The sequence below is a fragment of the Silene latifolia genome, chromosome 1, assembly GCF_048544455.1.
Source record: "Silene latifolia isolate original U9 population chromosome 1, ASM4854445v1, whole genome shotgun sequence".
Taxonomy (NCBI): domain Eukaryota; kingdom Viridiplantae; phylum Streptophyta; class Magnoliopsida; order Caryophyllales; family Caryophyllaceae; genus Silene; species Silene latifolia.
The window spans coordinates 102,550,219-102,622,307 of NC_133526.1; the positions used below are offsets into that span (position 1 = coordinate 102,550,219).

Genomic DNA, 72,089 nt, shown 5'->3' on the forward strand with positions numbered 1-72,089 from the left:
GTATTAGGTGTAGGGTGTATAACATGATCAATGGATCAGAGTAAGGCATTTTGCAAATATGATTTTGAATAATCAAATAGTCATCTGATCCATCCTATATCCAGGCTAACCGGAGTCGGGATCGTCCTAGACTAATGCTGAAAGGGAATAGGCCCTGTACCAGACGGCTATATGAGGCGCGAGCCAGCCGGCGGTGTTAGGGGCCTCCCTCTGGTTTTGAAAATGAGAAATGGAGGGCCTGTTTAGGCGCGGGTTAGCCCACGGTTTATGTGCCGTGTTCTGGCCTTTTAGAAAACGTTATAAAACGTGTTGAAAATGGGTATTTGAACCCGGTTTGATTTGAAGGGGTCGTTTAGACCGCATTTGTTAATTTGAAGAACTACACTCGAATAATCATTATTATTTTGACAATATTCGGTGTCGGGTTCGATTTGACAAACTTGACATGAATAGTTTTGAAAATAATTATGGACTAATTGTTTTAAGTCCAGTTGAATGTGATTAGTCGATACTCATCATCGTACCCGGGTTAAAATCCGGCATGGTATGTAGAACCAAGGATGACTTTGTGTTGGTGAGTAATATGTTTGTTTGAAAATGTAAAGAAATGAAATAAAAGGTTTTAAAATACCTTTTAAATGTCATTAACCAAATATTATCACCGAAACACGGATTTAACCGTCATGGTATGAGGAACCAAAGGTGACAAATGTTTTATGGTTAAAACAAATAACATGAAATAAAAAGGATTCAAAAATATTTGAAATGGTAAAAACCGATTACAAATGTGAAAATGGATTAAAAGTAAATGACAAGAGCAAACACGGTTGATCTCTGGTCTGAACACCCCATTTAGGCGCGGGCAAGCTGGCGACCTAAGGGGCTTCTGCCTCAGACCCAAAATCTGTTTTGGCTCGTTTATTCCATATTTTGGTTCATGTTATGCACGTTTTAGCATGTTATAGTCATGAAACAAATGAAAACATAATAAAAGAGGATTTTTACACCCTCATACTTACATGTTTGGTTATGGCGAGTGACCGACGTAAGTGTAACAACTCGTTTGATCGGAAAAAACTCGGTTTAAAACCGTTTTGGTAAGTAAAAAGAGTGTTTTAATGTTAGTGATGGTGTAGTGGTCGAAGTGGTCGGTCAAGTGATTAAATGCACGATGACGGTACCAAACAATGTGTAAGGCTTGTATTTACGATCGGTAGGTCGTAAACACGCGTCGGGTTGTGACTTAAGAAGTCGAGTCGAGAATTTTAAGGGAGAAAAGAGGGGGCGGACACTCGCGTAAGTCTCAAATGGGGGGCATTTGAGGGGTATTTATAGGGAAATGAGTGGTTGTGTGAGTTTTGAACGACAGGGCCACTTGGGCTGCTCAAAGAGGCGCGAGCCACGTCGCGGTTCTTCGAGTTGTGTTGTCACTTTCACAACAAACGCAATCATGATTTGTTCTATCCTAGGTTTTGTAGTCACATGTTTGGTACTTGACCAACATGAATCCGAGAAAACTTAAGGTAGAAGATTTGAAATGTTTGTTTTTTGTGGTTGACTCGGTTTGACTCGTTGTTGGAGTCGGGATTTGAATTTTTGAGTCGGTTTTTGGTCCAGTGTCGGTTTTGACTCTGGTTAGTGTCATTGCGACCCCGTCGTCGTGCATTAAACACTACATGTATTTTTGAAATGTTTTATTTTCGAAATCATTTTAAGTTTTCCGACGTAAAGTTGTACACAAACTGTCGATCAAACGCCGCGATTCCAAAACATGTTATAGTCCGATAATCATCGGGTGTTTGTTGGAGTCTCAGCAGATAATGGGTATCTACAGTTTGGACAACAGAAAAGCCAACCGCGAGCTTCCTTATTTGGGAAGTCCCATCATTCTGCAGGTAAGAACCCGCTTTTCTTTCACTTTTTTTTTTTCCATACATGCCAACCGCTTTTTTTCTCTTCCTTTTTTCTTTTTTTTCGTTTTTTCTTTTCGTTTCGTTTCCTTTTTTTGGCCATGTGGGCATTAATTCCCGTCTTTCTTTGCAGGTTTGGCTTATGAAGCGTCTGCGGCTGATCGAGCCCTCAGTTAATGTGCTAGGATATCATGCTCGATCGATTGCAATGAGAACCAGGCTCTACATGGTGGACTTTACTCGGGTTTGCAACTATTAGGAAAATAAGCTGAAGAATGAAGGAGGTCCCTTGATCCGGTGAATTGTGCCATGGTGGCATCTCAGGTGAGTCACTGGAGTTTTATCTTTAGACCCGACTCGATCAGTTCGCATCCCTGGCTTGGAATTTATGATTTGTATTTTTCCGGAGAGGTTGATGAGGCAAGTGGGCCTTAAGCAGAAGATTCCGAAGCTTGACACCGTCCCTCAAACTGCATTGGCACACACTATAGAGACTCGTCGGGAATGGGCAATGAAGTGGGCTCAGAGGAACATGTGGTTCATACCAGCTCCTATTGGCTCCTTATGGGTATCTGACTCATATTTGCAGTGGAGGAAGACTGCTACTCCCGAAGAGCGTGGGAAATTGAGGAAGCACGAGCCTGTTGACTACAAGATTCGCGAGGTAGCAAAGGAGAACCAGAAGTATTTGACTGAGGAGGAAGAAGAGGCCGGATTCCGAGTCGTTCATCCGTCGAAGAAACCGAAGACCGCTCCTGCCGTAGAGATGGTGGTAGATCGAAATGGTAAGGCTAGACCGCGAGAGAGACCCTTGGTGATTAGGTTGGAGATAGCACATGAGCGCCCGGCTCGTGGTCGAGACAAGAAATATGACAAGGGTGACAAAGGCAAAGGGAAGATGGAAGAATAGCCTTAGTTATTTATTATAGAATTTATTTATTATTACCTATTATTGTAATAAACGGCGGGGTTTTTAGAATCCTAGCCTAACATTTATTTTCTGCATTTAATATTATTTGGCATATTATTATTATTTATGGAACAAAATGAATAAACGATTAATTAGTTAAGAAACTATTATGATTTCCTTTTATTATTCTTGTCGAATTTCAAGTGCAAATGCAAATGTCATTCTATTTACATTTTTTGGGTTGTATCCGGTTAAGGATTGCCTACGTATTCATTTGAAAATGAAATCAAACCCTTGCGCGTAGTTCGAATAAATGTAAAAGAATAATTGTTCTAAGCAAGAGCTTGTAGCGAACTAGAAAATAAGCATGAGCTTTACTTACTCCTAAAATACAATTTAATTTATTTGATGATATGAGGATGTCGAAGTGTCAAAATGACAGAGCAAGGTGACATAAGCTTTCTTTCAGCGGGCCAAGGGCCATTTTTATTTCGTGTCGCATGAGCGGCACGTAGATGTTACACGAGGCGCGTTTCCTTGTCCTACACTAGGCGTAATATCGTTTCAATTGGTCGAGGTTAGTCGGGTTAGCGAATTCATTCCCATCTAGATCTGTAATCCTAACCGCACCCCCAAGAGTATGGACTTGACTAAGAATGGTCCGGCCAAGTTGGGTTTAAACATTCCAAGTGGATTGACAGGTAGGAGAGCTCTGACTGATTTGAGTACCAAGTCTCCTTCTTTGATATATTTGGGCTTAACCCATTTATTGAAGGCTCGTTTGATACGTGCCTGATATGTTTGCACATTATGTAATGCGCGCAACCTTCGTTCATCCAAGAGGATGAGTTCTTCATATCTATCTCTCTGCCAATCAGCTTCTGGAATTTTGAATTTCGAGCAGAATGCGTAGGGATGGAATCTCTAGTTCGCCTGGTTGCACATCTTCCATGCCGTAAGTGAGAAAGAAAGGAGTGGCCCCAGTGGGCGTCCTAACTGATGTGCGATAACCCCATAACGCAAAGGGTATTTTGCTAAGCCAATCCCGATAGTTATCGATCATTTTCTTGAGCATAGTGACGACATTCTTGTTAGCTGCTTCCACCGCGCCATTAGTTTGAGGTTTATACAGCGAGGAATGCTGGTGTTTGATTTTGTATTTGGCTAACAATTGCTCAGTCTCAGCCTGGAAATGTGATCCATTGTCACTGATGATCTTATGTGGGCAACCATATCGACAGATGATATTGGTTTGTATGAACTTTGCCACGTTCTTGGCGGTGAGACTAGTGTAAGATACTGCTTCGACCCATTTGGTAAAATAGTCGATAGCTACCAAAATGAAACAGTGACCTCCTGTTCCGGCTGGAGTGATTTTCCCAATGATGTCGATTCCCCAGGCAGAAAACGACTAAGGAGATGTCATGGTGTAAAACAGTGAAGGAGGGACGTGTTGCACGTTCCCGAAGATTTGGCAATTATGGCAATGTCTGACGTACTTGATACAATCCGACTCCATCGTGGTCCAGTAATATCCTAGACGCGTGATTTTCTTTGCCATCATGGGTCCACTCATGTGAGGACCACATTCTCCACCGTGAACTTCTTCCATCACTTTTTGTGCCTGTGAATGATCAAGGCAACGCAAAACTACACCAAGAGGTGTTGTTTTGTACAATTCTCCATGCATGAAGAGGTATTGAGAGACTAGTAGGCGTATGGCGCGTTGTCCCCTCTTATCCATATTTTGTTGGTATGTACCATTGAGTTTGAAGTTTAGAATGGCTTGAAACAAAGCTTCCCCTGGATTTTCTTCTTCATCTATAAGGTGGTGCTTATATGCTGGTTCTGACCGCCGTTCGATGCATAAAGGCATTTCTACTATGCTGTCTGGCATATTAATAAAAGATGCATGTTTTGCAAGAGTGTCTGCAAAGTGATTCTCTTCACGAGGTAGTTGTAAATAAGTGACCTGATCGAAGAATTGGGTAACTTGATCTATCCTAGCCTGATAGGGTGCTAGACTTTCACTTCGAATTTTCTAAGATTCCGTAATTTGGTTAATGATCAAGGACGAGTCTCCGTGAACTCGAAGATTCTTGATGCCTAAACCTTCGGCAGCTTGTAGACCAATGAGGCAAGCTTTATATTCTGCTGCGTTATTTATCACCTCGAAGTCGAGTTTGACAGAAAGTGGTGTATGCTCCATCAAAATAAAAATCCCAAGAATCTACATGGGTTTGTAGTATATCCTCGTCTGGAAATGACCACATGTCTACTGCTAGGGTGTCGTTGATGGGGTTATCTGCGAAGAATTCGGCAACGGCGCGCCCCTTTATAACTTTCAGAGGTACATATTTGAGATAGAACTCTGAGAGCATTAAGGTCCACCTTGCCAAACGTCCATTGAGAACGGTTTTTTCGAATAGGTATTTGACGGGATCCATTTTAGAATACACCTTGACAGAGTGGCTAAGCATGTAATGACGTAGCTTCTTTGTTGCCCACACAAGAGCGAGGCATGTCTTTTCGAGAGGTGTGTACTTGCACTAATATTCCAAGAACTTCTTACTAAGGTAGTAGATAGCCCTTTCTTCTTTCCCAACAGTTTGTGGGAGCATAGCCCCCATGGCTGTTTCTGTCACCGTGAGATATAAACCAAGAGGTTGATCTCGTTGGGGAGGCGTTAGCACTGGTGGCTTGGCTAGTGTCTCCTTAATTCTGTCAAAAGCCGTTTGACAGTTTTCGTCCCATATGGTGTGATCTGTTTTCTTGAGCTTTTTGAAGATGGGTTCACATATCATAGTAAGTTTGATATGAATCGGCTTATATACTGTACTTTTCCTAAAAATCCTCTAACCTCCTTCTCTGTTTGGGGTTGTGCCATTTCGATTAGAGCCTTGATCTTGGATGGATCAAAATCTATTCCCTTCTGACTGACGATGTATCCCAGAAGTTTGCCCGACGTTACCCCGAATGCACACTTCTGAGGATTGAGCCTCATGTTGTACTTTCGCAATCTTAGGAGGAATTTGTGAAGGTTATCAATGTGCCCCTTCCTATCTTTGGACTTGATGATCATATCATCGACGTATAATTCTACTTCTTTACGCATTATGTCGTGAAGCAATGTGGTCGCAGTGTGTTGATATGTAGCTCCAGTAATGATTAGCCCAAATGGCATAACAGTATAGCAATATGTACCCCATTGAGTGACGAAGGCTGTCTTGTGCATGTCTTCTATGGCAATTTTGATCTGATTATACCCTTCATACCCGTCTATGAAGGATTACAACGCGCGATCTGCTGTATTATCTACCAATATATCGATGTGTGGTAGAGGGAAGTCGTCTTTGGGACTTGCTTTGTTTAAGTCTCTAAAATCAACACAAACTCGGATTTGCCCATCCTTTTTGGGTACAAGGACTATGTTAGCCACCCAGTCTGAATACTTGGAAACTTTGATGAACCCGACTTTGAATTGTTTATCGACTTCTTCTTTGATTTTATGAGCCCATTCGGTCCTCATTCGACGAAGCTTCTGTTTTACAGGTTTAAACCCTGGTTTTATTGGAATTATGTGTTCTGCAATATCCCTGTCGATTCCCGGCATGTCTTTGTAGGACCAAGCGAAAACGTCCTTGAACGCGTGTAGAAGGTCTATGAAATTGGCCCTTTCAGTTGGGTTTAAGGTCGTCCCTATCCTAAGTTCTTGGGTTTCTAGTTCGTTTCCTACATTGATGGGTTCAGTGCTTTCTATAACTGATGCCCCTTCCCCTTCTTGTAGTATCTCTTTAACCATGTAAGGTGGTAATTCGACTGAGTCTGGGTCAGGATCATCCTCATTATCATCGTAAATAAAATTGTATTCAGAATAACACAAAGAGTAAGCAGAATCTGATTTATTCATATTAAATTTTGAAAAGAGTTGAAACAAAGAAGCCATCTGTTCAGTAGTCAGTGGCGGTAAAGGGACAGCTGCTAGGACATTTCCCATGCTACTGTAACTACTTGATGCTATGCTAGGAGAAACAAGGGGCTGGGGAGTGAAGACAGAAGGAGACTCTCTTGCGACTTCTCTAGAGTCAGACTCCGATTCTGACTCCGACTCCGACTCTGACTCAAATTCGTTATCTTCAGGTTCCCCTTTGAACATCTCTCCTTCTCCAGTGGTGACTTTGAAGAGCTTTCCTGGGTTGTTAGTCCACTTGATCGACTTTCTCCATCCTTTCTGCTGATTTGAACTGGTTTCGGTAATTAATGCTGTGGGGTTGAAATGGTCATCCTGAAGTATCATGGTAATGATCTCATCCTATGCCACTCTAACAAATCGGTCTTCTCCAAACAGAAGGCTAACAGCCTGTTCGTCTAAATAAGGTGTTTGACGAGTTTTGATGGTAGGAACCGTTCGAAGGAATGAAGTAGCAATCGTGGAAGACCTCGATTCCAGCTAGTTGCATTCCTTTATAGTGCCAAGGTTCGGGAAACCCGTGAAAGTATTCTTGATTCCCTTCTCTAACGAAGTACCCGTTTAGAGTAGGGAGATAGGTGAAAGATCATAGATCCATATTAGACTCTCTAATAAAAATTAAATTATCTCATAATTTATTATTTTGGTGATCTATGTAACATGCATGCAAATATAAAAGCATAAAAAGAAAGTTAAGGAAAAACAATTTCCTTACATAGATTTTTATGGTAATATGGGCACAATCAAGATCTCCTACCTTGATTGTTCTTGAGCTTATAACAAAATGATGATCCTCCTAACAAATCTTCAAAGAGAAGATCTCCTAACAATGTGCACCCAAGAACTCAACCCAATTAATCTAACAAATATTTACTAGTAACTTGTTAGAATTATTCCCTTGATAATATGTAAATATTACTAACACTCTTAGTAATTATTCATTTTAGTTTACTAACAACTTACTAAAGGATGTTTATTATTTTAGAGAGAAGATAGACAAATTATTGTTCACATGCAAAATGTACAAGTGAAGTGTGTAAAAATGAACAACAATTTGGTCTTAGTTGAGGAGGAAAATCGGGTGGGAGGGGTAGTGTGTAGGAGTGGACTTGTTTCAATTTTTGTCTAAAAACATTATGACATGCACACTGATCGTATGACACTTATGGAAGAAAAACAACTAAAAGTGAAATGATTATGATCATCCACTAATTTCATTTACACGGTCCAATGTCCCATTTACGGGTCCATTTTGGTTCTAATATTTGTCGCACAAATACGTGTAAATTTTATTTAAACATCGTTTCATGTTTAAATGCTTCCAATTAATTTCGTTCAAATCACTCCGTAAATATACATGTACCGCTACACATATTATTTACGTACTAATATTAATCACATTAATCAATTAGTACAATTTTAGTGAATTAACAATTAATTAACTAAAACCTGTCTCCCACAATTTATTATTCAATTATCGCATAATTAAATAATAACTGTCGTGCCTCGAGTTCGCAACTCGAAATCTCTCTAAAATACTCGACTAAACTTTTAGTCTACAATTCAAGGGACTAAATAAATTGTATCTCATACAATTAATTAGTTGTCAATTGGGGTTCGTTCCTTTAGGTGTGACCGAAAGGGGTCAGTTGATCACCGCCGTCTCACGACAATAACGTCAAACTCTAGTCAGCCAACCGTTATCGATTTACGTTAATCAACTGACGAGGATCAAATAATTAAATATCTGATGATATTCCTTTAATGAGATTTATTATGCAAACGCACTATTGTGGAGGACACTAACTCCAATAATAGGGTCGCATCTGGATTCCTTTGTTCTTACGGTTTTGATATTGAGTGATCATCTCCAAAGCTTCTTCTTTCGTGTGTTTGTATCCCAGTCCTAATGGTATCCTCTGAGAGTTTCCTTCTTTGTAAGGTGCAAAGGTATTTTTCTTGGCAGGATTCAGTGGCATTCCTAGGAAGTATCCCTGAGACTTGAGCATGTGGTTGACCACTAAATTGGAGTATGGATCGAAGTATAAAGGTGCCAATTCGCTCTCTACAAGGTTTATGCTCTGAAAGCCCCCAAGCTCGTATACTGGTTCTGTGACTACTTGGTTACTTGACATTTTCTCTATCACAGCCTTGATGGGCGACGAAGTGATCGTCACTACTTTGCCATCTATAGGAATCTTAATCTTCTGGTGCAAGGTGGATGTTACCGCTTTGGAAGCGTGAATCCAAGGCTTTCCCAGAAGTATATTGAATGATGCTTCGATATCCACTATTTGAAAATTAACCTTTCGTTCAATTGACCCTGTGGCTATAGTGAGGTTGATTAGTCCCATCACTTTACGTCGCGTTCCATCGTATGCTTGAACACCTTGGTTGGTAGGAGTCCAATCTGATTCTTTCATGCCCAATTTGTATACTGTCTTTAGTGGTATGGCGTTGACTGTAGAGCCATCATCTACCAAAGTCATTGGCACGTTCTTCTTTAAGCATATGATGGTAATATACAGAGCTAGGTTGTGACTGGCGCCGAAGGGAGGCAAATCTTCATCTGAAAAAGTAACTGGGTTACTTAGTTTAGCTGAATCTTGGAAGACCAAGTTGACTATGTCGTCAGGCGTAGAGTTGTGTGCCACGTTCAATTTAGCCAAGGCTTGCAGTAAAGCTTGACGATTAAGAAATGAACTCGCGACTAGTTGCGAGACTAAAAGATCATCCTTTGTCTTCTGGAATTGTTTTAGCAAGTGGTCAGTAGATGTATCTTCGCCATCATTTGGGGTGATGACATTGGTGTTAGTAACTGGACCATTAGCTATAGGACCGTTCTGAGAAATATTTTGATATGGACGCCCTGAACGAGTAAGGTGGTCTATATCTTGATCTTCGCTGGCTTTGACTATATCCTCACTAACCTTGACTAGATAGTGTTCGGTGAGGTATTCATCTTCGTCGTCATCGGCCCATATTCCGTTGACGATAGTAAGCTCTCTCAATCTGATGATCTCGGCTTCTAGACTGATTATTTGGTCAACTAGGTTGTCAACTACGGCGATTACCTCTTACATCGTAGACTCTTGAGATAGACTTAGTGGCACGCTCTCCTTAGGCGTGGTGCTTGGATGGCGTAGGGATGCTACTACATCTTCCAGTTTTGAAACTTGCCTACTCACACTCTTTGCCCATGCAATAAAGTCGGCAATGGTAGAAGAAATGGTAGAATAACTCCCCTCATCTTCTAATGCATGAATCTCATCTTCGACTGGAGATATTAGGTGTGAACAATCCAAGGTGGATTCTTCATCTATAATCATCAGAACTCCAAGAGGATTCTGAGTATTATTAGGCTTACCTCCAGGAGGTATGGGTAAACGACCATCTTCAATCATATCCTGAAGAACATGATTTAGCTTGAAACGTTTCCCTGTATCATGTCCCTTGCCTCTATGATATTCGCAGTATGCATTTTCATCCCAGAATTTCGACTTTTTTTTCTGGGTCGGGTGTAGGTCCTATGGGTTGGAGCTTACCCTGTTTCATCAACCTTTTCAATGCATTGGAGTATGTATCGCCAATGTTTGTGAACTTCCTTTGTGGGTTATTCATTTTTGATGATTCGACAAGGTTAACCTCATCAGTCTTGCTAGTAGAGCCATAAAAACGATTCGGTGAACCTTGGTATCCACGACCCACCATTTTGGACAAGAGTCCTTTACGGATGTCATCTTCAATTCTCGTCCCTAGCACAGTCAGATCATTGAAGGTCTTTATGTTTTGGTACCTCAAGTGGTTTGTGTAAATAGGTCTCAGGTTATCTACGAATTTTTCCACAAGAGTAGCTTCATCTGGACCTTCAACCAGTTGTTTTCTAGTCTTCCTCCACCTACTTAAGAAGTCGGTGAAGCCTTCTTTATCATTTTGGGTAAGAATCTCTAGAGTGCGCATGTTGCTTTGGATCTCAGCATTATCTGCATATTGCTTAGTAAATTCAATTGCGGCATCATCCCAGGTGGCGATCTTCTTGTGTTCCGAAGAATAGAACCATTGCTTAGGAATGGTGTCGAGAGATGAAGGAAAGATCCTTAAGAACATCTCAGGTTTGATGCCTTTGATAGACATGTAGTCTTTGCAAGCACGAATGTGGTTCAAAGGGTTTTGATGCCCCTTGAACTTTAGGATGTCAGTCATGTTGAAGTTGGTTGGCAATTGAGCATTCACGGCCTCATACTTACGATTGTTCTCCGTGTAGATGTCATCTCCCTTAAGGTACATTAGTTGTTCCTCCAAGTATTGGAGTCGCTTTTCAGCTTCAGTAGGACCTAGTGGGGGGTTGACTTCTTGTTGTCCCACAAAGGGTGGAAGGTCATCACGCACGCTCGCATTAGGAATATCATTCTCTGCAGGAGGAAGCCTAGTTTCTACAGTAACAATTCAGCCTTCAATAGCGTTGAGGCGAGCAAAAACTTGGTCTTGGCTTGTTTGGAGACGGACGAGCGCAGCTAGGATTAGATCATTACCATTTGGGGGCTATCCATTAACACTTGCGTGACTAGTTCCAGGCATCTCCGAAGCTGGATAAGAGATCGACGATGAATCAAAACACGATCGACCATTTTAGCACACTTACTTATAAAAGACTCAACTTGTGTAGTTGGAGTGTGCCACTTATGTTAAGTGACGTTTGAAAATGACGAAGTTTTGAAATGTTTGTCCTAAGCAACTGTAGTGTAGTTGTAGGAGTGTTGTCTCGAAGTGAGGTTTTAAAATGGGTTTTGAGGCCCGAATTTTGACTGGACATTTTGACAGAGTTTCGACTCATTTTGCGCTATTTTAGGCCATTTCGAAATGTTTACATTTTGAAAAAGGATTTTTATTTTACAAAATTTCGTCATGGTTTTGTTTACAAAATGGTGACCACATATAAGCATTCATACAGGCATTATAACGATATGCTGAGTGCATTTATAAGGGTTTTGGTTTAAAGGTGGGTTACCATACCAAGCAATCAAACTCTGGTCTGTGGAGAGGTCCGCGCCAAACAAGAGTAAGGTCGGTTCCTAGTCCATTTCCTCGAGTAGCGAAAGCTCTTGATACAAACATGAGTATGTACCACGGTATGGTTGACATCAATCACTATCTATCCTTAGGCCCAGATAAGAATTTGGACCGTCCAGACGGGACGATTAGTCGAATGGGTTGGGTTAGGCCTAGGAAGGCCGAATAAAACGACCTAAGAAGGTCGAGTAATGAAAACCGACAACTGTCTTGTACAAACTATTCCCTAACCTTGTTCAAGTTTCACTCTTGGCAACACGTATGTGTATTTTCCCCAGCGGAGTCGCCAAACTGTGGACATAGGGGGCCCACGGGGGCACTTGGGAACAAGCGTTTGTATTTGTGGAGTTGCCACCAATTTTTATGGGAAATTGGAACCGTTCGAATACCTCGCGCCATGTCAAGACACAAAGTAGTGACATGAACACTAAGAACTCGTTACCCTTAGCATTCTATGTCTAAAATGACTCTCGTGGATGCCAATGAACACGGATGTTCACAGAGATCTGGAGTAAGGGGTGATGGTACGTATTAGGAAGTCCTTTTACTGAACACCTAATCCCGCCCGCCTCGATAGCGGCCTCTACTAATGATTAGAGAAATTATTCATATTTAATATGTCGTCGATTATATGCATGCAATGCAACATCCATCGTTTTAGTCCTAACATGTGAATTAACTATGTCGGTTAACACGTAATTAGCAAACAATTGGGTCGGAGTTGATGTTAGATTAATTACATGTGAAAAACAAGTAAATAAATCGTACAAAAATAAATAATAATATATAAATAACGATAATTAAAATTACAATAAATTACAATGATATAATTGATTTACGTCAAAAATATGCTTAAGACTGACGATTTGAGAAAAATAAAGGAAAATAAATAAGGTTAGAAAATATGAGCAGATTAGTAGTGATATTATGACTAATAGTCGATTAATACGTAACTAAAGAATTTAGGTCAAAGCAAGAATAAAAGTTCAGAGACAGAACTCATCCCGGAATAGGCACAACATTGCTGCATCCCTTGGAAGAGGCGCAACTTTCACTGCGTCTGTTCCTGAGGTGAGCTCTGGCTGTGAAGTCAGAACTGCGAGTTGTTAATATTCGTTGGTGTATTTAAAGGTTAATTATCGATATTTGACTCAAGTGAAAGTGATTTAGCATGTTAATTATGTACAAGACCGTCATAAAAGCGATAAACACAAATTAAAATGGACTAAAACTAATTAAAACGAGTTAAGAACGAATTATAAACGAGTTAGAACTAATTAGACGGATTAGGTTACATTATGAAGACGGGAACAATTTGGAAGACATGATAAACTGGAAATAAACATGTACAAAGACGAATTCCAGAAACTTGATATGAACGAATCAGGTCTCTAAAGTCCGGGTTTGATTTAATGACGAAAACCCGCAAATATCGATTATTAGGGATTTAAGTCGAAAATAAAGCATGATAAATATTAAGAATGTATTAAAATTTATTATGTATGAACGAAAATAAGAAAATAAGGAATTAAAACAAAAAGGAACGAAACCAACAAAGAACCGAGGAAGAAGAAGAAGAGCAGGAACTGCGGCAGCCTCTGGAAGAGGCGCAGCAGATGCTGCGACTCTTCGAAGAGGCGCAGCAGTTGCTGCGTTTGTTCTAGACGTCTGGTTACTGCTGATCCGTAAAAGCAGTTTAATAAAAGGGTTTTATAAGTCGGTTTTAAACATACTTTTGACATAAATCTTACATTAATTGGTACACAAATAAAATACAATAAAAAAAGATGGGAGTTACATCCTCAGACTTACATGTTTGACGAAACGAGATTAACTAAGTTAACGCTTTAGTGATTGCTCGACTCGAATGTATGAAGAAAGTGCCCTCGTAAGAGGATTTAGTTTAAGTTGATTGAGGTGTAGTAGTCAAATTGGTCGGTCATGCAACGTGACTGGTACTCAGAATGATCTGAGCTTACGTGGTCGATTGATCAAGCACGTAGACGTCAAAAGCTTAGAGCACGGTCTTAGAATGCAAAGGGAGAAGAGAAGGGTGGACATTCGCGTGAAAAAATATGTGGAACGAAGGTCCCTATTTATACTAAAAATTATGGAGAGTTATGGAATGACTCAAACTTTGGAAACAAATCACGGAAAAATCTGAAAACAGGCAGAAATGAGCTTGGGAAGAGGCGCAGCAGCTGGTGCGACCCTTGGAAGAGGCGCAACATTTGATGCGTCATTTCCCCAGTGGTTTCCTCCTGCGGAAGAAAGAATTCCGCGTTTCTTTTATGGAATTGCGGTGGATCTCTACTTCCTTATTTCGTAAAATAATATTTATGGGATATATTTTACAAAAAGATATAAAATTAATTTATGGAATAAAAATCCGGAATATTCTAGGTTATTCCGACTCGGCATTTTAAACGGTTTATTAGAAAATAAAGCGGTATTTGACACGGACTCCAAATGAACTCTAATTACTGTCAAAACGACCGTATTGGCGCGCAGATGACAACCAAGGGGTAGACACAAGTATTTGAGCTATTACTTGACGATAAACTTATGAATTGTCATAAATCGTTCCGCGTCCCAAACATGCGGCCCAGTCATCACTGGGTGGTTGACGGGTGGTGCAGAAATGAGGTATCTACAAACTCAACAAACATTTTAACATTATTTTAAACAACAAATTTGAAATTATACCCGTGCAATTTGCACAGGTTTAAAACTAGTCCGTATAGAATGTATTACACATTTTACGTTAGTTGTGTTTCTGTTTGTAAAAATCCAGTCATGGAAGGAGACTAAGGGGGCAATTTGCTCCATAGCTAAATTGCCTCCTTAGTCTGATTCCGGTGAAAAAAAAAAGAATATTCTGTCAAATTTTAAAATTTTCCTCCAAAATCCATATTTTGTGACGAAAATGCTCCTGCCCTTTTTTCTTTCTTCTATCCCACCCTTTTGTTTCTTCTCTCTTGTACCTATTTCCTCCTCCTTTCTACCTTCTTTATCTTTCAATCTAGCTTTCATTTGAACCACTATGATGGGAAATTAATTTACGTTTTAAAATTATATTTTGAAGAATTGCAAAGTTCAAATTCAAACCATAACATTTCACGACATTGTTCAAACTTCTAAGCACAAGATTGTTCACCCCAATACTACATCCAAATTGTTCAAACTTAAAACTACAACATTATTTCAAAACAAACTTAACTAAACTGCTCAACCACAAATACTATATAAACACATAGTTTAAAAACAAACTTAACTAAATAATGAATATGAGTTAATAAAGGGGGTAATATCGTAAATTCAACATACTTTACACTGGAATCAGATTAAGGGGGCAACTTTTGATCAGAAGTGTTTTCCTAGGGTGTAAAATATTAAAAAAAAATTATAAAGGTGTAAGTTTAGAGAAGTTGATTTTACAAGGGTGTAAATATTAACTGATCCTAAAAACATAAATCATTTGGTACTGATTTAGCAATTACTCTATAGTCCGTAGCATATATCAAAGCATAAAAGATGCAACACTCTATTTATTTGCCAAACCCTAAAATAAATGGCCATCTCCCTCAAAGCAGCCTCCCCCAACCTTATTTCTTATTATACAATCAATAAAAAAAATACCATAAACTCTATTTTTCCTTATTTTATGTCCTCAATCCCATAATTAAATGATCACCAAAAAGACTTCATCTATCTCATAAGAATTGTGATCGGCATCAAACTCTAGTAGAGGTTGAAGCTCGATGAATCATCGACATGCATCTTGTTAAAAGAGGGGTTTTTTTTGCATTCTTACTTTTCTTTTTTGGCATTTATAAGAAACTTAAAATGTTCATTTTATGCTCTAAAAAGTTTTTGTTGGTATAATTTGTTTTACAAAAGTTCTATGTACATCAAATTCAAGCACATGCATAAAAAGTACTCCATAGTTGTGTCGAGACTTTTTGTTTGTAGTGTTGATATGAATTGACAACTATATTAATTAATTATTGTCGTTTTACTATATTAATTTGGTTAATTGTAAATTTTATTAATATATAATTTGTAATAGGAAATAATTAAACAATCTTGTTAATTCTTATACATGTATTGTATACTCCGTATTTGTTAAAGTTCATCTTTTTTTTTCAATTGAAGTTTGAGATTTATAATTTATTATAAGTAATTTAGTGAATAGTTTATTTTTTGTCAAATTTAAAATAAGAATTTTAAATGACATTATTGTGTATTTGTGTTTTTTGTTTTTGTTTTCGTTTAATCTATTAAATTAATTGATTGTATTATTTCAGTTGTTGATTTTGTTAATTTTTGTATCATCATCAGGTCAATAATATGGCTAATTAATTAATTATTTATTCAGATTAATTAATGTGTGATTCATAATAGTCACATATCAGACTAATTGTTGAAATGTTCACCTTCATTGTTGTTATGGAAATAAAATTGATCAAAGAACATGGGGGACATGTGGGCCACTTATTTAAAAATATATAAAAAATTGTACTTTCAACCACAGGCTTCAGCTCTGTGGTTGTTCTTTTAATAAATAAGATTGATTGTATTAGGGTTGAATTAATTCAAGTCTATATTGATTATTGGGACTGATTTCATTATTAAAGTCATATAGTTTGTCTTACATTTGGTATCAGAGCGGTTTAGACTTGATTAATTCACCAAAAATTTAAACCTACAATAACAATTTCCATATCCAACCGCAATACCATTACATATAACCATAACTTTCATCCAACAACTTCATTACAACTACTAACATCAACAATCTTCACAACTACCGTCAAAAAACCATCAAAAGTAGGATGTGATGTCCACAAATAATCTAGAAAGCAAAGTCTTACAAGGATTTTTAGTAGATACAACGGTTTAATGACTAGCTAATTAACACATCGACTAGTGAAGTACGTAGCTCACTTGTCCCACACTTCATTTATCTCACAGTCACTGTACGACTCTGCTCCTTGTGAGTTGAAAACCTAATTATAACATAACATAGTAAAATCGTTAATGTATCGGATTATAATTTGGAGTCTTGACCATAAAAGAGAGGGCATAGGCGGAGGGATAACAAGAAGAGAAGAACATGTGGCATCAAGCAAGGAGTAGAGGAAACACCAGGCACCAACAAGTTCTTAGAATACATACAACTTCGTATATTAAGAAGGTGAAAGCAAAAAGAAAGCCATAAAACAGAACAGTACAGTTATAAAGTACAGTTGTAAAATAGAACAACGAAAGGAGAAGAAACTAATATCCTATTCATATTAGACCACAATGCTCAATTCATACTGGACCAGAATATGTTCAATCCACACTAGAGTGGATTAATTTAAATGTCCCATATGTGACTGACACTATATGATCATCCTGAAAATGGCCGAAAACATATTTACAGCGATCACATCAGCAAACCTATAAAAGTAGTCATACAATTCCAGAATGGATCACTATCTATAATCTCATGGGCGAGGGAGCATAGGGCACAAACGTTGTCAACACAACATTTGTAGGTTTCATTCATACTTAACCATAAGTCAATCTCATTCATTCAACCCACAAACAAAACATAAGAAAATTATTTAAGACGTACCGCCAACTTTCCCTACTTAATTAAAATAGACAGTTGAAGGTCTTTCAAATGAGCTGAAATGCATTGGGCTCAAACGAGAAGACATTTTGACAAGACTATAACCTAACATTCTAACCTAAGAGATTATGCTTAAACCACCAGAAGACCATTTATACCCTACTACATTATTGGAAGACAATGAGACGTACCTTCTCCAAATTAGTTATACTTGTGCATCTCTTCACTATGTCATACATGAAACGCATGACAAAATAGCCAGACTCAAAGCACTCATTTCGTTGAGGGCACTAACACATCATATAAAAATTTAGATGAGATAGTCGCAATTGAAATACGAGCTAATAATATAAAATGAGCTTAAAGTATTCTGAAAATGAATCAATCACCTAAATAGATTTCCACAATGGCTCTTTCCTTTTCACCTTTATTTCACTACCAGACATTTTGTACCTTTTTAGGGAGCTACGTACCATACAAAAATTCATAACGTTAGTTATAAGTAACGCTCATGTAGGCTAGATAAATAAGAAAGCTTAAACTACCATTACTTGCCTAAGAACTGCCATCTTCATATACAACTTGCGACCTTCTTTAAGAGCAACCGAGTCAAACTCATATATGGTATAAGTGTGTGGAGAAATAGCGAGTAGAACCCAACGCTTACGACATTTAAAACATAGCACCAAACTCAGTTTACTAAATACTCATCATGCAACGAAGTCCAGACGACCGATCTAAAATGGCTGAAACTATCCTGTCAGCAAATGGTTTAGCCAAAACTCTACTATCTAGTCAGCGGCAAAGTCTAAGAATACAGTGAATAATCTAAAATGGCTGAAAATATCAGTTTTACCTATCAATAATTGGGGCCAAGATGAATTCATGGCCATTTTGAACTGCCTTCTTAAATTCTCGAGTAATATTTGCAATTGTACTCTCCGCTTTTTTAATCAATTTGGCATTTGAAGTTGTATCGGGGCACAACCATCCTAACCGAGGTTGGGTAATGGCTTTCACTAGATCATCTCGAAGGGCCCTGCATGTATATACTGGTGGATTAGGTATATCTATATATAAATTAATTCAAATAAAAATTCAAATAGATCTAGATAATTACAAGACCTTATAAAAATTTGAATGATCGGGATATTAAGCTCACAACCCTCAAGAAATTGGCTTAGATCATCTTTGTATACTTTTGTGTTTTCATCAGTGTTGTAATAAAATAAATCGGCGTCAAAGTAAATGTTATAGGTCTCTCCATCAGCTATTGTATCAAGAAGTATTTTTAGCCATTGCAAATCCGGACTTAAAGACCCCACCATGGGTTCCTAGGTTGGTACTTTTCTTGGCGTGGTCGACAATTTCGAAAGGTGTTAGCTAGTTGTTACCCATTACTTCAAGTTCTGGAGGCAGTGTGTCCTTCTGCTCACCTAGTTAATGAAACATTATTAAATTTAGGACATTTTATACTCACTGACACGGCTGTCGCAACCCTATCAAAAATAAAACCAACCGATCTCTATAAAATGTAGTAGAGGCAGTCGGGTATCGAATCCACAGGGAGATGGGAATGTTGTACGCTAAACTAAGTCTGTCTAAGTAACCATTTCTTGGGGGTTTAAATGTTTTGATTCTAAACTACGGAGACAAAGAGAAAGAGAGCAAAAGGGGAACAACAACTAAACTTTAAAGAGATTAACAGATAGAGAGAAATAGCTAGGATAATCGGTTAACCATGGTCTCCTAGGAATTCAATCTAGGGTCAAAGGTCAGCATAAACTCGGTCTGTAGGGTAGTGAAAAGGTTATTCCAGTCCGCTATTCGCCCTAAAACATTACTAACTTAGCTTCTGCCCTCATTAGAATGCCCTAATGTTCACTGCAGGTCTTACCCCCTTCCAATCTTCCGATCTAGGTCAAGGTGTACCAAATAAACTAGCTGAATAATGCGTCGACTCAAGCAACTAATCGCTATTAATTGCAGTGATTAACAACACAAACCTAATCTTAACCAAGTCCTAGTCACCTATTCATTATCTCCCTAATTACCATGGCTCCCCTATGTCCTAGCATAAGAGATTAGTTACGCATAATGAAGATGGAACGATTAACAAGAACAAAAGAAACAATTAACTTGAACATTCTAATTACTAAAGAAAACAAGAATTAATGTAAGAGAGATGAATAAACAAGAGCAAATAAAATAAATTAATAATTGAAATTAAGGATCGAAAATACCTATTACAATCAGTTCCGAAAGTGCAAAGGTTTAGGTCTATGGAGTAAAAGGTAAAAGTGAGAGAGAAAAGTTTCAGATCCCAAAAGAAGAGATGTATTGTTCTACTGCCGTCGTCCTATTTATTCTAAGATAAAAATAAAATATCCTTGCGTAAAAATATCCTCACGGCAAAAACCACTCGATCGAGTAAACGTAAACCAATCGATCGAGTAACATCAAGATCAAACACTTCGATCGAGCATAATAAGTACTCGATCGAAGGACTCCTTAAACACCCTTCTCTATCGAACATAGTAGTTATTTGATCGAGAACTCTCAGCATCAGGAAGTGGTCGATCGACGACTTTTCACCAGCCAACTTAGTAGATCGAAGGAACTTCCACTGCAACAACACGGATGAACCCAAAACACCTTCTGAAGCCACTTTACGCATCTCTAAGTGACAGATTCCAAGCTCCGATTCTTCTTCCTCCAAAATGCATGCAAATGGGACAGGTTCAGGCTTGATTTAACTCACTTCAGGTCCAAACCTGCAAATAATACAAGACAAACCAAAGTAAACTATTTGGGGGCATTTGTAGCTAGATGCTACAGAACTAACATAGAAATGTGTGTAAATATAGGATAAAAACCCTATATAAAATGCACACATCAAACCTCCCCAAACCCAACCTTTGCTTGTCCCCAAGAAAACTATACTAAGGACAACTATTAGAACGGGACCAACTTACCAGCTACAAATTGTCCACCCAAGCCAATTTAATGCAACAAATAACAAAGTAGCAAAAAGGTTAAGTGCAGCCGAGTTAAATCAATGTTTTAAACTACTGAACCATCGATCTTGGAAGACTCATATATATCGGACTCTCACGGGTCGCTCATCACACAAATTAAGCACAAGGTGAGTATAATTGTATGAGATAAAAGGAAATAAAGACGGTCACCTAACTCGACCTATAAGAACATGCATGCAGCTAACATGAAACCGATTTCCACCGACCATACATATGCATTCGAACCAAGCAAAACCAAGACACACGCCGAGGACTTACATATAATATGAGGTGAGGTAATTGGGTAAGAAGGGGCAAAATAAATTTGGATAAGTGGAGGTAAAGTCAAGCTAGTACAACCATAACCAAATAATCAACTCATTCCGCTTCACTACTCAATACAAAACGTAAAACCGTGCCATTGTGGCAAAACATCACTCACACCATCAAAAGACTCCCCATGAAAAATAATGATAAGCATGGGAGTTATAATCAACAACTTTTTCATATGATTCTTTTTTCTTTCTTCTGCATTATTGAGCTTTCTTCCATCATTTTTCATTTTTTTTCACATGTTTTTTCAATCTTTTTCATTTCACTTTCCTTCTTTTTCATTCATGCTACCGACTTCAAATATTTCAAAGCGAACCAAATTTGACATGGATAATAGCATACCCACAAAAACCACCCAACTAGCTTGACATGGCAGGCTAAATTTTGAATGTAGTTAGAGGGTCAATAGGCAAATTTGGCTAATGTGAAGTTAATGGGTAGTAATGAAAGAAGGGTTGTATGTTACCTCTCCACGTGTGTCACCACCGCAAACCGAATGCATACAGGTACTAAGAAAGAGATTTATGCTTGTGCAATTTGATGTTACATGTCTTATAAGGAGTACTACTCACATCCTAAATGAAACTGGTCATGAATGTCACCACTTTATCAAGCTCTAACTCTTAGAATGTAAATTTAGTTTGCCAGTATTAGAGTCAAGTCTATTCGTTCAGATAGGTTTAAACAAAAACTCGTAGACTACGCAAATTACCATGCCAACAAAAATGCTAAGAATGTGCAAGGCAAGGGTAAAAGATTCAATGTAGCATTTAAAGTCTCAACATTCCGACTCAACCTATATACAAAAATAAACGTGGAATTTTATGATTTTTTGAAAATTTTCAATTTTTGTAAGATTTTTGTAATAATGATTGAAATTAAAAAAAACAGTGCATGCAAAAATAAACGTGCAAACTAAAATACAATAAAAGCAATATGCAGACACAGATATGGATGCATATCACCTCCCCAAACCAAACCATACAATGCCCTCATTTTACTCAAAAATAGGGAAAGGAAAAGTAAATTGCAAAGAAGAATGTAGCTTCCGAAAACTTACAAGATAATTGTGAAGTAGGGACCTCCCTAAACCAGTCAACAACATGGGAGGTCGCAATTAGCCCCCCAACATCGCAGCACGTGAGTTAAAGCAAAAGGACTCAATCGAGGAAACAAAGTGCTTGATCGAGAAGAATGGGGCGTCGGAAGTACTCGATCGAGAGCAACATGTACTCGATTGAGAGGTCAAATATGCAGGGTGCTCGATCGAGAGCAGCAGTGCTCGATCGATGAAGAAAAGCACTCGATCGAGAGAAAAAGTACTCGATCGAGGTCTTTAAACCTTATCTACTAGGCATCAGTTGAAGCTCCTGCAAAAACGCAACAAAAAACCTATAGAACTAACAAAACCAGTTCAAACGTTCAAGTTTATCGCCCGTAAAGTTACCAACTAAAGCACACGAAACTAACAAAAAGTTTTAAGCAAAGTACAATAAATTACAAGCCGGGTTGCCTCCCGGATAGGGCAGGTTTAAGAGGTCCTGCATGACCTTTTGGCTTCAGTTTTCCTGCTAATCAAGATGGTCGAGGTAGAGCAGTTCGACATTGCCAACATAATCATCTGCTCCATAGTAATGCTTCACATGATGACCATTCACTTTAAATCTCCTGCCATTGGGATGCTCTAACTCAACGGACCCAAACTTGGTGACAACTGTCACTGTGTAGGGGCCACTCCACCTGGATTTCAGCTTACCAGGAAACAAGCGCACTCGGGCATTAAACAGCAGCACCTTCTGCCCGACTTGAAATTCTCGCGGTATGATTCTTTTGTAGTGCCACCTCTTTGTTTTATCCTTGTAGATGTGCGCACTATCGTAGGCATTCACCCTAAACTCTTCTAGTTCATCTAGCTGCAACAAACGGTTCTCACCACACAATTTAGAATCATAGTTCAATTCACGAATAGGCCACCAAGCTTTGCACTCTAGTTCAACAGGTAAATGACAAGACTTCCCATAAACCAACCGATATGGTGATGCACCAATCGGTGTTTTAAAAGCAGTCCGATATGCCCATAATGTGTCATCTAATTTTAGACTCCAATCTTTCCGTGATTTAGAAACAACTTTAGCCAAAATCTCTTTCAGTTCCCTATTAGAGACCTCAACCTGCCCACTGGTTAGGGGATGATACCCCAAACTTCAACGATGTTGGACACCGACCTTAGACAGTATAGCTGTAAGTTTCTTTTCTTTAAAATGCATTCCCCCATCACTAATGACGACCCTAAGGACACCAAATCGGGGAAAAATAATGTTTTTAAACAATTCAATCACGGTCTTAGCATCACAGTTAAGTGAAGCAATAGCTTCTACCCATTTAGACACATAGTCTACAACTACTAAAATATACCTGTTACATTTACTAGACGGAAAAGGTCCTTGGAAATCAATGCCCCAGACATCGAAAAACTCAACCTCTAGAATGCCATTTTGAGGCATCTCATGTCTCTTAGAGATATTTCCCGAGAGCTGGTAAGCATCACAAGCTGAAACAAACACTTTAGCATCCGCAAATAAAGTAGGCCAAAAGAAATCAGACTGAAGCGCCTTAGCCACGGTTCGCGACGGACCGTGGTGTAACACCCCAACTATCCGGCCGAGATAATTGGAGCGTTACCATCTCGGTTTCCCGGGGTAGTGTTTCAAAACTTCAATCAAAGAACATTTTATAAACAAACATAATGTTTAGTGAGTTACGTAAACGTAAACAAATGAATAAATAAAATACAACTCGTGACATCTATACTCTTCTAGCGAACTAGACTCGTCTCGTGATATCATCAAGCTCGTCCCGTCTCCCGCGTACTATCCAACAACTTGAATATAATCTGCTCCTCATATGACCAAAGGATATCATATGGATCGACACAGGCCACCCCAAAAGAGATAGGTGACAAACACAGACACACAAACGTCAGTAACAATAAAAGAAAGTCTGACACGACTCAAGTGCGTGAGTCAACAATATGACCATGATATAAATGACTCACAAATATCCAACTGTCACGCCGGTACCGGGACACGCCCAGACGTACCCACAACCACTGGTGCCAGGAACACGTCCACGACACCACAATCACACAAGGTACACCGAACACGTCGGTGGTACCGGGCCCAAGAGCGACTCGGGTCCCCTGCCAGACGTCGTGCCTCACCACACGTGTCCCTCCAAACTCAAGTCATTAATGTGCACATTCCTATTGGGGTGGGAAACCCCAATAGGCGACTCAAGCGGAAGACGGTCTCCCAACCGCCTTCCGTCTCCTCAACAACAACCAACAGTCACAACCATCATATTACCCAATATACATGACAACACAATAAACACAAGATGCCACACAATATGCCAATTACCGACTCATCCAACCGTGTCAACCAAAAACATGTTATAATGCAAAATACGACTCACATGACAATTCAAATGCAGATTGAAACTGAGTAGGATTAACCCACCTTTTAGCAATCTCGTCAAATAAGCAAGCAAACGGATACAAATGCGCTCCTCCATAAAATTGGCACATAATTACGATAATTAAAAATAATTACTAATTAATCTAATCTCTAATATAATCATATAATTAAATATAATTACATTTAAATCTCGACCCAATTACCCGCTAACTACATCTTCCAAATCCCGACTCATTACCCATTATATAGTAATTAAAACCCGTATTAGAATGATATCGAAAACCTCATTATACATGGTTGAACTCGTGTTTGGATAGCCCCCGCAACGCCCCAAAAAATGTCCCCAAAACAGTCCCCAAAACAGCCCCGTAAGCCACCACTTCCACGGCCAACACCGCCACCATACTCCACCATGTTCCACCTTCACCACAGCCACCACCAACACCCACAACCTCCACCAAATGGAGCCCCAAAACAGCCCCAACAACAACACAAGCAGCCCACAACAATAACAACACAAGCCGACACACATCCTCACACAAAACCCACTTAAAACAGCCACCACCATGGGCCACCACCACCATGGTGGTCATGGCTTGACCCCACGTCCGTGGCCGTCACCAGCCGAGCCCACCAACACCAACAATGACCGACACAACAACAACCACAACAAACATGACACCCATAACAAACAGTCCGTACACCCATGTTTACCCTCGATTTCCGACCTCTACAGCCACCCTACCCACCACCCAAGACCACCACTCCACTCTACTCACTTCCCACGACAGAACCCACCCAAGGTCAGTCCATAACAACCACGAAAGATGGGTCAACAATTCATCTTAAGACCGTCGCATAAAACAGCTATAAACATGTATATTAACTCAGTCAAACCCTTAATTTGGGTGGTCAACGGGGTCAATTGGCCGTCAACGGCGGTCTATGGCAGGTCAAGGTCGAAGCGGGTTAATTAAAATAATATAAAAAACTAGTGTGTGATGATTTACCTTACGATCTCGAGGCGGAGGGACAAAATCTGCATTTTCTCTTCCTTTTTCTCTCTTCTCTTTTTACTCTTTTGTGTGGATATTGTGAGATTGTGTTTGGATATGGTTGATGGGTGGATAAGGGTATATAACGTGAGGTGAAAGTAAATAAGGTGTGTATAATATACGTATATTATACATGTATCGTATTACATATTATTATTATTATTACTACTACGATTATTATTATTATTATTATTATTATTATCATTACCATCTCATAATAATTATTACTCCCTCCTATTCACTATATTCCTCCCTTTCCCTTTTTGCACAAGAAATAAGAAAGTTAATTTTATCCACACAAAACACAATACCCCACATGTAATTGAATTTGGACCACACAAATCAACGTAAAAAAGGAAATAGGGAAGAAAACCTGAATAATCCAAAAAGAGAAATAGGGAATAATATAGTGAATAGGAGGGAGTATTATTTTATTATTCCGTCTCAAACATAATTCGTATAAATGCGATATAATAATATTATTATATAATTATATTATACGAAGTATTACACGTGGTGACCGCCATAAGAGGAAGAATGACATCCCTCTAGGATTGCTTTAGTCTCCCACTGCGTATTACACCGTCTGTAAAGACCGTCAGCACAGTCTTAAATAAATAATGATCATCCCAGAAATAGCGCTTCACATCATGAATGAATCGCTTCTTCTGCTGATAAGACAGGTCAGGTGGAAGCATACCACCTACAATGTAATTGGCATAATTTGCATACCACGGATCAATACCCGTGTTAGTAGCAACAGCAAATAAAGAGTCATCAGGAAAGGAATCGTCAATAGGTAAGGGATCCTCTCCCTCCTACTGCGGTAACCGCGACAGGTGATCAACTACTACATTCTCTGCGCCCGTCTTGTCTTTGATTTGCAGATCAAATTCCTGGAGGAGTAGTATCCACCTCAATAATCGTGTCTTAGCTTCCTTGTTAGCAAGAAGGTGTCTCAGCGATGCATGGTCCGTAAAAACAGTAACTTCCGAACCTATCAATTAAGAGCGGAATTTCTCTAGCGCATAAACTGTTGGAGTTTTGTCCTCCACAATAGTGCATGATAATATTATTAAATCTCATTAAGGATATGCATGGGATATTCATTGGCAATACTAGTCAGCTGATCAACGTATATCGGTAACGGTTGGCCAACTAGGGTTTGACGTTACTGTCGTGAGACGGCGGTGTTCAGCTGATCCCTTTCAGTCACACCTAAAGGAACGAGCCCCAACACGAAAGCTAATTAATTGTATGAGATACAGTTTAAATTAGTCCCTTGAAAAATAGACTAAAAAGTTAGTAAATTAATTAATTTAGAGAAATATTGAGTTGTGAACTCGAGGCGCGGAAATTATTATTTAATTATGCGATAATTGAATAATAAAGTATTTGAGATGGGAATTAATAATTAAGCAGTTAATTGTTAAGATTGGTACTAATTGACTAATGTGATTAGTATTGGTACGTAAAATATATGTATAGCGGTACACGTATATTTACGGAGTGATTTGGACGAAATTAATTGGAAGCATTTAAACATGAAACGATGTTTAAATAAAATTTACACGTATTTGTGGGACAAATATAAAAACCAAAATGGACCCGTAAATGGGACATTGGACCTTGTAAATGGAGTGTAGTGGATGATTACAATCATAATCGTTACACTTTATTTATTCTTCCACAAGTTATCTTATGTTTTTTGCATGTGATATGTAATTGAACATAAAAAAAAGACAATTTCTACACTCCACCGATTCCCTACTCCACCAGCTACTTCCTCAACATATACTCCAAAATTGTTGTTCATTTTGTACACTACTTCACTTATCTTTTACATGTGGTGAATAATAAGTGTGTACATCTCTCTAAAAATTAATCAGAACACTTACTAAGCTTGTTAGTAATTAAAATAATTATTACTAAGATTGTTAGTAATATTTACATATTATCAAGGGTAATCTTACTAATATCTAGTTAATATTAGTAAGGTTGTTGGGTAAGTTCTTGGGTGCTTAGAAAGGAGGTGCTCTATTTTGGACACTTGAAGATGGAGGATCTTGCCATTTATTTTAATCTCAAGAACAACCAAGATGGGTGATCTTGGTTGTGCCCAAATACTACCATTTTTCAATGTAAGGAAAATTGTTTTCCTCCTCTTTTATTTTAATATGCTTTTATATTGCATGCATATTTCATAGATCACATAAACTCAAGTTATGAGATAATTTGACATTTAATTAGAGTGTCTAATTTGGATATATGATCTTTCAAGTTGTATCAGAGTTTGGGCTTGTAATTTGCATGTTGATTTTAAGCATATTAATAAATTATGAGATAATTTATAAAAACTCAAAAAATGTGTTAGAAGAGGTTTTAGCACGAAATTTTTGGGACATGCATACCTACTGATCACAAAAGATTTTTGGTTAAGTTTGGTGATTTATGAAGTTATTTTGCTATTTTTAATGATTTTTGGTAGAAAACCGAGTAAAAATGCCGTATTTTAGTTAAAAATTGACTAAAAATAGTTAAAAGTTGATTCGGGCCATGGAATATTTATGGTGTTTCATGCATATTTGCTACTGATTGTATGAAAAAGGTTGAAGGTTGGTTTGAATTTTTTGTATGTTTATTGATTTTATGAGATAAACGTCGATAAAAGTGAAATAAATTAATCATAGTTTCGAAACAATTGATTCTGCCCTTGATAAATTTATGTACATTTAAAAATATTATTTAAAAGATAAAGGTGAAATTTAAAATGTGATTTCTCCTTGTTTTGATGTTTATTGGTTTTAGTGGTTAAAAACCGATGAATATCGATATTTTTCTTCATAAATTTTATCCGAATTTTTGGGGCAATTTTTCTAACATTTTGGTGTTCTTGGAAGTGTTCCAGAATACTCAATTTTTTTTTTCAATTTTTGGGGTAATTTTTCAATTATTTTGGATTTTTACTTAAAAATTATGATTTTACCGTTTAAATTAGCAAAATATCACCAAATCAAACTAATTATTCATCATAAAATTAGTGAGGACTAACTTTGAGGTCCAAAATAGTCTGGACAATTAGTTTGGACTTAAATGAGATTTAAGAGTTGATTATTGATTTTTACATGTTAAAAATCGATTAAATCCACAAACACCGAGATGGATACCAACGATTGATGGATAGGGCGATTTTGACATCATTTTACAGCATTTTAAGCATATTTATTTAAGTTGAATGAATGATTGTCATTTATTTAAAGTATTTATCTTGTTGTACCTAGTATGGCCTAGTTTGTTTTAATCGTTATTGCCCGAAATGAATGAGAATATCGATTTGTTTGTAATTAAATACGATCTCGTATCGTCGGTTTGTAATTAATTAATAGTTTTATTTATTTTATTAATTTATGTATAATAGGAATAGCTATGTAATTCATTTGTAATAGTTATTTTTACCGGCGTTTCCAAAAGACGGATTACATCGAGACGGAGTCTATTTTGGAAGGTGTTCTAAATCCCACAAGAAGAAGCCACTTTTGGAATGAAGAGGCAAGGGACCAAGGAGTTGGTTTCCGAAATGTAATAGACTAGTTTTTATTAACTAGGTGGCCATACTAGGATTTATTTATATGCTTACTTGTTTGCTTGTTTTATTCTCTCGCATGCCAAAATCGCCATTCACATGCATTTTATTTTTCGCGTTTGTCAATTCACGTCATTTACATTCACCGGATTAGTTCACTTATAGGGAATTTATGACTAAATTGACAAGATCTCTCACATAACTAAAATTGAGATTAGCCTTACCAATTAGTAACACCTATGAATCTCTTGTTCATTAGAGTCACGCTCGCCCAAGCGGGGTGTTCTCTTTTTACCTTGAGTAAGTAGGGTGGTAAGTGGTTATCACACGCCAAAATTGGTTGGACTCAATGGGATATAAGACGGTCTTGTGTTCCGGGGCTAGTAGATGGATTTAAGGAAATTCATCGACCAAGAGTTCTAGAGGTAGAATTAGTCAAAGTGAGTTACCGAATTTACACAATTATGGGATGTTTCGCCCAAGCGATGCTCTTTTTTGTTTAATATTTGGGTCTTGGAATCATTTATATAATTTAGTGATAGATCATTATATAAATGTTAAAACTTGTTAAAGATGTTTCACAAGTAAAATTAAAACATTGAATGTTAATTTTTCCTTTTTTTCGTTCATTCTCATAAATGTATGACATCACGCACTTCATCCTCCTTTCATTCTCTATTTATTATTATACCTGTTTCGTTCTTTCATAGAAAGCGGTTTCTTTGTAGGAATTTGGTTGCAATGATTGGTAACATGATTTACCAATTCACCTACATAAGCTTACAACGATTTTTGCGATTATTATACAACTTAACGTCCATACATATTAAAAAGGGGTTTTATGTTGCAAACTCATATAACGAGTTTATAATGAAGTCACATTTTATCAAGAGAGTCTTGATTTCGAAAGTGACACCTCCGTCATGATGATGACATATTAGTTTTAATTACTCAAGTGTAATTCAAAAGTTTACGAAAAGAGCTTTCAAAAACATTTATAATACTCCAATATGATACAGTCAAATGACTCACTTCGAGAAAGGCCAAATCGATTGTTTATGCGCTAAAGAGTTTAGGCATATGATAACAAGTGAACGGTTAGGTAGTCCAATTTCGCAAGAAATTGAGATTTTGCCACATGTTGCACTCACATTATAGTAATTCACTCTTACTAAGTGTATAAAATATCACGAATGACATGAAGAGAGGTCATCATGAGATTCATTTTTGCTTGATTGAAGCAAAGAGGAATGTGAAAGTGAGTGGGAGTTAAGAAGAATCAACCCTAGATGTATGCGATAGAACAAAAGTTGAAAGAGACATCTACTCAATGGATAGGCTAGTTCCACTATCTTGGTATGAGATACCAAGTACGGGTCATTTCTTTGTAATGAAGTTTACATGAATTGATAAAATGTAAGACGTCTAGCATAGGACATTTTTGTATCGAAGTGGTGCTAGAGTTGCAATGATTTCGATGGGGACAAATGTACCTAAATTTGGTTTTAAAAGAATGTAATCATCTATGTTTATACATAGAAGGCATCACTCATGTGATTTAAAACAAAAGGTTGTACCTACTCCTATGATAACTTGGTAGTTGGTTTAGACCACTCAAGTTAGAGGAATTTTACATTCTTCACGAAAACTAAATATTATACTATCTTGTAGATTTTAATGTCTCTAATTCGGTGAACCCAAATTGATCAAACCTCAAGTAAATTCGTTTAAACGAATAAACGATAAGCACATCGAACAACCATTTGATTGAGAATCTTATGGTGTGTGTGCATAAATTATGTGTTCTTTTGAAAAGAAACACAATAGTGAGGTGATTGACCATATACATACGGATGCTTAAGGTCGATAGTTGGTTATATATATATATATATATATATATATATATATATATATATATATATATATATATATATATATATATATATATATATATATAATTCGTTACTTTTACCGTAATGTTAAGTAGATATGAAAACCTCATATCTATTTAATAAGACATAAAAGGGATTTTCGAAATGTGGAATATTTTCAAAATGAAGTAATAAACCAAAAGCACGTCAAGATCAAGATGTTGATCGGAAGTTTCAAAGTAATGACTTTGAAGATCAAATGGGTAATATCAAGTAATGACCTTGATAATCACTAAGAAGATTGTGAACCAGTTCACATAATACCTTCTCCTTGGGACACCATAGAGTATGGTGTAGTCAAGTATATAAACCAAACTTTATTAGATATAGTTTGAGGTTTTTCGCAATTTTTGTAAGCTATTTTCTTACTAAAAGTTTAAAACCCGACTATAATAGCCTAAATGACTCCATATGAGATATGGATAGGGAGAGTCCCTAACTTGTCTTTTTATAGATTTGGAACCATAAATGTTTATGTTCAGAACCAATTTATGTATTTGTGAGAGTTATCCAAAATTGAACCACTTGGTTTTTACTCCTCCAAAACGAGAACAAAGAGTCTGTGGCTCGTAATGCTGTCTTTCCAGAAAGATTTTCATTTTCTGGAAGACAGAGTGGGAGAAATTTTGAACTTACGGAAGTCCAAGACCCACAAACTGACTACAATGCAAGAAGATGTTCTTTACTGAGGCTCAGTGGTGAGTACAATGCAAGAAGATGTTCTTTATTGTGGCTCAGTGGTTATAAGGAGATAATTTTGCGATAATATTGCGTTACTTTTCAAAAGTGACAAATCTTAAACCCTCATCAAAGGCTTTTCTATAGTATGAACTCTATGTGATGGCGTGTCACCATGCAATTCGAATTGATCTTCTTGCACACGATGCGATAAGGAAGGAAACACGAGATGTTTTCGAGACTTGATTTAAGGTGAATACTTTGGTAGGTTACCTTGATCTTGTCATAAAGGTTACATAAGATGTTTAAAATTTGGGTTGGTTATAGAGAGTTTGTGACTACCCAAATGCCTTTATCAATTCGTATGGTTTTAGCAATATAGCCTCTCATGAGGATGAGATTCGGTAAAAGGATAACGAAACTTTCAACTTGAATGTATCTTATGAAGGGAAAAGTTTTGTTGATGTTGTCAATGCTAAGAAGCCTAGCATGCTTGAAAGATCCCTTTTGTGATGTATATACGTCAAAGAGTTGGAACTTTGGGTTCAATCATGTAGTCTATCAAAACGTTATTACTCGAGTGTCGAGATAACATGATGATACATGGAGTTTAATGGGAGCTAAAGTGAGTTTCTTAGTCTAAAATATGTGCTTGACATATTATTGACTAGAAATGTAGCTAAGGTGATATTTCTTAGTCTAAAATATGTGTTTGACATATTAGTGACTAGAAATATTCTCGGGTGAATACTTGAGAGTAGCATGGCGCATATTAAATATCCGGATCTAATGAGATAGATCTCTATGGATATTAGCATTATAGTCAAGAGACTTATGTGATAAGATTTCTGACTCGTTCAAGTTGTTGAACAATAAATATGATCTCTTGTGCTTCCGTTGCAGGATCTATTAAATATGCTAAAAGCATCTCTCGTCGGGACTTATCATGTTGATAATATGAGAAGTCATTAACAATCATTTTCTAGTGAGTGTTACTAGATGATTATCAAGAGCATCCTTGAGTACTTGAAAAGCACTGAGGATTTACTCTTGATTGGAGGAATTAATGAATTTCGTGTAAAAGGGTTACACGATTACATTCCTATGCTTATAAGATGTTATGAGCCTCGTTTAGGAATGGTTAGCATATAAGAGTGCTATGTGCATAAAGAATAATATGTATAAGAAGTTATACATATATGTATAAGAAGTTATACATGTATAAAGCAGATATGTATGAGGAGTCATACATTAAAGATGTCATATGAAGGATGTGTATGTATAAGTGTTATATGTACAAATCCTGAACGAAAGCTAAGTACATTACAGCATCCGATGTTGTAAAAGAGATAATTGATATCCGGATTTTAATGGAACTAGAGTAGTTCTGTTTGCCGAATATCGTTCCCCGAGAGACTGTGAAAACAGTGGGAGTGTTTGACTCGCTTTAGAACCAGAGTCTAAAACTTGTTTAGACTTATACTTAGAAAGGCTCTATGTGATGAAAAGATTGCATAGAACAAAGGAAAATAGCAATGGAAATTAGAGTGATGCAACTGTTGCTAATCCTCTAACCAAATCCGTAGGCATAAGGTAGACTTGATGGTTATATCATATCAATGTCATTGAAGAGTATACCTTAATTTCTAAAGATCGTTATGTAAATATTGGATAGCGTATTAATATTTACGTAAGTCATGTTCGCATTCATTGTTTGAGTCTCTTTAAGAACTCAATTATTCAGTTTGACTGAAAACAAGAATACCTTATTTATCCGAATTGGTTGTGGAGACAATGTTGAACCCCAATTCAAGTGAATAGGATGAACATTGTATTAACCCCTAGTCACTTAATGAGGTGACATCTCGGAGTGACTAGATTGTAAGACGATTGATGGTAGGTTCAGCACCATAAGGTCGTAAGGATGACTAGTCGTTTACATAGGCAGACTGTGGGACATTTTGCCGGGCAGTGACATTTATAGAGTCCCTTAGATCTATTACAGACGCCTGGTAGTGGCAGGGACTTCTATGATATTCCTATGAGTTGATTCTTTAAACTGGAGACTATTATCTGAGCAAGTGCAGTTTCCGAGTGACTTTGGTTTTTGTCCTTGGTCGTGCCGTGAAAGGGGGCCAAAGGACATCTACTGGGTCATGGTTATCTGTATTGTGCAATAGGATAGATAGGACAGACAGGAATTGTCCACCCACGTTGGGTTTAAACATCTCAAGGCCACTCGAGGAGTTATGACTACAAATGCGTGGCCACGCTCGGAAGTAATCTATGGGACATTTTTCCGGTCAGGTAGTCACACTCCCGATCGAGAAAACCACTCACGATATGTTCATGTGCAAGTGTAACCTGAAAGACACCTTGCATTGAGTGGGAGATTGTTGTTAAAACGGACAAGAGAATTGGTAACGCATCCTTGTAGAGTACAAGGAGGATATTGATGAGATAAGGAGTTATCCACAATTGTGTGTTATAATCATTGCACAACTTGTCTCGGACAAGTGGGAGATTGTTGGAGTTTTGTCCTCCACAATAGTGCATGATAATATTATTAAATCTCATTAAGGAATATGCATGGGATATTCATTGGCAATACTAGTCAGCTGATCAACGTATATCGGTAACGGTTGGCCAACTAGGGTTTGACGTTACTGTCGTGAGACGGCGGTGTTCAGCTGATCCATTTCAGTCACACCTAAAGGAACGAGCCCCAACACGAAAGCTAATTAATTGTATGAGATACAGTTTAAATTAGTCCCTTGATAAATAGACTAAAAAGTTAGTCAATTAATTAATTTAGAGAGATATTGAGTTGTGAACTCGAGGCGCGGAAATTATTATTTAATTATGCGATAATTGAATAATAAAGTATTTGAGATGGGAATTAATAATTAAGCAGTTAATTGTTAAGATTGGTACTAATTGACTAATGTGATTAGTATTGGTACGTAAAATATATGTATAGCGGTACACGTATATTTACGGAGTGATTTGGACGAAATTAATTGGAAGCATTTAAACATGAAACGATGTTTAAATAAAATTTACACGTATTTGTGCGACAAATATAAAACCAAAATGGACCCGTAAATGGGACATTGGACCATGTAAATGGAGTGTAGTGGATGATTACAAACATAATCATTACACTTTATTTATTCTTCCACAAGTTATCTTATGTCTTTTGCATGTGAAATGTAATTGAACATAAAAATAAGACAATTTCTACACTCCACCAATTCCCTACTCCACCAGCCACTAGGGTTGAGCAAAACCGGTTACCCGGCCCGGCTTTGCAAACCGGTTCGGTCCCCGGTTTTAAAAACCTTAAATTTCTTAAACCTCACCCGCACCTCTTTTAATCCGGGTAACCGGTTTTTGTGAAATTTTCAAACCGGATTTGAAAACCGGTTACCCGAACCGGTTTTCGAACCCGGTTTTTGGTTGAATGCTCTTGAATGGCACAATAAACATGCTGTCAATTTGACTTTTGAAGACATTGGTTGTCAAATGTTAAAATTACTTCATAAAAAAGTCATACATATTAAAGTTCAAAGAGTCATAGACATGTAAATGATGTTCAAAACTACAATTAAAGAGTCACACATCTAAAATTACTTCATAAAGAAATAGCGTTCTGATGTTTTGGGCTTAAGTCTTGGCTTGGGTGTGTTTAATTCATAGATGAAATTATATTTTTGAGAAAAACGTCAATCCGGTTTTAAAAGCGGTCTCCGGTTTGATTTTATTTAGACCCGCACCCGCACCTCATTTATGCTTAAAAATTCGGTTCGGGCCCGCACCGGAAAAAACCCGAATTTTTCGGTCTCCATTATTCGGGTTTCGGTCCGGTTTCGGTTTAAAAATGCGGTTCGGTTTTTTGTGCTCAGCCCTACCAGCCACTTCCTCAACATATACTCCAAAATTGTTGTTCATTTTGTACACTACTTCACTTATCTTTTGCATGTGGTGAATAATAAGTGTGTACATCTCTCTAAAAATTAATAAGAACACTTACTAAGCTTGTTAGTAATTAAAATAATTATTACTAAGATTGTTAGTAAAATTTACATATTATCAAGGGTAATCTTACTAATATCTAGTTAATATTAGTAAGGTTGTTGGGTAAGTTCTTGGGTGCTTAGAAAGGAGGTGTTCTATTTTCGACACTTGAAGATGGAGGATCTTGCCATTTATTTTAATCTCAAGAACAACCAAGATGGGTGATCTTGGTTGTGCCCAAATACTACCATTTTTCAATGTAAGGAAAATTGTTTTCCTCTTCTTTTATTTTAATACGCTTTTATATTGCATGCATGTTACATAGATCACATAAACTCAAGTTATGAGATAATTTGACATTTAATTAGAGTGTCTAATTTGGATCTATGATCTTACATAAACAACAGCTAACAACTCCTTCTAAGTTGATGTGACTCATATTTGAGCACATTTAGTCCCTGAATTAACCTCGTTCCTATGCTTTATAGCACATAATTGGGTCATTTACTATCTTTAGTTTCCCATTTTGCATATTCTTTGAGGTTTTGTCTCCTTGGTAGGAAAGGAGTGCTAACCTTGCATTTATGAGGCGGAATGGAGCTAACTTGATCGCATCTAATGACCAAGCATCAAAGAAAAGACAATACTAGAGGCCAAAGTAGATAATAAAGTGAAATGGGCAATGATGAAAGGATCCTTGCATCCCCGAAATGATCTTTGTGGATTGTTAAGGAGGAAAAGAAGAGAAGCAGTCTGCCCAGGAATCCGAGCGGATCAGGCATGATTCGGGCGTCCCGCAGCACCAAGATCCGGGCGTCTTGTGCCCAAGACGAGTGGGATGCAGCAGCTGGAGCTGAGCGTCTCTCCCAGGTTCCGCTCGGATCACAAGTCAGAGAGCCCGTGCCTTACCTCAAGACGCACGGATTGTGGCAGGACTAGCACGGAAATGCTCATTTCCTTAGAGAGGAGCATTTTCTCAACTTTTCTTAGGGTCTTAATACTCATTTAAGCCCTTAGTAACTCTAATCTTTGTACCTAATCTTTAGTATAAATACCCCATTGTACTACCTAGATTAGCACAATCCTTGAATGCTCTCTTAAGAAATCTTAATCCATCCTTAATCACTTTGTAATTCTCTCAAATTAGTTGTAATACAATTCTTTATATTAATCACATGTTAATCTTTCCTTAATTTCTCTATTGTTCTTCCTTTATTTTGGGTAATTAGAAGATTATTTGGGTTTATTTGGAGGATTGACAACCTTCCATCAATCATCAAGTACTTCCATTATTTTTGCTTTATTATTTGGAATCATCTTCATAGGTATAATTCTCCCTTAATCTTGTTTAATTATTGTTAATCACTTTCATTTATTCATCATGTTTTGCCTTGTTAGTATGATTGATAACCTTATTAGCATGTTAAATTTTATAATGAGTGAGTAGTTTCCTTAGCTAGGGTTAATGGGGAATTAGGGGAAACCAACATGGGGAATGATTCATGCTTAATCTAATATGTTTTCATAATTAAATTGCTTGCTTGTTGTGATTTCAACTTACGCACATGTTATGTTTGATGAAATGCGAGCTTATGAATCCTTGCATTTTTTACACATCACCTATCTTTTCAATGAGGCTTGTAAGCTTATACATCAACTCGAGCCTCATTAGACTGCCTATAGTTGAATAGGAAGGATTAAGTCGACTTGTAAGTGTTGTACAATCTAATCGATTCGGCTCTGGGACCCAAACCTTCCTAGGGATTGTAAGCTTATACACCAACTCGATCCCATCACAACAATAAGTGCCATTTATAACTTTACAAACTACTCTTAGCAAAGAGGCAAGTAAAGGTCGGATCCCGAGGGACGGGTATTGATGTAGGATTTTCAATTACAAATGGTCGTGTCTTAGGGGGTCACAATTTGGGTTAAGATAGGAGATCAACTAAACTAATCAACAAGATAGAAGTAAAGCAATGAAAACAAGCAAGATGATTAAAAGGGGTTTAAACAATTAATTAATGGCACTAGGGTGTCATGGTTTCATAGGGGATTCATGGCAGTTGATCATAAAAACATGTTCTCTATTATATAGCAAGCACTTATTGTTGTAAAGGGATCGAGTTGGTGTATAAGCTTACAATCTCTAGGAAGGTTTGGGTCTCGGAGCCGAATCGATTAGATTGTACAACACCTACAAGTCGACTTAGTCCTTCCTATTCAACTATATGCATGGTCTAATGATGCTCGAGTTGGTGTATAAGCTTACAAGCCTCATTGAAAAGATAGGTGACGGGTAAAAAATGCAAGGATTCATAGGCTCGCATTTCATCAAGCATAACATGTGCATAAGTTAAAATCACAACAAGCAAGCAATTTAATTATGAAAACATATTAGATTAAGCATGAATCATTCCCCATGTTGGTTTCCCCTAGTTTCCCATTAACCCTAGGTAAGGAAACCACTCACTCATTATCAAGTTTAACATGCTAATAAGGTTATCAATCATACTAACAAGGCAAAACATGATGAATAAATGAAAGTGATTAACAATAATTAAACAAAATTAAGGGAGAATTATACCTATGAAGATGATTCCAAATAATAAAGCAAGAATAAAAGAAGTACTTGATGATTGATGAAAGGTTGTCAATCCCCCAAATAAACCCAAATAATCTTCTATTTACCCAAAATAAAGGAAGAACAATAGAGAAATTAAAGAAAGATTAAGATGTGATTAATATTGAGAATTGTATTACAACTAATTTGAGAGAATTACAAAGTGATTAAGGATGGATTAAGATTGCTTAAGAGACCATTAAAGGATTGTGCTAATCTAGGTAGTACAATGGGGTATTTATACTAAAGATTAGGTACAAAGATTAGGGTTACTAAGGGCTTAAATGACTATTAAGACCCTAAGAAAAGTTGAGGAAATGCTCCTCTCGAAGGAAATAAGCATTTTTCGTGCTAGTCCTGCCACAATCCGTATGTCTTGAGGTAAGGCAAGAGCTCTCTGAGTTACGATCCAAGCGGATCCTGGGAGAGACGCTCGGCTCCAGCTGCTGCATCCCGCTCGTCTTGGGCACAAGACGCCCGAATCTTGGTACTGCGGGACGCCCGCATCGTGCCTGATCCACTCAGATTCCTGGGCAGACTGCTTCTCTTCTTTTCCTCCATAACAATCTGCAAGGATTATTTTGGGGATGCAAGGATTCTTTCATCATTGCCCATTTCACTTTATTATCTACTTAGGCCTCTAGTATTGTCTTCCCTTTGATGATTGGTTATTAGATGCGATCAATTTTGCTCCATTCCGCCTCATAAATGCAAGGTTAGCACTCCTTTCCTACCAAGGAGACAAAACCTCAAAGAATATGCAAAATAGGAAACTAAAGATAGTAAATGACCCAATTATGTGCTATAAAGAATAGGAACGAGGTTAATTCGGGGACTAAATGTGCTCAAATAGGAGTCACATCAAACATCCCCAAACCGAACCTTTGCTCGTCCCGAGTAAAGAGGTGACTAAAACTAGGACCTTTATTTAAACTAACCTACTAATATAGCCGATATGAGATAATTAGCGGGTCTCACTCCACCCCTTCAACTCACAACAAGACAACCATAAGGTAGGATGCCTTCTTGCAAGGCAAGGTGGGGCTTTTTAAAATGGTGATACATCCAAGCATTAATCACACAAAAGCAAGTAATGGATGCATCTACAAAACTGAATAGCCACTTTCCTCATCTAAGTGGTGAAAATTATCCATAAGGGAAGCAATCTAAGGGTACACACTCCATCATAGATACGGTTTCTTCAAACTACTAAGCCTAGAAGGATACCAATAAATCACCTCCAAGTTGTGTCAAGCTAGGGTACCTTCTTCCTCAATTGTTAAATGCTTTCGTCAAGAGTAGACTCCCTATGATGTTAGAAACACTGGAGGAGACAAGAAGAAGGGTCGTCCCCTCTCTACCATGCACAAAAGTGGATTCGGTGGAAAAAGGGATCAAAAGTATTTTGAGTTTCATGTGGGAGTTTGTTTTTTTGTTGTTTTTCCCCCCAATTTCTTGTGGCATTTGACATTTGAGAACACTTTCTTTTTGCCATTTCTTTTGATGTTTGGCATTTCAATACTTGACAATTTTCAACTTTTTGCATTTTCTTTTGAACATTTTCAAAGCTACCCCATTTGTAGTGAGGGTGCTTATTTTTGAAGCATAGGAGTTCTTATTTTTGTACTCCTCTTTTCTTTTGATGAAAATTGCAAACTTTTTGTTTTTCATTTCAATGCTTGAACTCAAATTTTGATAGTTTTTCTGCCCATTCCCTTTTGTTGACAAAATGTGGTAGAATAAACGGTTTCAAGGGTCATCTTGGAATAAACGGTAGCCAATGAGTTATCACACCACAAGGTACTCTTGACTAGGCCTTAATCTATGAGTCAAAGGCTACTAGCATGACACATCCTAGGGTGTTTTACAAGTATTCTAATGAGCAAAGTCTTAAGAAGAAAAAGTATCTACAAGGGCCTTATATACACTTGTCAAGCTTCCCAAATAGATGCTTTCACAAAAATTTTCCTAAAATGCAACTATATGCCATGATGCAACTAACATATATACATCCTAATGCATATGCTTCTACCAATTAGTATGCCATATAAACTAGATGCAATTCCTACAATCACATTGGTGTAAACCGCATCAATCAAAATAAAGCCACATAGTCATTAACATAGAGAGGAAAAAGGAGATTGGAAAGATCATACCATGGGGTCTTCATAATCCTCATGTCTCGGATGTGGCGTAGTCGATCAATGTGATAGAAGGATAGACAAACAAGTATATACAAAATATATACAATTCTACGCTATAAGGAATGAACATGTTTTTGGTTTTTCAATTTTTCAATTTTTATGGTTTTTATGTTTATGAAATAAAAAGACATGTTTTTGTATATTTCAAAATTTTTCAATTTTTATCATTTTTGCTTTAAAAGTCAAGTTAGAATTTTCCATCCCCACACTAGTATGGGCATTATCCTCAATGGCCAAAACGATAGGAAATTATGCAAGCTAAATGAGAATGCATGATTTCTACACTAAAATGCAAGCTACATGTCATATATACAAGTGATGCATTCTATACTATACTATATGATGCATGAATTTATTTGTTGGAGAGCTAATTTAGATTAACTCCCAATGCTTTTGCTTGAACTTCCCCAAACCAAGTGAGACACTATTTCTAGTGTCAAAAATAGGAAAGTTCATGCACAAGTATGCAATGCATGAAACTAATTTGTCATTTTGGATTGTACAAGAGTGGGAACAATATAAGACACCTCAATGGAGCCGAGGTGGGAGTCCTCTAAGTGTTGCTAGGACTCAAAACCAATGATCAAGATTAAGAATTAGAAACAAGAGAAATAAACAAAGCTAGAGGAGGTGTAGGAAACTCACAATGGATTGTGGTATCCTCCAAAGAGCTTGTCAATCCTCAATTGTCGCTCATGGCGACATCTTCATCACTATCATCATCTTCCTCATCAAGTTCCTCATCATCGTCATTATCATCTACCTCCATGGAACCGGAGGCTTCACCATCATCTTCATCACTTGAGCATTTCACTTCTTCCTCTTCTTCCTCATGGCAAGAGTAGCTACCTTCCCCGCTCTCAACAATAATCTACTTCCCCTTAGCAACCTCGCTTTCCACGGTGGCATCTCTAGGAGCACTCAGAAAGAATACTTCCCTATCCGCCCAACTAGGCAAAGGACATGATGGATCAAGGAGTCCTTGCCTAGCTAAGTGTAGGAGGGGCTGATATTGAGCCCGGTAAGCATTGACCCGATCTTCATAAGCTTGCTTATGCATGTGTTGCAATAATTGAGTCAAGTAGTCCTTACCTATCACAACATTTGTGCCACTTGGTGTGAATTCTTAATAGGTAATTGGATAAGGTGGAGTCAAAATAGAGGAGGAGGAGGGCTTGGCATTAGATTCTCTATGTTGTTTCATAATCATCTCGGCTTCATCGGAGACGGGAAGAAGGTAGTTTGGACTTCGGACATTGAGACGGCATATCTTGTTAGGCAATATAGAGGACTTAGCTTCTTTAGAAAGCCACTTAAACTTGTTGTCAAGATTATCATTCTTGACCCAATGAAACTTGTTGATCATAGTGGCCATATCAAGAAGGTTGCCTCCTTTAACCGGTGTGTATGTGTTTTCTTTGTTGAAATCCGGGGTTAAAGTGTTTGGCTAACCATGTTACTAATCCTCCATTCACAATAAAAGCTGCTCCATCTTTACCATGGTCAATTGTAAGCCACCGTTCAAGTAAGAGTTGAAGTATGTTGTATTCATTGGTGAACTTTTTGTTGACATTCATGGTGGATTCAAGGTAGATAAAGTCGAGTTCGGTAAAATTATTAGTGCCTTTGCTTGCAATTAAAGTGTTGCCCACAACCTTATGCCACACTCTTATGCCCGGATGGTGGACATAAAGAACATGACACTCATGGAAGGATTCAAATTTCCTCCCAGTGATTGTTTTCCTTAGAGGTGCGGGGTCATATTTCGAAGGCTTCTTCACATAAGGAGAATGGTCCTTAAGACCAAACACCGTGCCAAACTCATCCAAAGACATTTTTCTATCCTTGTTTTCTAGGCGGAATTCAACATTTTTCCGAGTCTCTACCTTAGTGACTTTCAAAGAGCTTATAAACTCCAAGGTAAGGGAAGGGTAAGTCAATTCTTGCATATCAAAGAGTGTTTTCAACTTCATAGACTCGAAAAAATTCTTAGTCCTCTCAAGAACACCCAATTTGGCTAAAGCATCTTGACATATAAATTTGGTAGGCAAAATTGTCTTTCTAGCAAGGAATACAAATGCTTTTCTATGAGAATCGTCTATGAAATTTACCTCCGGATAATCTTGCAATTGTTCAATGACCGGAGTAGGAGTAGCTTCCACCATAGGAGTAGCACGTTCTTGAATCTCCACCCTTGCTTGATGCACTACCATAGCCTTTGAGGCTAAAAGAGCTTGTTGCCTTTTGGAAAGATTTGATGTTGTGGGTGCCTTGTTTCCACCTTTTGTTCTTGCCATATTCTTCTCCTTGTCAATATTGTATCAACAAACCAAATTTTTGCTTGAATACTTCTAGTCTCCTCAAGCTCCAATTAATCCCTAATCGATTTTGAGATTTTCGAAATTGCCTTGAAACCCTAGAAAAACCGATTCAATTTTTGAGGATTTTGTTGATGAAGGAGTAATTTGATTGTGATTTTAGGAGGTTTGGATTTGATATGGGTGACTTTGGTTGAGTAATTTGTGTTTTGTTGATGAGGGGATTGAGGGTTTTGAGGGTTTTGGGTGTGTGTTTGTGTTTTGAAAGAAAGAAATGAATTGGGGAAGGAGGGATTTTAATCCCGTGTTATAGCAACTCAGCATCAGGAGACATGCAGATTTCTTTGAAGACACTCGGATTCTTAAACAGCGAGCTTAGGAATTTCTAGCTCATGCTGAGACGCGCGGATTCTTCAGGAGATGGGCGGATTTCTGCAGGAGACTAGCGTCTTTACTTGGGGACGCTCGGATTTATAGACAGTGTGGACTCTCAGTTTTTTCACAGGCCAAGATGCACAAATTTCCTCTGAGACGAGCGTCTTCTGGTTTGGGACGGGCGTCTCTTATGTGATCTGCTCAGATTTTAAAATAGTCCCAAAATTTCAAATTTAGCTCTTCTAAGACGAGCGTCTTAGAGCTAGGACGCTCGGATCATGCCCAAGACGAGCGGGTTCCCTCTGGGACGCTCGGATTTCTTCCTGCACCCACGAGTTTAGTTCCACCTGTGGGGATCTTCATTTCCCATGTCATTCTTTCTTCAATCCTCTGTTCAACATTGTGGGTGCGCTATGAAGGCTCGGATAGCCTAGGCATTTGTTATCCCCACACTAGATCAAACACTACACATCAAGAAACATTAAAATACTTCCCTCACTTTCTCGCTTGATAAAAATCTTGGATCAAAGCATGAAAATGTGAATCCAAAATTGACAAAAATACAATATAAGAAGTAGAATGCAAGTTAAGAGTTAGAATATTTATAAATGGTGGTTTAGGTAGGACTCCACCAAACTCTCACTCTTGAATGAGATATCAAGGTGGCATAGCCAAGGTGTTGTTGTTGCTCAACACCTTGTAGAAGTAGTCAAAGGCTTGTTCATTTTCATTATAAAGATCTTCAACAGACCTTTGCACATTGTGTTCTTCATGGTGGTGACTTGAGTCAAGATCATCACCAAATCCTTGGTCTAAGGTCATAGCATTGCCAATGTAAGGATTGACTAATCCTTCAAATTCGTCATCCCATAGACCGCATACTTCACTAGCTTGCTCCCCAATTAGATCATGAGTTGACACGGGCAACTACTCTTTCTTGTTGTCATGGCCAATGAGGCCTTCTTACTTACTTGTCATGATTGGTGGTGAGATATTCAAGATCTCATTGTTGTTGAAATTTCCTTGCTCTCCGGATAGAGTATCTTGAGAATTGTCCACTTTCTTCTTCCATATGGGTGGTGATTCTTTACCCATAGCTTGATCTTTGCATTGAGATGCCAACTTCTTCCGATCATTTTCTCGGCTATAATGGTCGATCTTGAAACATGGTTCATGTAGTCGGGGAGCTCTCATTGTCTTGTCAAGATTGAAAGTGATTGTCTCATCCCCCACTTCAAGTGTAAGCTCTCCATGTTTCACATCAATCACCGCTCTCGCAGTGTGCAAGAAAGGTCTTCCTAAAATGATAGGGATGTTGGAATCCTCCTCCATGTCAACAATGACAAAGTCTACCGAGATGAAGAACTTGCCAATTCTCACGGGCACATCCTTCCATACTCCTAAATGTATCTTTGTTGATCGATCCGCCATTTGAAGAGTAATGTTAGTGCACTTGAGTTCTCCCATTCCTAGCCTCTTGCATACCGAGTATGGCATGACACATACACTTGCTCCAAGGTCACATAATGCTTTGTTGATTGTAGTGTCACTAATGGTGCATGGAATAGAGAAACTTCCCGAATCTTTAAGTTTTGGAGGTGAACTTCCTTGAAGAATAGCACTACTCACTTTAGTGAATGCAATAGTCTCTAATTTCCAGATGGATTTCTTCTTGGTAAGAATATCTTTCATGTACTTTGCATAGGCCGGAACATGATTGATCAATTTCGTGAATGGGATTGAGACTTCTAAGTTCTTCACAATCTCCATGAACTTTCCAAGTTATTCATCAAACTTATGCTTAGCTTGACGACTTGGGAATGGAAATCTAATCACAATAGGCTCCTTAGCCTTATCTTCATTCTTCTTCTTTGAAACTTCTTGGGTGGTGGGTTCTTCTTTCTTAGAGTTCTCCACAACTCTTTGCTTGTCACTAGCATCCAAAATATCTTCATCAATTGGCTTCTTCGGCCTTTCATACCTTGTACCACTCCTCAAATGGATGGCACTAACCGACTCATGTCTTGGGGGATTACTTTGAGGTGGTAATTGCCCCTTTTGTCTTTGAGAGCTAGAAGATGCTAATTGAGACATTTGGGTTTCTATCATTTTGGTGTGGGCTAGGATGTTGTTGATGGTGATATCTTTATCTTAGCTATCGTTTTGCATTTGGGTGAAAAATTCTTGTTGGTTCTTTTGCATTTGGAGGACCGTTGTATGAACATCAAAGCCTTGGTCATTGGATTGATTGCAAGAGGGTTGATTTTGATAACCTTGGCTTTGGTTGTAAAAGGGTCTTTGAGCTTGATTTCTCATTGGAGGTGGGGTGTATGTTAGTTGAGGGTTTTGAAAATTTTGGCTTTTGTATGAAAGATTGGGATGGAATTTGGTATTCTCATTGTAATAGTTGGAATAAGGGGTGCCACTCTTGTATGCTTGGAAAGCATTCACTTGTTCCCCTACATTCACTTTGGTCATGTCCTAAGGTTCCACAACTCTCATATACTCCACTTGGAATTGAGGATGATGCCACCATAACATTAACATGTTGTTTGGGTGATTTGGAAGCTTCATCAAGCTTAGCCATGACCATCTCAAACTTCAAAATGATGGTGTCAATGTGAGCATATAGTTGAGCACCCAATTGAGTGATGGAATCTACCTCATGCTTTCTTCCTCAAGTGGCCTTTCGAGGCCTACTATATTGCGAATTATGAACCGCCATTTCTTCAATTTTAGCCCATGTTTGATTGTCATCAACTTCGATAAACATACCATTGGATCCCATATTGAGAATGTTGCGGGAGTCTTCATATAGACCATTCCAAAATTGTTGCACAAGGAACCACTCGCTAAGTCCATGGCGTGGACAAGAATGACAAGTGTCCTTAAATCTCTCCCATGCTTCATAAAATGATTCCTCATCCCTTTGCTTGAACCCGGTGATTTGGGCTCTCAACATGTTAGTCTTCTCCGGAGGATAGAATTTCTTGTAGAAAGAAAGTGCTAACTTCTTCCATGAATCAATACCAAGGGTAGCCTTGTCTAGGCTCTTCAACCGTTGCTTTGCGGTACCAATCAAAGAAAAAGGAAATAATACCCATCGGATTTGATCTTGAGTAACTCCGGTTTGAGAAATCGCATCAAAATAGTCACAAAAAGTCTCTATTTGTGAATGAGTGTCTTCACTAGGCATCCACCCAAATTGACTTCTCTCAACTAGTTGTATGAATGCGGATTTGGCAATGAAATTACCGGTTAAATGTGGTCGTGTTGGAGTACCATTTGGTAGATTCTCCTCGGTTGGTACGGAATGTGATGAAAATTTAGGCATTGTGGGGTGATTTTGTGGTGGATTTTGTATTGGATTGTCCTCTCCTTCTCTTGCAAAAGGGTTGGTAAACTCAATGTTATTTGGTTGAATGTCCACAATCTCTCCAATACCTCTTAAAGTACCTCTAACAACTCTTCTATTGTTGGTTAAGGTTCCTTCAATTTCAAGATCAATAGGTAAAGGATTACTTTGTGATCTCCTAGTCATGCAAAATATCAAACAACTCGAAAATAATTAGAACAACCTTGAGGAGATTGACTTCCCTAAAGTAAAGAAAGACACAACTAAAAACAATTAATGAAAATCAAATCAAGTTAACACCGTCCCCGGCAACGACGCCATTTTTTGGTCCGGTTTAAACTCGTCTTCAAAAGTTACCAACCAAAACAATATTTATAACTTTACAAACTACTCTTAGCAAAGAGGCAAGTAAAGGTCGGATCCCAAGGGATGAGTATTGATGTAGGATTTTCAATTGCAAATGGTCGTGTCTTAGGGTGTCACAATTTCAGTTGAGATAGGAGCTCAACAAAACTAATCAACAAGATAAAAGTAAAGTAATGAAAACAAGCAAGATGATTAAAAGGGGTGTAAACAATTGATTAAAGGCACTAGGGTGTCATGGGTTCATAGGGGATTCATGGGAGTTGATCATAAAAACATGTTCTCAATGATATAGCAAGCACTTATTGTTGTAAAGGGATCGAGTTGTTGTATAAGCTTACAATCTCTAGGAAGGTTTGGGTCCCGGAGCCGAATCGATTAGATTGTACAACACCTACAAGTCGACTTAATCCTTCCTATTCAACTATATGCATGGTCTAATGAGGCTCGAGTTGGTGTATAAGCTTACAAGCCTCATTGAAAAGATAGGTGATGGGTAAAAAATGCAAGGATTCATAGGCTCGCATTTCATCAAACATAACATGTGCATAAGTTGAAATCCCAACAAGCAAGCAATTTAATTATGAAAACATATTAGATTAAGCATGAATCATTCCCCATGTTGGTTTCCCCTAATTCTCCATTAACCCTAGCTAAGGAAACTACTCACTCATTATCAAGTTTAACATGCTAATAAGGTTGTCAATCATACTAACAAGGCAAAACATGATGAATAAATGAAAGTGATTAACAATAATTAAACAAGATTAAGGGAGAATTATACCTATGAAGATGATTCCAAATAATAAAGAAAGAATAATAGAAGTACTTGATGATTGATGGAAGGTTGTCAATCCTCCAAATAAACCCAAATAATCTTCTAATTACCCAAAATAAAGGAAGAACAATAGAGAAATTAAGGAAAGATTAACATGTGATTAATATTGAGAATTGTATTACAACTAATTTGAGAGAATTACAAAGTGATTAAGGATGGATTAAGATTGCTTAAGAGAGCATTCATGGATTGTGCTAATCTAGGTAGTACAATGGGGTATTTATACTAAATATTAGGTACTAAGATTAGGGTTACTAAGGGCTTAAATGACTATTAAGACCCTAAGAAAAGTTGAGGAAATGCTCCTCTCGAAGGAAATGAGCATTTCTGTGCTAGTGCTGCCACAATCTGTGCGTCTTGAGGTAAGGCACGGGCTCTCTAAATAACTTACGATCCGAGCGGATCCTGGGAGAGACGCTCGGCTCCAGCTGCTGCATCCCGCTCGTCTTGGGCACAAGACGCCCGGATCTTGGTGCTGTGGGACGCCCGGATCGTGTATGATCCGCTCGAATTCCTGGGCAGACTGCTTCTCTTCTTTTCCTCGTTAACAATTCGCAAGGATCATTTCGGGGATGCAAGGATCCTTTCATCATTGCCCATTTCACTTTATTATCTACTTAGGCCTCTAGTATTTTCTTCTCTTTGATGCTTGGTCATTAGATGCGATCAATTTAGCTCCATTCCGCCTCATAAATGCAAGGTTAGCACTCCTTTCCTACCAAGGAGACAAAACCTCAAAGAATATGCAAAATGGGAAACTAAAGATAGTAAATGACCCAATTATGTGCTATAAAGCATAGGACCGAGGTTAATTCGGGGACTAAATGTGCTCAAATATGAGTCACATCATAAGTAGTAGTATACTTCACTTGAGCCTCATCTAGAGTTCGGCTCGCATAGTAGATCGCGCTTAAAGCTTTGTCTTTTTGCTGGCCTAACACCGCTCCTAGTGCATAATCACTAGCATCACACATAATTTCAAACGGAAGCTCCCAGTCGGGAGGCTGGATAATCGGTGCTGAAATCAAGGCCTGTTTTAACCTGTTAAAAGCAGAAAGACACTCATCAGTGAAAACAAATGGGGCATCCTTAAGTAACAACTGTGTAAATGGTTTAGTAATGTTAGAAAAGTCCTTGATGAACCGGCGATAAAAGCCAGCATGTCCAATGAAACTCCTCACTCCTTTAACATTGACAGGAGGAGGTAATTGCTTAACCACTTGCACTTTTGCTTTATCCACCTCGATGCCCCTATTAGAAACTAAGTGCCCTACGACAACTCCCTCATTAACCATAAAGTGGCACTTCTCCCAGTTAAGCACAAGATTAACCTTAATGCAGCGCTGCAACACTTTATTAAGTTTAGACAAACAGTTATCAAAATCAATCCCATAGATGCTGAAATCGTCCATAAAGAGCTCCATAATAGACTCTAAATACTTAGAAAATATCCCCATCATGCACCTTTGAAATGTGGCAGGGGCATTACACAAACCAAAAGGCATTCTACGATAATCAAAAACACCTTGAGGACAAGTAAAAGTAGTCTTTTCCTGATCATCTGGATGAATAGGGATCTGAAAGAACCATGAGTATCCATCTAGATAACATAAAAACTTATGAGAGGCTAACCTTTCCATCATCTGATCAATAAAAGGAAGGGGGAAGTGATCCTTCTTTGTGGCGGCATTCAACTGTCTATAATCTATACATATCCGCCAACCAGTCACAACTCTAGTAGGTATCAATTCGTTTTTGTTATTCTTAACCACAGTAGTCCCTCCTTTCTTAGGGACCACCTGAACTGGACTCACCCATTTAGAATGACCAACAGAATAGATAATACCTGAATCAAGTAGCTTCATTACCTCAGCCATTACAACATCCTGCATCTTCTTATTCAGCATGCGCTGACCTTGTCTGCAAGGCTTGTGATCTTCCTCTAGCTCAATCCTGTGCATACAGATATCAGGAATGATGCCTAGAATATCATCCAATTAATAACCCATGGGTTTCCTGTTTTTCTTAAGAACAGCTAACAAAGAAGTCAGCTGCTTATCATCAAGCTTAGCACTAACAATGACTGGATACTGCTCGGTATCATCTAAAAATGCATATTTGAGATGGGAAGGAAGACGCTTACGCTCAGGTACCTTTACCTCCATAGCGCAAAGAGTGTTTACCAATTGTTCTACCCTCTCTCTCCTTCGGCGTCGGTGAGTTCACGCTCATCTATCGCAGCTTCAAGTAGATCGACCACAGCGTCATTGTTTTCCGGGTTATCTGCACACTCATCTAACAACATCAAAGCTTCCAGTGGATCCTCTATCAAGGAATCCGACCAGAACTCATAAACAGAATCATCAACGATATCAACTCAATACCAAGTATCCTCTATCATAAGTTTAGATAGTGTACCAGGAAAACTGAAAGTGATAGCGTCATCCCCCACTCCAAGAGTCAAATGCCCTTGTTTGACATCTATGATGGCCCCAGCTGTACACAAGAATGGTCTTCCCAATATAATCGGGGTCCGGGTATCCTCAGCTATGTCTAAGACAATAAAATCTACTGGAATAAAGAACTTGCCTACTTTGACAGGCACGTTTTCTAAGATACCTAACGGTCGTCTAACCAATCTATCAGCCATATGGAGGGTGATATTGGTCATTTTAAGATGACCCATATTAAGCTTCTTGCAAACAGAGTAAGGCATGATACTGACACTGGCTCCTAAATCACAGAGAGCCTTATCTATCACTTCATTTCCTATTACACAGGTAATAGAGAAACTACCCGGGTCTTTCAATTTAGGTGGAGCTTTATTAAGAATTAAATTACTAGACTCTTCCATAAAGGCAACAGTCTCAAATTCACTAAGCTCTCTCTTACGCGTCAAAATATCTTTCATAAATTTTGCATAAGAAGGTACCTGGGTAATTAATTCGGTAAAAGGGATAGTTACCTGAAGGTTCTTGACCACTTCCACAAACTTACCGAACTGTCGCTCAACTTTAGCATCTTTCAGACGTCCCGAGTAAGGAATTCTGGTAACAGTAAGTGGGTCTACGACTTTCTCTTTACCTTTGTCTAAACTTGGCATCTCTGCAGCAGGGGAAGATGATCCATCAGCGTTTTTAGACTTCGAAACAGCGTCTTCGCTATTGCATGTACTTGATCGAGCACTATTTTCACTCGATAGAGAGCTTTTCTCCTAGGATCTGCTCGATCGAGGAACTCTATCCTCTCGATCAAGGTCTTCAATTTCGGCACCTCTTGATCGAGCACTATTGTCAATCGATCGAGAGCTTTCAGTGGGAGAACTGCTCGATCGAGTGTCCTGCTCACTCGATTAAGGACTTTGTCGAGGATCAGCAGCGTCTTCATCAATTTGCTCTTCCAAAACAGTTTCCGGGCTTTCATCAACTGATATATCCGCATTTTTCGGCATTTTTGGTCCATCATAGGTAAGACCACTTCAAAGATTAATTGCATTAATCAGGTCACAAGGAGGTAATTGACTTGCTTGGTTCATTTGCTCAGATGCAAATTGTGTGAATTGATCCTGCAACTTCTTCATAGAATCCTCATTTTCTTCTACATTTTTCTGGACTTGAAGTGCCAGGATAGCACCAAGGATTTCAGCTCTGCTATCTCTATATTTGTAGAAGAGGATTCATCTTTATGCGACATTAAATCAATGGGATTAGACACACATGGTATGGCTACATCTTCATAAAATTGGGAGAACGGGATTCCTTGCTTGAATTGTTGATAAGCATGGACTCGTTCTACTTCTGCCATACACGTCATCGGATCATGTCCTTCCGCGCCACATCTACCACAAATCACCTCTTGCTCAATCATGGCACGGATCTGTTCTTGTTCACCAAAATTTATCGGGCTATTTGTCTCGTCACACCCAGTATTAAGGACTGCTACCTCAGCCACAAGGGATTCACCGTCGCTTTTGCTCACTTGCCTTCCTCCTGTGGAATTCCCATACTCAGCTACATGAATGGCCATATCCTCAATAAGATTCCAACCCATGTTGTCATCAATATTCTTTTGAAATCTTCCTTTAGCCGCACCATCCAATACCGCTCTTTGATCGGCATACAACCCATTGTAAAATTTGTTGCCAAGGAACCATTATGGGAAACCATGATGAGGTACAGAACGAACTAGCTTCTTGAACCTAGCCCAAGCTTCATTCAAATATTTAGTGACCAGTTGTGTGAAATTAGTGATTTGGCCTCTTAATGCATTGGTGCGCTGTGGAGGGAAGTACTTTCTGTGAAAGGCTAATGCCAGAGATTTGCAGTCAGTCACCTCAGCAGCTTCCTTATCCAGATCTCTTAGCCAATCCCGGGCATCACCAGTCAAAGAAAAAGGGAAAAGGATTTCCTTGACCCTATCTTGTGTCACCCCAGCACCCAAAGGAATGGCACAGCAGTAATCAGTGAACAACTCCACATACTTGCCCGGATCCTCACTAGCTTCCCCCTTGAAAAGATTCCTTTCCACCAACTGAATGTAAGATGGATAGATTCCAAAGTTACCAGCATCCGTAGTAGGAAGAAGGAAACCCTTGGGTAAAGAATCTGTATTAGGCTCCGAGTGACTAGCAATGCTAGGCATTTTAGCAAATGAAGCTGTTAGAATAGTAGATCTTTCAGTAAACATATGAGAATAGTCTCAAGTAATGAATTCCTTGAGACGAGAGACAAACTTAATATAAAGCAAACAAAATATCACCGTCTCCCCGGCAACGACGCCAAAATTTGACACGGCTGTCGCAACCTTATCAAAAATAAAACGAACCGGTCTCTATAAAATGTAGTAGAGGTAGTCGGGTATCGAATCCACAGGGAGATGGGAATGTTGTACGCTAAACTAAGTCTGCCTAAGTAACCGTTTCTTGGGGGTTTAAACGGTTCGATTCTACATTATGGAGACAAAGAGAAAGAGAGCAAAAGGGGAACAACAACTAAACTTTAAAGAGATTAACAGATAGAGAGAAATAGCTAGGACAATCGGTTCACCATGGTTTCCTAGGAATTCAATCTAAGGTCAAAGGTTAGCATAAACTCGGTCTGTAGGGTAGTGAAAAGGTCCTTCCAGTTCGCTATTCGCCCTAAAACATTACAAACTTAGCTTTCGCCCTCATTAGAATGCCCTAATGTTCACTGCAGGTCTTACCCCTTCCAATCTTCCGATCCAGGTCAAGGTGTACCAAATCAACTAGCTGAATGCGTCGACTCAAGCAACTAATAGCTATTAAATGCAGTTATTAACAACACAAACCTAATCTTAACCAAGTCCTAATCACCTATTCATAATCTCCCTAATTACCATGGCTCCCCTATGTCCTAGCATAAGAGATTAGTTTCGCATAATGAAGAAGGAAAGATTAACAAGAACAAAAGAAACAATTAACTTAAACATTCTAATTACTAAAGAAAACAAGAATAAATGTAAAAGAGATGAATAAACAAGAGCAAATGAAATAAATTAATAATTGAAATTAAGGATAAAAAATACCAATTACAATCAGTTCCGAAAGTGCAAAGGTTTAGGTCTTAAAAGGTAAAAGTGAGAGAGAAAATTTTCAGGTCCCAAAGGAAGAGATGCATTGTTCTACTACCGTCGTCCTATTTATTCTAAGATAGAAATAAAATATCCTTGCGTAAAAATATCCTTACGGCAAAAACCACTCGATCGAGTAAAAGTAAACCATTCGATCGAGTAACATCAAGATCAAACACTTCGATCTAGCACAATAAGTACTCGATCAAAGGACTCCTTAAACACCTTTCTCGATCAAACATAGTAGGTATTCGATCGAGAACTCTCAGCATCAGGAAGTGCTCGATCGACCACTTTTCAGTAGCCAAGTTATTCGATCGATGGAACGTCCACTATAACAACACGGATGAACCCAAAACACCTTCTGAAGCCACTTTACGCATCTCTAAGTGACAGATTCCAAGTTCTGATTCTTCTTCCTCCAAAATACATGCAAATGGGATAGGTTCAGGTTCGATTTAACTCACTTCAGGTCCAAACCTGCAAATAATACAAGACAGACCAAAGTAGACTATTCGGGGGCATTTGTAGCTAGATGCTACATAAATAACATAGAAATGCGTGTAAATATAGGATAAAAACCCTATATAAAATGCACGCATCATTCACCTTTGCTCAGACCAGAACATAGACATATGATAAGACTAGAACCAGTCTACCATTTTGCATTTTGACCTAACACTTGACAGATTATGCTAAAACTAAAGGTATAAAGGACAACTAAATAATCATTAATACCTCATTTTCAACTCTCACTAATGCAAGTGGCCACAATACAATACTTCCAATCGCATCTTTCAATGTATTTAGATCATATGCTGAAACCGGAATAGGAAGTGCAAGAATCTCGAACTCTTGAGGAACAATCAAAATTTTTACCCTTAGTTGATCTGATCCAACAAAACCATGATGACATAATTCTCCTGGAAATGCCTTGCCACGAGCAACCTTATACGTTACTACGTCGTGAGGGTCTTTTAGAAGAAGATGAAGTGGCGTGTCATTTTACATATATATTTAATAATTTGTAGCTAAATATGTTAGTTACAGCCTACAAGCAACAACGACGACCATTCACAACTAAGTTTATGCTTAAAATTATGTGGTTACCTTAAATTCTGGTGTTAAAGACAGTTGTAACTTGTTTACATTAGCATGGTCAAGACATACTTGATTACCACCATTATTATCAGTTACATCATCAGGTTGCTTCAAGGTGGACATGCCTATTTCTTCAAAAATCGATGACACACTATTCTTAAATGCCAATTTTAACTTAACTTCAAGCTCCTTTATTAGTTATTTTTTCAAGGCCTCTCGATCCTCTAACGATGTTTCACTTTTTCTTGAACGACTACCTTTTTGGGCTGCAACCCCAAATGCACGTTTCACGCTCACATTAACTCCTCCAAAACCTCTAGCACTACTTGGGTGACCAGCCTTTTCACTAAAAGCATAATATAAAGCATCTTTATTTCCATCTGGAACAAACTCTCCTTTGATCTCCTTTATTCTTAGCTCACGCTAACATTAATTTCACACATAAACATCAATTAGGACAATTTTATAATGAATCTATCAATATACAAAGATAGCACAGGAAAAAACTAATACATGACACACTCATAGGCAGAGAGGTTTGATATTCCTTGTCTACATGATTAGTCCAGAATGAGCCGTTAATATAGCTTAAACCATAACTCTTATACCATACAAATTATACGGATGCTTAAGCGAAAGATAACTCCTCACCTCAACTTCCCTTGGTGAATTCTTTTAGACATTTTGGAAGGACTACCTATTTCTATTTTATTAAGCACATCTTGGTAACTAAAATAACTAACAATTTCAATATACAAAGCTAGTATTTGAGGTTAGAACTTACTCAATTTTCAGCTACTTCCTTGGTTTTAATCTCCATTACAACATATTTGTCAGTGTCTTTATCTTTAATATGCATTGAACATAACCAATTATCAGCTCGATTCGGTTCAATCGTCAAAATAGAGGTCGTCTCTGTTGATACAGGAGTGCTCACCGGATATAAGCCATCTTTAATCCAAGTCGATCGAGCACTGTTATAGCTTTTATGACCCATTTGATGATGATGTTCATTCTTCCTCACACACTCAATAGCCCTTTTGCGGTTTTTCTGTAACGGTGGGACATAAGAAAAAAAAAACCTAAATTAAAAGAATTGCATTAAGTAAGATTTGCAAATAAACAAGGAATTACTTAAGGCTTGTTTATTACCTTGGCTGGACTAAAGGTTTTAATTTGAACAAAAAGTTTCCAATATTCTACCTTTATATGATTCCAAATCTCATGAGGCTCCCATCCATCCTCTTCAATGGTTGTCACTCTCGTTTTAGTAATCCATCCACTTACCAATTTACCTTTGAAATCCCTAAAACTTTTGGCAACTGCAGACAAGAAGTTCTTCTTAAATGTCTAGTCATCAGGGATGTGGAACAAATTCTAAGAGAAAAAAATAGACAGATAACCATAGCGATTGGTACGCTGTATTAAAAAAAAAACAGAAAACAGAAGCCAAAACTACACTAGAAACCTAGCATCAAAACTACATAAAAACCAGGAAAAAAAAACTACGAAACGATACTAGAAAATTTACAATTATATCTTCCCATATTATTTTCCTCTTTCCTTCACTCACATCTTTCCAATTCCAATTAATATTCAATTTTCGCATGCATAACCCAATTTGTTTGCCATAATTTTCCTGCCATACGATAATGGGAAGATTATACTCATCAAACTTGAGAAACATGAGATCATCACCCTTCTTGAACCCCTTTGTGGTCGTCCTTTCTTTGCCTGAACCTTTACCTTTTTTCAAGACTTTAGTTGTTGTAACTAAGGTAGATGGATTCATAGGCTCCACTACAACTACCCCTTTCAAAGCAGTTACATCAGCCATGGTCTCATACTCATCAAATCTACATTCTTCCTCCATCACAATGATATCTTTCATCTCATCAATGTCATCCTCAAGGTCATCATCATAAGAGGCATAATCACTTACATCCTTATCTTCCATACCATCGTAATTGTCGTCGACAATGTCCACTGGATCATCCATGTCATTCATGATTGGCAAATTGCAGATGGGCAGCTTGATAGATTCAAAAATCAGAAAAGTAATGTTAGTAATTCAACTTCTATAGTAATATACATTGTACTCTATGATTTAGATAGAAGATTGGTCAATTATTATAGCATTCATGCAAAAAAAAAAGGTTAAAAAAAGTTATATGAGATGACTCAGACTCCATGTGTACTTGGAGTTATTTTTTCCCAAATAAGCTAAAAAACCTCATGTCATCTTAGTTTACCTAATGAGTAATGCCTATTTGTTTACTGCACTTGCTTTTATCCATAAATTTATTTATGCTCCCGTGTTTCAGCACTGAAAGGACTATCAGAATTAAAAAGATAGATGCTGATGCTGAAATCATGACACTATACGTAAGCCCCATAATTAAGGATCATCCACGCTAATTCTTTCTCTATGATCTGAACGCATATATATTGTGTCAAGATCTCCAATATTATTCACATTGTTTATAGGATTTGAGAAAGGTGGAATGTCCGCAAAATCATCATATTCATCTTCATCAAGAACATCCCAAACGCCTAGAGTTCGTGTTTTTCCATGAACCACAAGAGACCAACGGTGGTCAGAAGGATCAAGAATGTAAAAGACGTGTTTAGCTTGTGATGCAAATATGAATGGTTCATTAGTATCTCGCAAACGATTCATATCTACTTGAGTAAATCCATATTCATCTATATGAACATCAAGCCGATTGTTCTCAATCAACTTGCACCTATAAATGGGAACCTTAAAGTCACAATAGTCTAGTTCCCATATAACTTGAATTATGTCATAGTATGATTGTGTTGCATAGATAGGACACTTGTCTTTTGAACTAGAAAATTCCCATGATGATGCAACAATGGTTATGCCACTATTTTGCACTGATACTTTCTATCTTGCCGCTAAGTATAGAAAGTGTATCCATTTATAGTAAATCCTTTGTAAGTGATAACACTCTATCTAGGACTATATGCAAGCCATTTGATCGTGTTAGATACATCATTACCATTATTCGGCAATTTTTGGATCACTTCATCGTGAAACCAATTAATAAATGTGCGATTATGCTTTTGCATCAACCACCTTTCACCTCTTAAAGGCTGCCTAGAAGCTAATATTTGTTTATATCTTGTCACATATGGTTGTACCTCATCACTGTGCTGCAATATGTATATGTGTGCCTTACTTGTTAGATTTGACGGAGGTGAGATCACTTTGGCACCAACAAGACCTTTACCTTCAAACCTTCCATCATCTTTACATCTCGGAAGACTTATAGGATGAAGTTTGCTCACCAACTCACTACAAAACTCAATTACCTCCTCACTGACAATGCCTTGAATGATGCTAGCTTCGGGTCGAGCTGGATTTCTAACCTTAACTTGCAAAGTAGCCATGTGTCTTTCAAAAGGATATCCCCATCTCAAGAATACTGGACCACACAACTTGGTCTCACGAACAAGATGTAAAATTAGATGGGTCATAATATCAAAAAAAGAAGGTGAAAAATACATCTCAAATTGACAAAGTGTTTCATTAACATCAACTTGTAGTGCATCTAGCGTCTCTGGGTCAACCACCTTACTAAATATTATATTAAAAAATGAATAAAGTTTAGTAATGGTCTTCCTCACATGTTTCGACAATATTCCACGAATTGCGATGTGTAAAAACACTTGCATCATAACATGAGAATCATGGGATTTCATGCCCCCTAACTTAAAATTAGTCTTGGATGTGAGCCTTTTTATATTAGACGAGTACCCCGTAGGAACCTTTATCCAATATAATCACTCACAAAATAATCATTTTTCTACTTTAGACTGGGTGTAACAAACTGGTGGAAGATAAAATGATGGACTTTTTTCCTTCGTTTGAATATTCTTCTCAATTGGCCATAAATTTATTCGAATCTTCATTTCCATCAAGTCCTTACACACCTTCAAGCCATCTTTTGACTTTTCGGTAAAGTTGAGTAATGTCCCCAAAAGCGTATCACACACATTCTTCTCAATGTGCATCACATCAAGACAATGTCGTACCGACAAGTCTTGCCAATATGGAAGTTTCCCAAATATAGATTTCTTCCAAAGACATTCAGACTCTTTTGGCTTCACGAACTTACTAAAAACCGTTTCAACATCTATGACCCGCTCAGAAATCTCTTTTCCCATTAATGTTTTGCGAGTAACTTCTTCTTTAACTTTTCATTGAATGGTAATTTCTTCTTACGATAAGTTTGAAAGCGTTTCAGGAACCTCCGATTATCCATGTAGACATATTTTCTAGAATGTGTCAAATATGTTGACTTCATGTCATCCTCACATATAGAGCAGGGCTTTATTCCCTTAACTTTGTAACCCGACAAATTACCATAAGCCGGAAAGTCTTTGATGGTACAAAAGAGCATTTCACGCAACGTGAAGTTCTCATTAGCATGCGCATCGAACGCCGTTACACCTTCATCCCACAACTTTTTAAGATCATCATTGAGTGGCGCAAGGTACACATTTATGTCGTTTCCCGGCTGTTTCGGCCCTGATATTAGAAGTCATAACATCATGTATTTGCACTTCATGCATAGCCATGGGGGTAGATTATAAATCACTAAAGAAACTGACCATGTGCTGTCTAAACTACTCAAACTGCCATATGGATTCATTCCATCTGTGCTAAGTCCCAGTCTTAAAATTCTAACTTCATTTTTGAATTCAGGATACTTGTCATCAATAATCTCCCATTGTGGAGAATCAGCAGGATGTCTTATCTTTCCATCTTTCTTCCTTCGATCCATGTACCACCTTAAAAGTTTTACATGTTTCTTGATTGAAAACAAGCGTATCAAACGTGGTATTATTGGAAGATACCATGGAATCTTTGCCGAAGGATACTTCCTACTCGTATCAAGCAAAACCCCATCTCCCAACTTGTAGCGTGATTTACCACAACGAGGACATTTATGTAAATCGACGTACTCATTTCGATATAGTATGCAATTATTTGGACACGCGTCTATCTTTATGTACCCTAAATCTAAAGGACATAACAACTTCTTAGCATCATAATTGGACTTAGGAAGTTAGTTTCCTTCGGGAATCATGTCTTGCAAAGCTTTAAACAATTCCGTAAAACTTGTGTCGCTCCAGCCATTTTTAGCTTTGATGTTAAATAATGTTTGTTAGGTTCATATACCTCTTATTAGACTCTTCTAATAATGAACTAATTAACTTCTTAATATGTGTTGTTTAGATCTATTGCATGCATAATAAAATAAGTGATTAATAAAGAAAAATAATGTCCCTTAAAATGTAATATGGCTCGAAATAGGGCACAAATAAGGTCACCTTCCTTATTTGTTCTTGAGCTAAAATATGATGGATGATCCTCCAAAATCCCAATGTAGAGATCCTCCTCTTGATTGCACCCAAGACAAGTCCCTTAAACAAATATATTAATTAACTAGATTAATACACTAGTATCCTTAAAATGATTCTAATAATATTCTTATTACTACACTAGTAATCTAATATTGTATTTAGAATTTGTGATGAACAATTTATTAGGATTTTAAACCATTTTAGAGAGTTGTGAGAGAAGGAGAGGGATTGCATGTAGATGAATGTGGTTATGTGCAAATGGAATAAGAGAACAAATTCTCTTAAAGAGGAGGAGGGGAAACCGGTTGGGGTCAAGGGAGAAATGTGGTCGTACTCACTTGGGAGGTTTAGTTTTCGGTTACTTGTCGTTAGGAGCACCTAGACCAAAACAATATTTATAACTTCACAAACAACTCTACAATTAGTAAAGAGGCAAGTAAAGGTCGGATCCCAAGGGACGGGTATTGAAGTGAGATTTTCAATTGTAAGTAGCGGTGTCTAGGGGTGTCACAATTTGAGGTTGGAATAGAAGATCACTAAACTAAATAGCAATAAAAGTAAACAAGCAAGATGATTAAAAAGGATGTAAACAATTGATAAAAGGTACTAGGGTGTCATGGGGTCATAGGGGATTCATGGGAATTGATCATACAAATATATTCTCAAATTATAAGCAAGCAATTATTGTTGTGATGGATCAAGGTTGTTTATATCTTACAATCCTAGGAAAGTTTGGGTCCCGAAGCCGAATCGATTAGATTGTACAACACCTACAAGTCGACTTAATCTTCCCTACTCAACTATATGCATGGTCTAATCAGACTCGAGTTGGTTTATGTCTTACAAGTCTCATTGAAAAGGTAAGTGATGGGTAAAAAATGCAAGGATTCATAGGCTCGCATTTCATCAAACATAACATTGCATAAGTTGAGATCACAACAAGCAAGCAAATAAACTATGAAAACATATTAAATTAAGCATGAATCATTCTCCATGTTGGTTTCCCCTAATTACCCATTAACCCTAGTTAAGGAAACTACTCACTCATTATCATGATGAACATGCTAGCAAGGTTGTCAATCATACCAACAAAGTAAAACATGATGAATAAATGAAGATGATTAACAATAATTAAAAAGGGATTAAGAGAATTATACCTACTAATGATTCTAATAATAAAGCAAAGAATAATAGAAGTACTTGATTGATTGGAAGGTTGTCAATCTCCCAATAATAACCCAAATAATCTTCAATTACCCAAAAATAAAAGATGAACAAAAGAGAGATTAAGGAAATGATATTTGTATTAAGACTTGATTAAAAGTTGATTACAAGATTAAAGAGAGATTATATTGATATAAACTACACTAAAGATTGATAAAGAGAACATGATTATCTAATTAGACTAATGGGGTATTTATAGTGGGGATTAGGTACACAAATTAGGGTTTACTAAGGGCTTAAATGACGATTAAGTCCTTGAGTAATCGCTCCTCTCAAAAGATATGCGAGTCTCCGTTTTGCCGGTCTTTCCGAGATATGCGCATCCTTCATAGAGCATGAAGAAAACGGAATAGCTGTAACACAATCCGAGCGTCCAAGGCACGGGACGAGCGAATTCTCTGGCTGTTGGACGAGCGGATTCATTGGCTGGACGGGCGGATTGCGGTGTTTTTGGACGAGCGTCCCTTTGAAGAAGACGCTCGGATTCCTGGTCTTTGACGAGCGTCCAGAGGGCAATCCGCTCGGATTCTGAGTCAGCTTCTTCCTTTCCACTTTTCTTCCTCCTTCTTCCAACAATCCTCGGGGATTTTGTCGGAGATTCAAGGATCTTTTCTCATCATTGCCCAACTACTATAATATGTACAAAGGCCTTCTAGGCTTGTCTTCTCTTTGATGCTTGGTCATTGAATTCAATCAATTTAGCTCTATTTTGCCATAAAAATGCAAGGTTTGCACTCCTTTCCTACCAAGGGAACAAAACCTCAAAGAATATGCAAAACAAAGGATTAAAGACAATAAATGACCCAAATATGCACTAAAAAGCATGGGAACAAGGCTAATTCGGGGACTAAATATGCTCAAATAATGGTCACATCAAATATCCCCAAACCGAACCTTTGCTCGTCCCGAGTAAAGAGGTGACAAAAACTAGGACCGTTATTTAAACTAACCTAATAGCATAGCCGATATGAGACAATTAGCGGGTCTCACTCCGCCCCTTCAACACACAACTAGACAACCATGAGGTAGGATGCCTTCTTGCAAGGCAAGGTGTGTCTTGCCAAAATGGCGACACATCCAATCATTAAAGCACACAAAATCAAGTAATAGATGCATCTACAAAAGAATAGCCACTTTCCTCATCTAAGTGGCGGAAATTATCTACAAGGGAAGCAATTCAAGGGTACACACTCCTTCATAGATGCAATTTCTTCAAACTACTAAGCCTAGAAGGATACCAATAAATCACCTCCAAATTGTGTTAAGCTAGGGTACCTTTGTCCTCAATCGTTAAATGCTTTTGTCAAGAGTAGACTCCCTATGGCGTTAGAAACACTGGAGGATCGCGGAATTCCCCTTCTTGCCTAGACAAGAAGAAGGGTCGTCCCCTCTTTACCATCCACAAAAATGGATACGATGGATAAAGGGATCGATAGTATTTGAGTTTCATTTGGGAGTTTGCTTTTGTTGTTGTTTTTTCCCCCCAATTTCTTGTGGCATATAACATTTGAGAACAATTTCTTTGCCATTTCTTTTGATTTTTGGCATTTCAACACTTGACAACTTTTCAACTTTTTGCATTTTCTTTTGAACATTTTCAAAGTCACCCCATATGTAGTGAGGGTGCCTTATATTTGAAGCATAGAAGTTTTCATTTTTGTTACTCCTCTTTTCTTTTGATGCAATTTGCAAACTTTTTGACTTTTCATTTCTTTTCATTTCTTGAACTCAAATCAATTTCTTTTTGTGCCCATTCCCTTTGATGACAAAAATGTGGTAGAACATAGATGGATGATGGTTGCATGGTTTCAAGGGTCACCTTGGAATAAATGGTAGCCAAGGAGTTATCACACCATAAGGTACTCTTGACTAGGCCGTAATCCATGGGTCAAAGGATACTAGCATGAAACATCCTAGAGTGTTTTACAAGTATTCTAACAAGCAAAGTCTTAAGAAGAAAAAGCATCTACTAGGGCCTATATACACTTGTCAAGCTTCCCAAGTAGACGGTTTCAAAAATGTTTCTAACATGCAAATACGTGCCATGATGCAACTAACATTTATACATCCTAATTCATATGATTCTACCAACTAGTATGCCAAATAATTCTAAATGCAATCCTAAATTCACATTGTTTATACCGCATCAATCAAAATAAAGCCACATAGTCATTAACATAAAGAGGAAAAAGGAGATTGGAAAGATCATACCATGCGGTCTTCAATATCCTCATGTCTCGGATGTGGCGTAGTCGATCAATGTGAACAAGGATGGACAAACATAATATATAAAAACAATATATACAAAACTACACTACAAAGGAAATGAACTTGTTTATGGATTTTCAATTTTTTCGAAATTTTTGATTTTTTTGGGTTTTTGAATAAAAGTCAAGTCAGAATTTCCCATCCCCACACTAATATGGGCATTGTCCTCAATGGCCAATATGATAGGAAATTATGCAAGTATGATGCATGATTTCTAAACTAAATGCAAGCTATACTAGGCTACACTACATGATGCATGGGTTTTTGTTATGGCGGAGAGCGTAATTTAGATTACCTCCCGTTGCGTATGCATGTACTTCCCCAAACCAAAATAGACATTATTACTAATGTCTTAAATTTCGGGGTAGTTCATGCACACGAAATGCAATGCATGAAACTATATATTGTCATTTTGGATTTTCCATGTCGGAACAATGAAAAGAACACCTTAATGGAGCCAAGGTGTTAGTCCTCCATGTTGCTAGGACTCTCCAAACTATGATCAAGATAAAATAAAGAAAACAAAAGAAGTAGACAAACCTCAAGAGTGTAGGAGCCTCCAAAGGTTGCTAATCCTCCATCATATCATCATTGTCATCATTTTCCTCCATGGAAGTGGAATCATCTCCACTTCCATCTTCACTTCCTTGATCTTGCTCACTTTCTTCATCATCTTAATTAGCCTCTTCTTCTTCAAAATTCCCTTGAACCTCTTGTTCTTCACCTACCTCTTCATCAACACCCTCATCATCAACAACCTCATCATCGACATTGTCATCTTCACCCGGTCTTTCACCACTAGATGTGCTCGGAAAGAAACCCTCCCTATCCGCCCAACTAGGCAAAGGACATGATGGATCAAGTAGTCCTTGCCTAGATAAATGAAGGAGGGGCGGATATTGGGCATTGTAGGCATCCACTCGATCATTATATGCTTGCTTGTGCATTTCTCTCATGAGTAGGGTCATGTAATCATTTCCTACTTCAACATCCTTCGGTTTGAACTCTTGATATTCGAATGGGTAGGGTGGTGTGACAATGGATGATGAGGACTCTTCCGTCTCGTCCCTTTGTTGACGGATGATGTACTCGGCTTCCTTGGAGAGTGGAAGAAGGTAGTTTGTTCGGTGGACACTCAATCAGCAAATCTTCGAAGGCAAAGTGAAGGATCTAGCATCACTGGTTAGCCACCCATAGTTGGTGTCAAGAGAATCATGCTTGACCCACTTATACTTGTTAATCATGGTGTCCATATCAATGAGATGGCCCCCTTTGATTGCCACATAGGTGTTATCTTTGTTGAAATTTGGATCAAAGGGCTTGGCCAAGAGAGTAACTAGACCTCCATTTACAATATGAGCGGTGCCTTCCTTACCACAATCGACATTTAGCCATCTTTCCATCAAAAGCCTTAGAGCATTGTAAGGCTTAGTGAATTCCCTTCTTACATTCATGGCCGACTCAAGTAGAGCACAATCGAGCTTGGTAAAATGATTAGTGCCTTTTCTTGCTGTTATAGTATTCCCGATGACCTTGTTCCACACTCTAATGCCCGGATGGTGGACTAATAGAGCACGACAAGCATGAAAGCTCACAAATTTCTTCCCGGAAATTGCCTCCCAAAGTGGATCAGGATCATACTTTTCGGGGATCTTTTGATAGTACGGGGCATCACTAAGGCCTAATATCTTACTCAAAACATCAAAGGTGATGCGCCTATTCACATTTGCAAGAGGAAACTCGATGTATGTTCTAGTCTCTACCTTAGTCACTTTCAATGAACTTAAGAATTCCAAGGTAAGGGAGGGGTATGTCAATTCTCTTATAGTAAACAATTTACCCAATCCCATGGCTTCAAAGAAGGCTTTTGTTTGTTCAAGGACACCCAATTTGTTCAAGGCATCTTCACAAATGAATTTGGTGGGCAAAATGGCTTTCTTAGCATACTTGGCAAATGTATCCCTATGGGAGTTGGAAATGAAAATTACCTCCGGATAGTTGGATAATTGAACGATTTCCGGAGTTGTTGATGTTGTTGCTTCCAAGGGAGGATCTTTTTGTTGTTGAACTTCCAAGTTTGCATTAGCAACCACCATAGCCATAGAAGCTTTCTTTGCTTGAAGAGTTTGTTGCCTTTTTGAAAGTGTCTTTGCTTTGAGTGCCTTTGTTGCTCCTTTTGTTCTTGCCATTGTTGATTACACCAAGAAAAGATTGAAAATATTCAATTTCTAACTATGCCCAAATCGATTTAAGATGAAAGGATTTTGCTTTGTATTTCAAAAATCGACTCAAAGGTTGAAGATTTTGGTGCTTGAATCAATTGATTTTGTAAAAGGAGTGATTAATTGTTGTTGTAAGGAAGTTTGAATTTGATTTTGTTGAATTTGGTTGAGGAAATCTTATTTTTGGTGATGGAGAGGATGAGGGTTTTGGAATTTTGGGGTTTATGGGGTTTATGGGTAGTGTTTGAATGTTTGAATGAATGAAATGAATGTGGGAAGGGGGTTTAAAACATCCGAAAAATTCAAAACAGCAGGGGTGATACCCGTCGTTGTGAGTACCAAAGATAAAATTTATAATTCCTATTAAGACTAACCTAGGCTAGTGGTAACAGGGTCGAACCACAAGGAGGCAGATGTAAATTTTAGTTGTTTTAAGTTCAGTCTGAGGTAACTATCGTGGGGGTTGAATTGATTTGGTCTACAGCTAAAAGTGAACAAAGATAATAAACTAAATAAACGATTTAAACAGATAAAAGAAGGGTACTAGGATGTTCGGTTCATTATAGCTTCGGCGGCAGCAAACTAAGTCGGTCTGAATCAAACACATGTAAGGCGGGAGATAAAGAGGTCCTCTCGGTCCACTCTTAACAAATAGCATCTTTCAATCTCGCTATAGGTCCCTAATATCACTAATACTAACTTTCGTCCTGAAAAGTGACTAACGGTCTAAACTATACCTATCTTTCGATCTTAGCACAGTTTAGTCGATTTAATTGATGGTCAAATAACTTTCCCTATCTTTCGATCTAATGGGTCGGTCACAAAATAGGTATCTAACTGGTCGCATGCATTCGATTCGTTAAATACAAGATTAAATTCAATTAAAACGAAAATAAAACCTTACGAGGTCAGTCGATCGACTGACAATGTCAGTCGATCGACCAACACGCGAGACAGTCCGTGTAAAATCTATTGCCGCCTATGCCATAAATCGCCTACATCCTAGCACTAAAGAATTAGCTACTCATGCTAAGGGTAAAAACAACAATAAAACTAGGGCAATAAGGTACTGAATTCATGATTAAAATAGATAACAAATAGCGATAATACGATAATTGGCTTTTGGGATACTAACTAGCAAATCTATACTAATGACGAAAGTAAAACAATAAACTGGAATTAGGGCAGAAGGAATACCGAGATTTCAGAGGAAATATTAAGAACAAGAACAGAATTCCAATGCTAAAACGATGTTCCAAACCCTAATTACTCGAATAAACCAAAACTGAAAGTTACTGTATGAAATTTTGATAAAAACTTGTATATAAAAACTGAATGTTTTATGTTACGTTATATAGCAGTTAACGTAACATCTTATTTCCTAAACCTAGCATCATGGGCTTGTGCTTTCTCGGTCTTCTAATTCTCGTCTGGAATAGCAATCTGGTCGATCGACTGATAAGGCTGGTCGATCGATCGCTCCTCAAAGAAACAAGAGCTTCGAACCCGATCATTGGTCGATCGACTGAGGGTGATGGTCGATCGACTAATGGAGCTGCTACTTGACTTCTTAAAACTCGTGGACTTGTCTTTTGGGCCTTGGATTGCGCACCAAGCTCGTTCCTTAAGTGATTCCTTTACGTCATTTGCAATGCAGATTACTCGGGGGCGGATTTGGCTTGATTTCCCGTTGAATACTTCACATTTCTGCAATAATGTACAAAATAAGGAAGTAGACGGAAATAGGGAGAAATGTAGCATAAACTACAAGAATGAGCTCTGAAATGCGTGTAAAATGGGATGTAAAACATCACATAAATAACACGCATCAAGGGGGAAGACGAGCGGATTCCCGTCGGGACGCTCGGATTCTGCTCAAATGGGCTTCAGGAAAACTCGCCTTAAGACGAGCGTCTTTCAGAGAAGACGAGCGGATTCTGCATTGTAGGACGAGCGGATTCTCAAAAAGACGAGCAGATTCTGTTACAGGAACCTTGCTTAATCTGTACGGGCAAAAAGACGAGCGTCTTTCTACAAAGACGAGCGGCCAGTTTTAGACGAGCGTCTTCTCAGCTGGGACGCTCGGATTCTCTAACAGACCAAAATTTTTAATTTTTGCAGCTCATAAAGACGAACGGATTCCTCCTTGTACGCGCGGATTCCTATAAGACGAGCGAATTACCCATAAGCCGCTCGGATTCCTCCCGGTCTACCCGGATTCAGTTCCATCCGTGCACTTGCATAACCCGTGTCATTTTCATTCTTCAAATCCCGTGTTCTTCATTGTAGGGGCACTACAAAGGCATGAATATCCTAGACAATTGCTATCCTCACACTAAGTTAAAGCACTACACATCAATAAAATCATTAGTCCCTCCCTCACTTGTCTCAAAAATGATGAATATCTTGATCAAGGCACAAAAAATCCAAAAATGACAAAAAATGAAATGCAAGAATTAAAATGCAAGTTAGGGAGTTAGAAATATTTACAAATGGTGGTTTGGAGAGGACTCCACCAAACTCTCACCCTTAGTGAGATGTCACGGGGGCATGTCCAAGGTGTTGTTGATGTTATTCAACACCTTGAAGAAGTAGTCAAAAGCTTGTTCATTATCATGATAAAGATCCTCAATAGAGCTTTGAACTTGTTGTCCTTCATGTTGGTCTTGATTGATAGCATTACCAATATAGGGATTGAAAATCCCTTCAAACTCATTGTCCCAAAGACCGCAAACTGCGTCTACTTGGTCACTAATGATCTCTTGAGTTGATAGAGACAACTCTGCTACTTTCTTATTTTGGCCAACAAGGCCATCTTCTTCATTGCTTGACTTTGGTGAGCTTTTCAAGCTCTCATTGTTACAATTCCCTTGCTCTTTTGATGGAGCATCATCAACTTTCTTCTTTCATTGAAATTCCGACTTCTTCCTCTCATCCTTCCGGCTATATTGATCAACCATAAAACATGGTTCATGCAAACGGGGAGCTCTCATGGTCTTGTCAAGATTGAAAGTTATGCTCTCATCTCCCACCTCTAGAGTGAGCTTTTCATGCTTCACATCTATCACCACACCCACGGTGTGCAAGAAATGTCTACCTAGAATGATTGGAATATTGGAGTCTTCTTCCATGTCAACAATGACAAAGTCCACCGGGATGAAAAATTTCCCAACTCTTACGGGAACATCTTCCCATATCCCTAATGGTGTCTTCGTCGATCTATCGGCCATTTGGAGTGTGATGTTGGTACATTTAAGCACTCCCATCCCTAACCTTTTACTTACCGAATACGACATAACAATCACGCTAGCCCCTAGATCACATAAGGCTTTGTTGATCGTGGTGTCGCCAATGGTACACGGTATTGAAAAGCTTCCCGGATCTTTAAGTTTCGGAGGTGAACTCCCTTGAAGGATTTCACTACTCACCTTAGTGAAGGCGATGGTTTCAAGCTTCCGGATCGACTTCTTTTTCGTAAGGATGTCCTTCATGTACTTTGCATAGGCCGGCACGTGATTGATTAATTCCGTAAAAGGAATCGAAACTTCAAAATTCTTCACAATTTCCATAAATTTTCCAAGGTGGTCATCAAATTTGGGCTTGGCTTGGCGACTTGGAAAAGGAAGTCTAATCACAATGGGTTCCTTCTCCTTGGCCTTGTCTTTACTTTTCTTTGAAACTTCTTCTTTTGTTGGTTCTCCATCCTTAGAGTTTTGCACAACTTCTTCTTTATCACTAGCTTCCACAACTTCATCCTCAACTTGCTTCTTCGGTGCTTCATATCTCGTACCACTATTCAAGTGGATGGCACTAACCGTTTCATGTCTTGGGGGATTACTTTGAGGTGGTAATTGCCCCTTTTGTCTTTGTGAGCTTGAAGATGCTAGTTGAGGCAATTGGGTTTCCAATATTTTGGTGTGGGCTAGGATATTGTTGATGGTGATTTCCTTTGCTTGTCTATCCTTTTGCATTTGAGTGAAAAACTCTTGTTGATTCTTTTGCATTTGGAGGACCACTTTTTGAACATCAAAACCTTGGTCATTTTGTTGATTGTATGGAGCTTGATTTTGGTAACCTTGGTTTTGGTTGTAAAAGGGTCTTTGATTTTGGTTTCTCATGGGAGGTGGGGTGTATGTTGGTTGAGAGTTTTGAACATTTTGGCTTTTGTATGAGAGATTTGGGTGGAATTTGGTGTTTTCATTGTAATAATTCGAATAAGGGGTACCACTCTTGTATGCTTGAAAAGCATTCACTTGTTCATTTGTTCCCCTACAGTCACTTTGGTCATGTTCCAATGTTCCACAATTCGCACATATCCCACTTGGGATTGATGAAGATGCCGTCATGGCATTAACATGATGCTATGGTGATTTTGAGGCTTCTTCAAGTCTAGCCATATCTTTTTCGAACTTCAAGTTGATAGTATCAATGTGAGCACTAAGTTAAGCACCCAATTGAGTAATGGAGTCCACTTCATGCTTTCCTCCTCTAGTAGCCTTGCGAGGTCTACTATATTGTGAATTATGGACGGCCATTTCCTCAATCTTGTTCCAAGTTTGATTGTCGTCAATTCGGTAAACATACCATTTGATCCCATGTTGAGAATGTTCCATGAGTGTTCATAAAGACCATTCCAAAATTGTTGAACCAAGAACCACTCGCTAAGTCCATGATGAGGACATGAGCGACAAATTCCCTTGAACCGCTCCCAAGCTTCATACAAAGATTCTTCATCTCTTTGCTTAAAGCCCGTAATTTGAGCTCTTAGAATGTTAGTCTTTTCCGGTGGGTAGAACTTTTTGTAGAAAGCTAGAGCCAACTTCTTCCAAGAGTCAATTCCGAGAGTAGCCTTATCAAGGCTCTTCAACCATTGTTTTGCGGTGCCAATTAGAGAAAAAGGAATTAAGACCCATCAAATTTGATCTTGAGGTACACCGGTTTGTGAAATCGCATCACAATAGTCACAAAAAGTCTCCATGTGAGAATGAGGGTCTTCACTAGGCATCCCCCCAAATTGGCTTCTTTCGACTAATTGGATAAATGCGGATTTGGCAATAAAATTTCCGGTTAAGTGTTGTGGTGTGGGAGTACCATTGGGTAGGTTCTCCTTGGTTGGTACGGAATGCGATGAAAATTTAGGCATTGTGGGTTGATTTTGTGTTGGATTTTGTGTTGGGTTCTCCTCACCTTCTCTTGCAAAAGGGTTGATGAACTCAATATCGTTTGGTTGAATATCTACAACCTCACCAATACCTCTCAAAGTACCTCTAGCAAGTCTTCTATTATTTGTCAAAGTCCTTTCAATTTCGTGATCAAAGGGTAACAAGTTACCTTGCGATCTTCTAGTCATGCAAAATGTCAAACAACTTGAAAACAATTAGAACAAACCTTGAGGAGTTTTACTTCCCCAAGGCAAAGAAAGACACAACTAATAACAATCTAAGAAAATCTAAATCAAGTTAACACCGTCCCCGACAACGGCGCCATTTTTGGTCATACTCACTTGGGAGGTTTAGTTTTCGGTTACTTGTCGTTAGGAGCACCTAGACCAAAACAATATTTATAACTTCACAAACAACTCTACAATTAGTAAAGAGGCAAGTAAAGGTTGGATCCCAAGGGACGGGTATTGAAGTGAGATTTTCAATTGTAAGTAGCGGTGTCTAGGGGTGTCACAATTTGGGGTTGGAATAAAAGATCACTAAACTAAATAGCAATAAAAGTAAACAAGCAAGATGATTAAAAAGGGATGTAAACAATTGATAAAAGGTACTAGGGTGTCATGGGGTCATAGGGGATTCATGGGAATTGATCATACAAACATATTCTCAAATTATAAGCAAGCAATTATTGTTGTGATGGAACGAGTTGGTTTATATCTTACAATCCTAGGAAAGTTTGGGTCCCGGAGCCGAATCGATTAGATTGTACAAGACCTACAAGTCGATTTAATCTTCCCTACTCAACTATATGCATGGTCTAATGAGACTCGAGTTGGTTTATGTCTTACAAGTCTCATTGAAAAGGTAAGTGATGGGTAAAAAATGCAAGGATTCATAGGCTCGCATTTTATCAAACATAACATGTGCATAAGTTGAGATCACAACAAGCAAGCAAATAAACTATGAAAACATATTAAATTAAGCATGAATCATTCCCCATGTTGGTTTCCCCAAATTACCCATTAACCCTAGTTAAGGAAACTACTCACTCATTATCATGATGAACATGCTAGCAAGGTTGTCAATCATACCAACAAAGTAAAATATGATGAACAAATGAAGATGATTAACAATAATTAAAAAGGGATTAAGAGAATTATACCTACTAATGATTCCAATAATAAAGCAAAGAATAATAGAAGTACTTGATGATTGATTGGAAGGTGTCAATCTCCCAATAATAACCCAAATAATCATCAATTACCCAAAAATAAAAGATGAACAAAAGAGATATTAAGGAAATGAGATTTGTATTAAGACTTGATTAAAAGTTGATTACAAGATTAAAGAGAGATTAGATTGATATAAACTACACTAAAGATTGATAAAGTGAAAATGATTATTTATTTAGACTAATGGGGTATTTATAGTGGGGATTAGGTACACAAATTAGGGTTTACTAAGGGCTTAAATGACGATTAAG

General features: G+C 38.0%; 2 non-coding genes across 2 annotated transcripts; both read left to right on the forward strand.

The window, feature by feature from the left end:
- The first annotated feature begins 45,945 nt into the window (after positions 1–45,945).
- Positions 45,946–46,052, forward strand: LOC141620325 (small nucleolar RNA R71). Its single transcript, XR_012531936.1, has one exon. It is a non-coding gene; the product is annotated as a small nucleolar RNA R71 (small nucleolar RNA).
- A 24,056-nt stretch (positions 46,053–70,108) lies between these two features.
- Positions 70,109–70,215, forward strand: LOC141624228 (small nucleolar RNA R71). The gene has a single exon (XR_012534043.1). It is a non-coding gene; the product is annotated as a small nucleolar RNA R71 (small nucleolar RNA).
- The last annotated feature ends 1,874 nt before the right edge of the window (positions 70,216–72,089 follow it).